The 70936-nt window shown below is 35.5% G+C and overlaps 2 protein-coding genes across 3 annotated transcripts; one reads left to right on the plus strand and one right to left on the minus strand.

Moving 5' to 3' along the window:
* The first annotated feature begins 20002 nt into the window (after positions 1 to 20002).
* On the plus strand, positions 20003 to 39028 carry LOC131159942 (DNA-directed RNA polymerase II subunit 4). 2 transcript variants are annotated; one of them, XM_058115188.1, is made up of 7 exons: positions 20003 to 20341; positions 28866 to 28915; positions 29682 to 29790; positions 29972 to 30049; positions 32474 to 32507; positions 32600 to 32668; positions 38713 to 39028. In XM_058115188.1, exons 2-7 carry the CDS (start codon positions 28867 to 28869, stop codon positions 38788 to 38790), a joined length of 417 nt encoding a protein of 138 aa, XP_057971171.1. In that variant the 5' UTR covers positions 20003 to 20341; position 28866; the 3' UTR covers positions 38791 to 39028. The 2 variants fall into 2 exon arrangements, with proteins under 2 accessions (XP_057971171.1, XP_057971170.1); XM_058115187.1 differs by having other exon boundaries at positions 20007 to 20341; positions 28856 to 28915.
* Positions 39029 to 49815: 10787 nt separating this feature from the next.
* On the minus strand, positions 49816 to 56555 carry LOC131159943 (ABC transporter F family member 5-like). The gene is made up of 9 exons (XM_058115190.1): positions 55345 to 56555; positions 54111 to 54452; positions 53106 to 53246; positions 52811 to 52990; positions 52554 to 52709; positions 51564 to 51665; positions 51335 to 51463; positions 50383 to 50487; positions 49816 to 50239 (listed from the first exon to the last, which is right to left on the minus strand). Exons 1-9 carry the CDS (start codon positions 56236 to 56238, stop codon positions 50144 to 50146), a joined length of 2145 nt encoding a protein of 714 aa, XP_057971173.1. The 5' UTR covers positions 56239 to 56555; the 3' UTR covers positions 49816 to 50143.
* Between the last annotated feature and the right edge of the window lie 14381 nt (positions 56556 to 70936).

A 70936-nucleotide genomic window follows, 5' to 3' on the forward strand; every position in this document is an offset into this window, starting at 1 on the left:
TTATGAATTTGATGAACAGGGTCTTTCACCAGTACTTGGATCAGTTTGTGGTAGTATTTATTGATGATATACTAGTGTATTCGAAGAGCCCAGAGGAGCATGAAGAGCATCTGAGTATAGTGCTTCAGGCTTTACGAGAGAATAAGTTATATGTGAAGCTCAATAAGTGTGAGTTTTGGCTAGAACATGTTACCTTCCTTGGACACATTATATCCAGGGATGGTATTTCTGTTGATTCGAGTAAGATTGAGGCGATAATAGACTGGGCGCGACCAAAGAACGTGCATGAGATCAGGAATTTCCTAGGATTGGCTGGGTACTACCGCAGGTTTGTTGAGGGCTTCTCTAGACTGTCAGACCCATCGACCAGATTAACCAGGAAGGGTGTGAAATTTGAGTGGTCTGATGAATGTGAACAAAGCTTCCAGGAATTGTAGGAGCGGCTCATCACTGCACCTATGTTGACGATTCTTTTAGGAGAAGAGGGGTTCGTAATTTACAGTGATGCATCCCATAAAGAGCTCGGATGTGTGTTGATGCAGCGAGGGAGAGTGATAGCCTATGCCTGACGACAGTTAAAAGAATATGAGAAGAACTACCCTACCCACGATCTGGAGTTAGCAGCAGTTGTTTATGCACTGAAGATTTGGAGGCACTATCTATGTGGGGGTAGGTGTGAGATATTTACTGACCATAAGAGTTTAAAATATTTCTTCACGCAGACAGAATTAAATATGAGGCAAAGGAGATGGCTGGAACTAATAAAAGATTACGATTGCACTATCAGTTACCACCTGGGAAAGGCTAATGTGGTCGTTGATGCATTGAGCCGGAAATCAATGGATTCATTTGTATCTGCAATGGAGATTCAGCATCCGATCCAAATGGATCTAAAGAGACTCAGTGTCGAGCTAGTAAAGGGCGATCACCAGGCATTCATTGCTGATTTGGTTTTACAGCTGACTCTACAGGAGAGGATTAAAGCAGCTCAGAGGAATGATGCAGAACTAGTAGAGCTTGTGGGAAAGGTACAAGATTGTCAGGAACCAGAGTTCAGCATTTTATATGATGGATCTTTGAGGTTCCGTACCAGGTTATGTGTTCCTGTCGACCCTAAGATCAAGAAGGTTATCCCAGAGGAAGTGCATCGGTCCCTATATACTGTACATCCAGGTAGCACTAAAGTGTACTGGGATCTTCGAGAGTCCTTCTAGTGGAGCAACATGAAGAGGGAGATAGCCCAATATGTGGATCAATGTTTGACGCGCCAGCAAGTGAAGACTGAGCACCAGAGACCAGCGAGATCACTGTAGCCACTCCATATTCTTGAGTGGAAGTGGGAGCATATAGCGATGGATTCGTCACAGAATTACCGTCGGCGTTGCGTGGACAGGACGCTATTTGGGTAGTGGTGGATCAACTGACGAAGACTACCCACTTTTTTCCGATCAAAGTTAGCTACTCCATGGACAGATTGGCGGAGTTATACATCCAGGAAATAGTTAGGCTCCATGGCCTCCCAGTGTCCATAGTTTCAGATAGAGACCCACAGTTCACATCTCATTTTTGGAAGAGTCTGCAAGGAGCCATGGGTTCTCAGCTGTCGTTCAGCACAACTTTTCATCCTCAGACAAATGGACATACGGAGAGGATGATACAGATTCTAGAGGATATGCTGCGAGCATGTGCGCTGGACTTTGGAGGTCGTTGGATGCAATATCTACCACTGATCGAGTTTGCGTATAACAACAGCTACCAAGCTAGCATTGGGATGGCACCATATGAGGCGTTGTGTGGCAGGAGGTTCCGATCCCCATTGTACTGGGATGAGGTTGGAGAGAGATAGGTATTGAGTCCAGAGCTGATACAGCAGACTTAGGATAAAATCAGACTCATCAGAGATTGGATCAGGACAGCGCAGAGCTGGCAGAAGAGTTATACTGATACTCGTCGGCAAGAATTGAAGTTTGACGCAGGAGATCACGTGTTCCTGAATGTGGCTTCGATGAAGGGAGTTATGAGGTTCGAGAGGAAGGGTAAGCTGAGCCCTAGGTATATTGGACCATTCGAGATTCTTGAGAGAGTAGGTCCAATTGCCTATCGTTTGGCATTACCACCAGTCATATCTAGGATCCATGACGTATTCCACGTTTCTATGCTGAGGAAATACATCCCAGACCCCTCCCATGTGATCATATATGAAGCACTGGAGTTTGGTGATACTTTAGCTTATGAGGAAGTGCTAGTGCAGATTCTTGACTGGAAGGAACAGGAGCTACGTATGAAGAAGATTCCACTGGTGAAAGTTTTGTGGCGCAATCATGTCGTTGAGGAGGCTTCCTGGGAACTAGAGGATCAGATGCACCAGAGATATCCATACTTATTCGGTGGAGTTTAGAGTTGAGCCAGTCAAATGAAAGGAATAATATTGTATATTTTTATTTGTATAGTGTAACGTAGGATAAATAGAGTTTTTAATTTTGAAATATGAACGGCTTTGGGAGAATTTTTGAAAAGTTGTAATCTCCCAAAACCCTCGTTGTAACCACGGTATTCCTCTGCCATAAGTGAGGATAATTAGTAAAATTGTAGTATTTTCTCTCAAAGGATGGAAAGTTGATGAATAAACAAATTTCGAGAAAGAAATTTTTATAAGGTGAGGAGAATGTAATAACCCCAAAAAAGGACTATGTAAGTTTAGTGGGGTGATTTCCCAAAAAAAATAAATAATAATAATAATAAAATAAAATAATAAAATAATAAATAATAATAAATAATAAATAAATTAATTAAATTTATTAAAAAATAATAATTAAAATGTATTTTTATTTTTATTAATAAAATATATTATTATTAATATTAATTAAATATATTATTATTATTATTATTATTATTATTATTATTATTATTATTATTATTAATCATTACCTCCTGAAGTAGAAGCTTCAGGAGGTTTCAAAAAAAATTTAAAAGAGAGACCCAAAGTGGGTCTCTGCGCAGACTAGCCCCCCCCCCCCCTCTCAATTTCTATCTCTCTTGTCTACTCTCCATCTCTCTCTCTCTCTCTCTTTTCTCATTTTTCTTGACAAATACTCGTCTGATCGGGAATCGGAAGATATCGCTGGACTCCATTCTCCGCTACCGTCATTTCTACTGGAGCGGATCGGTGGTAGGAGTGGCACAGACATATCTCCTGGGGTAAGCCAATTTTACTTTTTTCTTTAATTTCTTACAAATTATAATCCTGATTGACGAACGGACACCACCACGAGAATCTAGGGATGATTCTCTACAAGTTTAGCGGGATGGAATTCTCGTGGGATCGTCATGGGTAAAATCTCAAATTTGGGGTACGGGAGTTATTAAGGGGGCTTATTTTTATTTAATTAGGATTAATTTGGAAATGTTAAAATATTGAGCATCTAGGGTTGAAGTAGGATTTCTGAAATTTAGGAACTGGGTAAGCGCCGCGGGTGTAATTTTGGGACCCGCAGGCAAAATTCAGAAAATTAAGTGGGACTGTTAAATATTAGTTTAAATATTAATTTGAGGTATATGGAATTTAGGGAAGGTTAGATGGGTATTATTTTGGAGAAATAGATTAATTAATTTGAAAAAAATGCAAATTGCAGGAGTTTAATTTTGGGCGCCAAGGGTGTAGAATTTGGGTGTTAACAAGTCTCTCAGTAAACCACGTAAGGGGAATAAATTATAACAGTATTTTTAGAATTACTGTTTAAATTAATATATGAAAATGTGCTTATGGTATTTTATCTGTAAATTATTATGATATAAATATCAGATAAATTGTGTGGCATTTGAGTAATTTTTAATTGTGATATTTTGGACTGTGAAATATAACGATGAGTAATTTCTGAGAAAATATTGAAATGAGATTTTGTGAATTTCTGATACTGGAAAATAATGAAATGTGGTATTTATTTGTGAGTGAAAATTATTTGCATGAGAAATGAGTTTGTACAAATTATTGATATGAGTATTTTGAGAAAAAGTGAAAAATACATGAAATATGATATATGTTATTACGAGATGATGAAATGTGCATAGAAAACGATGAAAATATTTATATTGAACTAAATTGATATACTAGGATATGATTAATGAAATACCAATACCGCATAATGATTGCGGGTATGTGGTAGTGAACTCTGATGGATGGTTATAATATTGAGCACGGTACCGTTGCGAGTGGTGTTAGTACAACCACACGGACTCTTGGAGCGTGTGGCGTGATAGTCGAATGAGCCATTTTGTAGGGTTGTTGGGCCCCCTGAGTCCGGATCAGGGTTATAGGCCAGCCAGTCATGTTATAGACGCGATATGTGATATGATATTTGATCTAACCGGGTCAGCCAACCGCGATTAGATCCAGCCTTCGGGCCGCACAACCTTAACCATGGGGGGAAGCATGGTGTGAATAGAAAAATCCTCAGGGTGGCCATGAGTTACAGACGCGATGTTGGTATTTGATACCAAGAATATTCATGAGCCGGAAAGTAAAATGAAAATGGAAAGTGAAAAAATGATTAAATTGGCTAAAATGAGAAATGAAAGAAAGAATGAAAATTGAGAACTAAAGAATGTTAAATGTAAGAAATGAACCGTGTGAGTTAAGGACATAAATAATTGAGGCGAAGTGAAACTCTCTGCCTGAGGGCTTACTAACTAAGGTGAGTGCCCTGATAGGTATCAGATGTGACCATATTTGGCTGCATAACATGTTAGGGTAGAGGGAAGCTACTTGTATGGACGGGTAATCTTCCCTATTCTCAGGAACTTCGCGGTAAATATGTGTTGGAAATTATTGAATTTAAAAAATGGTTTTAAAGCTTATAAAAGCTTGTGTTGTATATCTATATGATTATGAGAGTGTGTATATCAGTGTAATTTCTCAGATGAAACGATGGTTTAAAAATTAAAGTGTATTATAACTGAACTCATATGGCCACACACTGTAAATAATTTATATTCCTTCTTACTAAGATGTGTCTCACCCAAATTATCTAAATTTTTCAAGGACAGAGATAGGTCAGGCGATAGAGCTCCATGACCATTAGGAGCTAAGACCTTGACACACAGGGTGAGTTTTTGGACTAGGGGAGGTGTAATTCCCCTAATATTGAGTAGTTTTTGAGTTTTGTGATAATGTTGTATATGTGTGTATGTAGATACTCTCGGTATTGTATTCTGAATGATATAAATACACTGTCTTCCGCTATTAGGTTTTATAAATAAAATGACTTTTTATCCGGTACCCAATACGGGTCGGGTCGTACGAATGATAGTAGGATTGTTGACATGGCTGATTTGTGAATGTTATGGATGACGTGTGATTATTTATTGTTTATGAAAAAAAAAATTGTACGAAAATCGGGGCGTCACATATATAAACTCTTGATAATAGATAACTCAGCATCATTACAAGTGAGAGTTCCCAAGGTTAGGGAAGGGTACATGCCTATACACTATATAATCCCTCCGCCCGGTATTCACACCAGTGACTTTCCCTATTAAAACTTTTAAATCATGTATGTGCATATTTAGAACACTGTCCAGCTTGAAACTATCATAGCTATGCTAGTAACACCCCGTGGCAAGGGTTGTGCGATAAGAAAGCACTCATCAAGCCCTGTTTGTGCAAGCATTGTTAGGCATCATAATATACTAGCAGCCCGACTTGGCCATCACCACCCTAATCCCTTTTAACCAGTGGCCCTTCTTGCCAAGCCGACTACTAGATACCCACACTAAAAAATAACTATGTGTGGTTGCACTGTACCTCTATTTTGGCAACAATACCGTGCCTACATAATATAAGCTTTTTAAGGCTTCATATACTATTGAGCTTCTTATGCTCTGTGTGTAGAGACTGAAACATGTATAAGCTGGGTTCATCGACGAAGGGTTACGTTTGTCATTCATCAACGAAGTCCTTCAGAGCCTCGTCGATGAAATTCAGAGCCTTGTCGACGAGCAAATACCGAGCGGGTAAGAGAAATATCCGAACTGGGCTCGGTGATGAAGATATGGCCTCGTCCACAAGCTGTGTAGTGGATTCGTCGACGAAGACGCCGCCTCGTCAATGAATTGGACTTGGTCAAAGGTTCTATAAATATCCATTTTCGGTTGCTTAAAAGCTAAGTTTCTTCCAAAGCTCTCTTTCTCTCTCTAAACTAGCGAAAACTCTCTCTCTCTCTCTCTCTCTCTCTCTCTCTCTCTCTCTCTCTCTCTCTAAGATTCTTCGCTATTCATCTCCCGTTTCTAAAAACGGAAGTTCCTGCGGGGATCAGAGGAGGAAGTTCTACAACTTTAGCGGATCGGATCATTATTTGAGGATTTTCGGGTTTTCCCCAAAAATCGAGGTAAGGATCTGATCTCAAATTTTATTGGATATTTGGATAGTAGTCGAAATTATGGTAAGGTTATGTTATGTGATTTTAGGTTTCCAGGATCTCGGGTTGTCAGTTTGGATCGGTTTTGTACGTGATTTGGTTTCGAGTTTAAGGTAAGGGGATTACACCAGCATTTTTGGAAAAACAAAACCTCTAAAAAGCTATTTTATATTTATATGTATGATTTAATTGCTTATTTACTAAATTCTATCGAGTAGAAATGTCGGTTTTATGATTTTACAATTTTTGGTAAAAACAAGGATTTTGGCATATGATCTCCATATCTTATGAAAATTACTTATTTGCATTTATATTGTAATAGGAGTTGCTTGAATCCTTTGCTTTTCTTTTTAAGTGATGGTTACTGGATTTATATCATTTAGCGGATTTTTTGGACTAAACTCGTGTGATATATGTTGAAATGGAAATGTATGAATTTTCTATACTATTGATATAGATTATAGGAACGGAGTTCCAATTTGTTATACTGAAAATGTGGAAAACAGAGGCCGATTATACACCGAGCTATATATATGTAAAAAGGGTAAACCCAGTGGATAGGCGCCGGTTTGAACCCGATGTGATTATTTGAATTTGTGAAAATACTGGAATTGCATAGGTTACTATATTTTGCTATAAATTGTATATATGATAAATGGAACCACAGCTTGCTACTAAAGGAGTTGAAAGATACTCCAGTAATAGGAGTTGAAAGATACTCCAATGTAAGAAGTTGAAAAAGCATCATTAATAGAGTTGAAAGATACTCCCAATGGCGGGGAATTCCTCAGCTAGAAGGGTACAGTGCAACCATACATGTTTAAAATCAGTGTGGGTACATAGATAGTCGGCTAGCAGGTATAATGAAACCACTGGTGAAATAATAATCCAGATGGGGGCAGTCGAACTATATTAGATACTTGACAAATGTCTACACGAACAGGGCATTGTTGGAGATATCAGTGCACAACCCGTGCCACGGGGTGAATAGGCAATACATATATGACAAGCTGGCCGTTGTTTGAATAATCATATACATTATTTAAATACTTGATGTGCAAATATATGTTATATATTACAGTATTATAAATAAATGTTTCAAACGTGTAAATTGTATGAAAATGTGCATATATGCAGTCACACACTGTTGTAACACTTTCTTCCTTACTGAGAGGTGTCTTACCCTATTATACAACCTTTGTTTTCAGGTCCATCAGTACGTCGGTCCTTGTAGCTAAAGGGCTTGAGGAGACTACTTTTGATTTAGCTTACATAAGTATTTGAATCCTGTATTAAACTTAGATGAAGTTCTTTTCTGGATGATTATAATAACAGGATTTATTATATGTCTGGATTTATATAATTGTGGATGTATTAGTAAGCTCTGATATAAGACTAATAGAAATCTTAATGGATGTTTATGTTTTTCCGCGACATTTACATCGAAATTATGTATGATTTATACCCGTATGTCCCTAGTTAGGGCGGGTTGTTTATGTATCTTGAATAGGTACATGTATTTAGTATGAGTGAGTGACACCTAGGTCCATATAAAGGGTCGGGTCGTTACACTTGTACGGTAAGTACAAGGGCAAACTTTTAATTGCAACGTGCCTGGATGTAAAAAGGAAAATATTTTCCCTTTCATTTGCTATTGTCCAAGAGGAAAGCTTGGACACATGGAATTGGTTTCTATGTTGTGTTCATTCCATTACCGATAGGGACGACATTTGCCTTATATCATATCGACAACTAGGAATTCTCGCTACAGTGCAACGCAAGCCTGATTGGCAACCACCACGTGCCCACCACCGATTCTTCCTTCGACATGTGATCAGAAACTTAATATGAAAGTACAGAGTATCAATCTTAAGTGTATGACTAAGTGAGTCGGAAGGGAGCATCAGGTAAGAAAATTTGACATATGGATGGAGAGAATATTCGATGAGGGTGGAACCAGCGAAGTCATTTTTCGATCAGATCCCACCTCGAATGTGGACTCAGTGCCACGACGGTGGAAGAAGGTATGGAAACATGACCACTAACCTTATGGAATGTTTCAACGCCATCCTGAAAGGGGCTCGTAGCCTTCCAATAATGGCCCTTGTGCAACTAACATTTTATCACGTTACACATTTTTTCAATAGCCGATAGGAGGCTACTTGTAACGCTATATCTGGAGGAAATGCATTCACTCTGCAATCTTTCTAGTGATGGAAAGAAGGAAACTAAAGGTGACCGGATATTGAGTCACGATGTTCAATCGGTCTAGGGGTAGTTTTAGCATCACAACCGTGCAGTTGGGGCCACATAAAGGAAATATCGTCCAAAATTTGATCATTCAGAGACACGAATGCTCATGTGGGAAATGACAAGCTTTACACTTTCTCTGCCCCCACCTTCTCGCTGCATGTGCAGAGACACGACTGAACGCTGTCTAGTATGTTAAGTCATGTTGGAGCACTACTGAGCACTATGTGACATATGCTATGGATTTTCATCTGATTATGCACGAGGCGTATTGGCTAGCATTCTCGTTGCTGACTTTGTAGGCAAATCCTGCACATGCTCGACATAAAGGTCGGCCAAGAAGCTCACGTATATACAATGAGATGGACACAAGGGAAGGTGGGAAGAATATCACGTGCAGCATATGTCATCAAGAAAGACATAATCATACAAGGTGTCTGAGAATGACACAACCTGGGGATGTAGCTAGGCCTTCGCATTGACTTACCACTCATAGGGGTTCGTCTAGATGTCATATTTAAATCTCACTAGACCAAACAACGAGATTACGTCAGAGTCATTCTGAGAAATATTTTCCTAAATAGAGTATTATTTAATATATTTAAAAATAAATAAATTGGGAAAAAACTCCGTCATTCGTAGCTAGTTGTTAACCAAATGTTAAGGGACTTGAGATTTTCAACTATTATGTTATATTATTATAACACTATTATAATATATTTTTTACTTTTATTTTTCATTTTTATTACATTATTATTATTATTATTATTATAGAATTACGATGTATGGTGTATTAATGTACAGTCAATAAAAAAATCAAAATAATTTAGTCTAAAAAATAAAATTTTCACAAAAATAAGATTCCCATTATTTCTTTTAGAATTCTTTTCTCTCAGAGAATGTAAAATGCATATCATGTTGGTTTTAATCTTTAAACAAATATGAGAATATCCATGAACATCACATTTTCACAAATATTAAATATTTACTAATTATGAAAAAAAATTAGAAAACACTAAAAATAAATTTTATTAATTTTTCATATAAATTTAGAAAATTTAAACAATGAAATGTTTTCAAGATTTTTATAAAATTCAGATGAAGCTATAAATATTATTTACTTTTCATGAAAAATAAAAGTTTATTTTACATAACTAAACAAAGTTAGGAGGTATTTGAATAAATTAACTTTTATGCTTTGAACGCTAATTTAAATATGATTTTTTAAACTAATCATAATTTGAACATGAACCAATAATTGATGAATATAAATATTTAATTTTTAATATATGAATATATGTTTTTTTTTTTCATTTTAAAATTTAAACTCACATAATTATAATTATTTAATAAAAATAATATAATTTTTTGATAAAAAAATATAAATTATTATTTTAATTTTTTTCACTTGAATGTGGGTTTGTATGTTTATTCTCATGAAAAATAAAACTAAAATGGTATTAAAATATTCACTTGCGTCTCCTATGTATCTCTCTCATGTCTAATCACCTTTTCCCTCTCTCTCGTCCTTCATGCAAAACTCGTAGGACCATCCAGCGAATTTTGCCCATGCATCAAAGTGGGAAATAAAGTTCCCACGAACTATTATTTAATATTTTAATATTAAAAAAATTTAAAAGGGAAAAAATTCATGAGGATTAGGTTCTGATGGCAGATGTAGACTTAAAGTTGGGGTGTTGTACTCCAAGTCAGAAAAACTAAAAAGAAGGAAGACAACGACTATACAATGTAAATGACAATATATTTTCTATGCCTGCATTGCCTGCTGATGTTCTTGCTCTGATCCTTCTGACGCAGCAAATCATGTGCGTTTATTTTTATTTTATTTTTAAAAAGATAAGATCATTATCAAAGGAGAAAACACTTAGGAAGTCCAAATATGATTACAGAAAAGGAAATAACATCCTCCCATATTATTGATGCTGAAGGGCTCTCCATTTTTTTCTCACTCAATGAACTCGAATCAAGTGACAAATTTGCATTTCTCTTTTTTCTTTTATCCCTTTACTTGTATGAGGTAGGATTCTTGTGCTAATGCTTTAGAAATAATCATAATCTATACTAAGTTCTTGCCTTCCAAAATAGAAGGTAATGTGTATAATACATCATAAACCAAATGGTAATACATACTAGTCCCAAAATGGAGTACAATGCATATTGTGAAATGCCTTGGAACAAACGTATTTTAGGGTTTTGGGGGTTCACAATTCCATTCTCGATCGCTGTCCGCCTCGAAGGCCAGGGTTTTGTACAATTGAAGGAAAGGTTCATTCGAACATCTAGAACTCGCATCCGAAGAACTACGGCCTTGGGTCTCGTGCCTGTCGAGTTCGTGGAAACCCACATTGGTTGATCAGGAAGTACAGGCTTTTGTGTTGCAGGCAGTGCTTCCTTAGCGATGCCAAGGAAATTGGCTTCATCAAGTATCGTTAAGGGAGCATTTTTGGGAGGGATGCGTTGGTCCGTCGATCCTAGAGATTAACTGAGTTGAGACTCTAATTAAGTTGTTATTTCCTTTCAGCGTAGATTCCAACTAAGCTGTCATTTCATTTTGGTATGCTATGATGCAATTTAATGGAATTCCAATTTTTAATTGATCCGTGTAAGATTTTGTCCCAAACGACGTGACCCAATTTTAATTATTAGGATTAGTGAAATGGTTGCAATTCTAAGCAATTATGGTAAATTATTATTTTAATTAATTAGAGAAGTTATTTTCCTATTTGGACTTTATCTTTAATAGAAAGAGAGACATTATGAAATAAGGAAAACCAGTCCTCTCTCTACCCTATAAAAGCACAAAAATAATCATTATTATTTGTGTAATTTACGTAACATATTTTGGGGTCAAGAGAAAGAAACTATTTTTCTTCTACCCCTCGTTCTTCAAAGGGTTTGCCTACTCCTCTTTCAAGATTCACCCAATGAATTCAGGTACACTAATTATTTTTCGCATAATTTTTAGAGAGTATCATGATTATTCAAGATCTTAGGAATCAATAAATTTAAGTTTTTAATTTACATGTGGTATGAGAGTCTGAGTTTGAATTATGGTGATTTTCTATTTTGTAATTTGTGTAGGTCTGCAATTTCGACTTATATCTTTAAAGTTTTTGTGTTTCATTATGTTTTTTCGCGTGCTGATATTGAAATGATCGCGTGGAGAGCTGGTCTCGTGCTCGCGCCTTTACCAGTACTGGTATTGCGAGCGACGTGATCCTAACTACCGGCTATACCCGGTTTCCCGGTGAGGAAATAGAAATCAAAAGCCTTTTTTTTTAAATTCACCAGACGGGGGACAGGCTGTGAACTGCTTAAAAACATTATTTTCTTTTTCTTTTCGGTTTCTAGTCCAACCTATACCTCATAGTCCTCTCCTACAATGCATATTCTCATTACATTGACAATAGTAGTTGGGAAATTGATTAATTTGATTACTATTTATAAAATTAATACAATTTTAAAACTTAACTAAAAAGTTAGTCACTTTCATCTTTAAATCAAATAATATTATAATAATATTATTAAAATAATAAAATTACAAATATCACACGTTAAAAAATTACTATAATGAAAATAAAAAATATTATAATTATTTTACTTGATTGTTATACTTTCAAAATTTACTTTGCAATAAAATTTTTTTTGGACATGACAATTAAAAAAAATTAAAATAATATTATTTTGTAATTAGCTTTATTATTATTTTTTGAAATTTATGTATATATTTCTTTTAATTATTTTTAAATTCATATGATCATTTAATTTTAATTTTAATTTACTTTTAATTTCAAAGTTTATAAAACAAACAATTTAATCTAAAAAACTACTTTTGGATATTAAAATTTCTGACAACAAGTTTCCAAAATAACTGAAAATCATAATTACGATTTTCAATTTTTTGACAAATAATTAAAATCAACAATAGAAACAAAAAACTCACATAAACAAACGCGTTTTCATAATATGTTTTTTACACAGTGGAGAAATAGAAATATGAAACAAAAAATAATACGATATCAAACAAACCTTTAGGAATCAATGGAGGAAATAAAATTTCTAAAAAGTTCAATTTTGAATGAGAAAGTGAATTTAATAAGGAGAAAAATATAGGAATGAAAAATATAGTGGGGCACTAGCCCCCCACTAGCTTACACTTGGGTCCACTACTGACATGGGGCCTACCCTATGCTATGTGTGAAAGGTGGTCCCAAATTTGGAAATACAAATTGAATATAGGTTCTATCGTGGGACCTATTAGGGTTGCGAACAAATTGAGGTTTTCCTTTTATTTTTATTTTTTAAAAAATATGGCTAACTTGACAAATTGATCGGTACACGCGTCACAGGTAGCATTAGCATAATGTCACCCCAATTTCAAACTAGGCACCACGCGGCGCGCTCCGATTAGCTACCCACAAAACACATGAATCTTAATGCGTATCAAAATCCAAGATGCCCAAGAAAACACAACCACAAAGGTCAAGATCTTTTGCCTTTTCTTTTTCTTTTTTCTTTTCCTTTCCCTTATAATTTTTTTTTTTTTTTTAAAAAGATGGCTAACTTGATAAATTGAGCAAGACCCATATGACTTCAAGATGAGTAGGAAACTTCTTTAGGGACATTTAATATTTATAACTAGGCATTGTGGAGTGAATATTGAATATAATTTTTAATCTAAAAATTAGATTTTAAATATAATTGAATTGTCTTTAAATTTGAATGTCAAATTTTTTTTTAATTTTTTTTCTAAACTATATAAAGACATGACTTGTGATTTGGTATTTCTACAAATGCGGTATAAGTGAAACCAACTTTTGTTAGGAAAATAACAAGACAACTAGCATAGCGGATAAATCTTTCCCAAAAATTAAATTTGTGACGAGCAAAAATAACCAACTAATAATAATAAATCACACACCACAAAAAGAACACCGTGATATTAACGTAAAAAATCTCTCCAATGTGAATGGTAAAAACCACGGGACCTGTGAAACCCAATAAATTTTCACTATAATAGAGGCAAAAAATCACAACAGTACAATCATAAAAAATGCTCACAAACTTAGAGCAAAAAATAATTCCCAAAAGAATTACGATAAAATAAGAATGAGCGGAAAGAAGTCACCTGAATGCAGTTATTGTCAATACTACAAAATTAGGTCCTCCAAAACTCCAAAACAAATCTCCACCGTCCAGATCGAAGGTCCACGAATCTTGAACATGCTCTCCAAATTTCAGCAAAATTATATCACAAAAGACCTTCCGATCGTCGAGTTGATACCTCACACACGGCCACACACACATTGTTACACACATTGTTTCACGCACAGTTTGCAACGCTCAATTTTTTTTTTCTCTCTATGTGTTGGCTGCACTCCACACTGCCGCACCTTTTTTTACTTTGCTCTATTGGGCTTCAGCCCACATGGGCTTCCTCTTTTTATTTATTTATTTATGTAGGCTGGACCCAACAAATCTCCCCCTCTAGCCCATAAGAGGAAGGAGACATTCATTAAAATTATCAAACAATTTTGATACCGGCTACATACAGTATATAGAGTACAACCACCTATTTAGATAATACGTGGTATAAAGGTCGATAGTATAGAGCCCACGAGTGGACAATCTCCCCAACAGATATGGGTTGAGGAGGGCTGATCAAATCTATGGAGTATAGTGATTTATTCCTGGTTGGCCAGCTAGGGTAGATCCCACCTACGACCCTGCATAACCCTGTCATGATAGGTTAAATCATGATACATAGTTATCCATAAGGAAGTTTTCAGTTATTACTATGTTTATACAGATTTACAGAGACAGAAAATATATATATATATATTAGAAGTATTTTGAGTAGAAACCTAAAGTACAGAAATGTTAAGCAACAGGAGAAAGGTGATGGTTATATTACTGGTATTGTATTTTACAATTTCAGTGATACATGATTATATAGTAATAGATTTTCATAGTATTGTAACTCATTTGCCACACACTAGTAATAACATATTTTGTCTTACTGAGCATTGACTCATCCCATTACTTTAACATTTTTCAGGTGATCTAGGTAGGCGAACAGACCAAACTCGCAGATAGAGGGGCGTTAGTATTGCCCTGACGGTAAAGTGAGTATTTTGGGAGTATTTTTGTATAGCCTTAGCCAGTTGAAGGTATTTTTGGGAAACAGTCATATATGTATATTTGGGAAACATTTTTAGCACTCTGGTATTGTATATAATTATATATGGTTGTGTTAATTTAATTTCCGCTTCTCGCTGTTTAGGTTAATGGTTGGGTTTAATTTAGTTGGTATCAGAGCATTATAAATGTTATAGTATATATGTATATACAAAAAAAAAAAAAAAAAACTCAGTTGAATAGAAGGTCGTTACACCGTAAGTTAGAATGCTTTGAGAAATTCAAGGTACTTAAGGTAGAAACGGAGAAATGTTAGGGTAAATGTATCAAGACACTACGATCTAATCGTGGTGACGAGTACCTCTTAGGAGAATTTGTGGATTACTTATCAGAGAAGGGAATTGAATCCCAGTTGTCTGCACCTGGTATGCCACAACATAATGGTATAGCAGAAAGAAGGAATTGGACTCTTACGGACATTGTTAGACCTATGATGAGTTATTTAGATTTGGCTAATTCGTTTTTAGGGGCACACACTAGAAACGGCAGCCTTTATTCTGAACTTGGTCCCATCTAAGTTAGTACCTACTACACCCACAGAATTGTGGATTGGGTGCAAACCTAGTCTATGGCATATTCGGATATGGGCTAGTCTAGCACACATGCTAAAAAGGAAAACATATAAGTTGAAATCAAGGACGGATGTTTGTTTATTTGTTGGTTACCCTAGAGGAATGAAAGGTGGTTTATTTTATTGTCCTAAGGATCAGAAGGTTATTGTTAGCACCAATGCTTGATTCTTAGAAAAGGACTATGTAATGAACCACAAACCCAGAAGTAGGATTGTTCTAGAAGAGTTAAGAGGAGATATACTAACTATACCAATAATGCAAGAAGAACCACCACAAGATAAAGTTATTGACATCCCATTGCCCCGTCGTAGTGGGAGGAATGTTATAACTCGAGCTGAGTCTGACCCATCACGTGTAGCTACCATCAATACGCCGGTTGTACAACTAGGGCAAAATGATGGTGCACAAGGATCAGGATCAACACAGAAAAACGTGCCTTATCATAGTGGGAGGATTGTATACCAGCCTGATCAGTATATGTTCTTGGGAGAGTCTTATGACAAGATTCCTGATGAACTGGATGCTGAACCCGACAACTACTGTGAAGTACTTCAAGATAAAGATGAAGAACTTTAGAAAAAGGCTATGAAATTAGAGGTGGAGTCCGTGTACTCTAATAAAGTCTGGGATCTTGGAGAGCCACTTGAAGGGATAAAACCCATTGGATGCAAGTGGATCTATAAGAAGAAGAGAGGAGCAGATGAGAGGGTGGAAACCTTCAAGGCTAGGCTTGTTGCGAAAGGGTTTACTTAGAAAGAGGGAATCGACTATGAGAAAACTTTCTCGTCGGTAGCCACGCTAAAGTCTATCCCGATTCTCTTATCCATTGCAGCTTATTTCGATTATGAAATTTGGCAAATGGATGTCAAGATAGCTTTCCTTAATGACAGTCTTGATGAGTGTATCCATATGGTGCAACCAGATGGTTTTGTAGCAGTAGGCCAACAACACATGTTGTGCAAGCCTAAGAAGTCCATTTATGGACTTAAGCAGGCATCTAGGTCTTGGAACATCCGCTTTGACCAAGCCATTAAATCTTATGATTTTGAACAATGCCCTGATGAGTCATGTGTATACAAAAAGTATGATGGAAACGTGAATGATATCTTACTCATCGGAAACAATGTGGGAGTATTATCTTCGGTTAAGGTATGGTTATCTGGACAGTTCAACATGAAGGACTTGGGAGAAGCCAGTCACATCCTTGGGATCAAGCTTTTACGAGATCGCAAGCAAAGGATGTTGGGCTTATCACAAGCTACTTATGTCAATATGATTCTTGCCCGTTTTAGCATGTAGGATTTCAAGAAATGGTTACTCCCTTTCACATATGGAATCTCTCTATCCCAGGATTCGTGTCCTAAAACATCAATTGAGGTAGAGAACGTGAAGGTAGTTCCTTATGCATTAGCAGTAGGAAGCCTTATGTATGCTATGCTTTACACTAGACTTGACATTTGTTTTGTTGTAGGCATGGTTAGTAGATATCAATCTAACCCAGGGCGGGAGCACTGGATTGCGGTAAAACATATAATCAAGTACTTGAAAAGGACTCGGGATTTTATATTGGTTTATTAGGTAGTCTAGTACCCATTGGGTACATAGACTTAGATTTTCATTCAGATAAGGATTCCAGAAAATCCAATCTCGGGAAATGTATTTACCGTAGGAGGTGGAGCCATTAGTTGGAGGAGTATTAAGCAATCATGTGTTGCTGATTCCACTATGGAGGCCGAATATGTGGCAACCTCTGAGGCAGCCAAGGAGGTTGTTTGGCTTAGGAACTTTCTATTGGATCTAGGAGTGGTGCCTTTGATACAATTGCCTATTACACTTTATTGTGATAATAGTGGGGCGGTTGTTAACTCAAAGGAACCCAGGAGCCACAAGAGGGCAAAACACATCGAGTGCAAGTATCACCTGATACGAGACATCATGCAGGGAGGTGACGTAATGGTGATCAAGATTACATCGATAAGCAACCTGGCAGACCCGTTTACAAAGAGCTTACCAGTTAGGAATTTGGATAGTCATATAGGGGGAATGAGAGTGAGATGTATGACAACATGACTTTAAGTCTAAGTGGGACATTGTTAGGGATTTATACTGAAAGACATGTTTTATGTAATCGGTTTTAGTATTTATTAATTACTTCGGTTATTCCATTTTAATGAGAGTCTTTGTGAGTAATGTTTGTCTGACATTATTTATTTAATGATTATGCATGTGTGTCTTTTATATTATATAGTAGGTGATCTAGTGTGTAGATTGTGACTTATACACAGAAGATTAGATCATCAGTTCTTATAAAATATAAGTTTATTATTCACAGTCTTTAATGAAATTGAACACACCATTGGAAATAGTACAATTCCAACTCCTTGTTCTAGTACACTTTGTGTGTATTGAACAGGACCGTCTTAGGGTAATTATTTTTATACTGACTATATGAAACAATTAATACCTCATGGTTATTATGAGTGCTTATGCTCTTAATCCTGATATGATTATTGGACATGTGCATATAGTGTTTATTACTTTGATTCATAGAAGAGTGAGATTATTTATGGGTCAAAATACTCGGTGAGTTGGGTGATGACATTACGTGTATGGTGAACATTAATTATTGATGGAATTCATGTCCCGGTATCGGGATTGATGATACTCCCTTGAGGAAGCTTATAAGTTTTGATTGTGTCAAACCCTACAAGTGGATTTTGAATCCGGCACATCAAATAAGTTAAGTGGAAAGTCTCAGGGAATTAATATGTCAATTAATTAAATTGTCAGTAATTTAATTTAATAGACGGGTATCTGTAATCTTTACGTGGGGAGAAAAATAAGTGTTTAATAATATGAGCTCAAAATTTAATTTCGAATATGAGAGGGAGTGTAATTATAATTTTTTAGTGGTATGAATTATAATTAACGTAATTAAGGATGAATTCGGGTCGGATTAGGAATTCTTAATTACGTGGGAAGTCCTAGTCATATTTGCCTAGAGGTCCCTGCTGTAGCCTATATATACACGTACTCCATTCAACAACTAAGGGAGACGACCAAGCTCAGAGGTAGTCATTTTCGTGAGAGAAGAAAATCCTAACAACCACTTACAAGCTCACTTTCTCAGGAGCAAGACGTGTTTAAGGAATACAGTAGCAGATTCCTAGTTGTCTTCAAGAGCTCATTTTCGTACTTGTAGATTCCGGATCAAACCAGACAGATCTCTCAAGTATAATCCTAATCACATAATTAGGGATTGCATGATTTGATTTTTTTTTTATTATCCGTATGCACTACAAACGGATCTTAGGGCTATTCCGCAAGTCCCTTCAATACAAAGTAAGAAATTCAAATAAATCCTGCTACTGCAAAAACCCCACCTAATGAACTAAGCGGAGAATAAGCTATAAAGTTTGTGTGAAATCTAATGCTATAAATTTGTTCATGAGTCGTGACTTTATGTGAATCGAGGGCTACAAATCTACTATAGTGCAATATCTTATTATTGCAAGGCAAAACAAAGTTCAAGTGAATCAAAAAGCGAAGAGGTAAAGAGTGAAGAGTCAACAAGTTCGTGTTATTCAACTGCAAATCTTTAATCTCCTGCAAGGAACTTGTTGTTCGTGTGATTGGGAGTTCCTTGTTTGCGAATCTGCAATTGCAAGCCTGCGAGATAGTGCTCTACACTTCTATTGTTTTGTGTTCTCATTCTTCTTCTTCTTCTTCTTCTTCTTTATTTTTCTTTATAAACAAATTGAATCGTTTGATGATAATTGATACATTCTAGATTTGATATGATGATATAGTGTGGTTTGAAGTTCATTTTTTTAGTACTTCAATTTTAAGAAGTTTGGGTTTTTAAAGAATTGTGGTTCAATGCTTTGGTTCAATTTGGTTTCCAATAGATTCAGAGTGAACCAAACTAATTGATTCTATTTGATTAGGGTCATAGGCAGATTTGTCAAGGGCTGAGTGTGGGCTATAGCCCCCACCTCAAATTAAAAATAACACCTTAGAGCTTGTGTTATAACTATAGGTGTTTATGGTTTGGTTACCTGAACTGAAGGTATAGAAATTAAATCGAATGAAGGTTTCACTTTGATGTTTTTGTGAACCAAAACCGATTTGAATTGATTTTCAAATTATTATAAATTTTTTTAAAAGAAAAATGAGATATTTTATTTGAGTTTTGATTAGTGTGTATTTCTACACTTTATTTATGTAAATTAATCATTAAAAAATTTGTGTATACTTTTGTAACTTTAAGATATAATCGTATAAAATAAAATATATATATATATATATTGTAAATAAATACATGGTTTGGTTCGAGTAATCGTTGGTTTATAAACATAAAAATTGAAATCAAACCAATATTTGGAAATCATTAAAAAAGTTAACTAAACTAGAATTAAAAAAATCGGTTAACAACAATTTCGGTTTGGTTTGGTTTGAATCGAATTTTTGGATCAAATTGATTTTCAAATATTTTTGAATATTCCTAAATTTGTAGGATAGAACTTAAAGAGGCGTGGGAGGAGCTTTTGGTAATTGTATCCACTTACTCTATGCATACACAAAAGATAAAAATTTCTGGGTCATTTAAATTTTTTTTTTAAAGGGTGGTAGTGCTTCCCGCGGCGGCCGAGCACGCTACCCCCCGACTGCGCCTCTTACTTTGCTCCGTTGCTTTTCCATTCCCGCAGCTGCCGTGTGCTGTGCGTAAGTGCATCTAGCTCACAGCCCACCTCAGGTCCTCAGCTGCTCCTGCTCAGCCTCAGCACCTCCGGTCCCTCCAACTCCTGTCCGTCGTTCGGTGACTCCGGCGGGCAGCTATTCCAGCTCCAAGCCTTCGTCTCCGACTCCGAGCCTGAATCAAACCAGGTAATTTAAAAATGGTAGCTTGTACCATTAATTTGCAAAACGCAGTTGTCATTTGGAAATTCATAGATTTAAACTAGTAAATAGAATTAGGGTTTAGTTAATTAATCTTTCTATTTTTTTTTTAAAAGTCCTAATTTGATGTGAACCCTAATTTGTTATTTTTTTTGCCACATTAATTTTACATTTTTGTGACATTATGAGTGCATTATTTGTTTGAAAAACTAGATTCTTTTAAAAGCCCTAATTTGAATTGAACTATACTTTTGTTGTGTTATTTATTGACATAAAAGCTCTATTATTTGATATTCATTGTTAAATTAATTTGATATACTTTTAAAAGTTGGCCTAATTGTTGAATTTTACTATCTTTTTTCTATCCAATGTAGTGAAAAGTTAGCCTATTTTTTTTTTAGTAGTGCTCTAATGATAGTGAAAATTTGCCCTCTTTTGTTCAATTGTTCTGTTTAGTAGTACTCTAATGATATGTCTAGTTTTATTAAATTTATACTAGTTTATAATTGTAAAAATTTAATCTTGTAAAATAAAAAGTTCTTGTGCAGCAAAGTGATATTCTCCACTGACTATAGGGTTCCGGACCGGCCACTGGTTAGGGTACTATAGAATATAAAAAAAAAATGATTTCTTGATTTTCACCTCTGAACCTGGCAAATTGACCGGTTGGCAATTGCACACCCCTAGTCAAGATTTATGCAGACAAAGGAAAGATCTCAAGGCTGAATTCTGCATCCAGTCTTCCATTATGTCAGTAAAATAAGATTTCACTAATACTGCATTTGAGAGCATGGATTTCGGATCTTGGATTTGGATTTGGGCAGATTTGGACAAATTTGAATACGATTTTATATTAGATCTCATCCATATCCAATACAAATCGAAATCTAAGACCTCTCCAAACATAGGATAAGTTTTTCCCAATTGAAGCCGAGGACATACATCAACGATAATTTGATAATCATCAAGAATAACATTTTGTTTTTGTCCAACACTATAGTCATGGAAGCAAAAAAGAATAAAACATGGAGCGGTTTTACCCAAAATATAGACCACCATTCAGTACTGAAAACCAGCCTTGGTGAGCTCCAAATCATAGTCACACCTTGCACAATGAAGAAGGATGAGTTATGGTCAAATTTTTATTCAATCAGATAAGAAATTGTCATTGAGTCGTCAAAAACTAGCTGATTGCATGGCTCCCTTCAACCTAAAATTTTTAACAAGATTTTTTCTTTTCACTCTCTCTCTTCTTGGATGTCCCAAGGCATGCATGAACCAAAGGTTCCAGCAAGCATGTACTTCTTAGAGAATCGAATTAGCTTCTCCAAGGATGACTAATCATCTTCCAAACCAACTTGCTATCAAGAATAATACCATCCCCCCTTAGGCATGGATTAAGACATCGAAATGGAAACTCATATGTGTGTCATCCTCCATGCAAGAGGGAAACCCAATGTTTGACTAGGGAAAATTTATCAACTTGATGCATGTATTGGTTAACAAAGAGGAGATTGAAGGATATAGGGATATCCTGCCCGGAAAATGCAGCCACTTGTCATTTGGGTAACCCCTTAGCCTGTTGATTTGAAGTAGCTGAGTCCTCTCTTTCTAATTCTATATCTTGGCTATCCCCTTGTAGTTTCTTCCGTTCTCATCTTGCTCCCTCCTTTTTAATCCCTACATTAATGCACAATGGATCATCTTCCTCATTTGTACCTAGGTGATATTCTCCAAATCCCTTGCCTTTTCCTTATCCCATTTGATTACATATTGAGTAGCTTTAATGCCTTGCAGAAAGGGGTGGCCATGGTTCAATTAATTGAGCCAAACACTCAAAATGCTAACTGAAATGATCTTCGAGTCAGCAAAAGATTAAACCAAAGCTAAACATTTTTGATAACTTGACCAAACTTTGGGCTAATATCCAATGCATAGTTACCAAAAAATGCTAGGACCATAGCGAACCATGAATTGGTACTAAGTTTTAAACATGGCACATTTTCATTCTAGAACATTAAATCTAATGATTCAGAGTTTTTATTCAATATTTTTCACATAATTTTTTTTTATTAGTTAAGGTGGAGAATTGTTGCATTATAATTCTCTTTTTGGTCATTATTAATCTACTTCACGAAATCTCATTTGGATAGAAACACCTCAACATTCTCTCCAAATATACAAGTGTAATTACATATTTTCAACAATATATTTATATAACTATCCTTAGTGTTCCACATTTTGGAGCAAATGTCATACCATGATCTCATTCTTGTTCCACAAACCGGAATGTTCCAAGTTCTAGTTAACATTGATCCAATGTTAATCAAATCAAACCATATTAAAAATCATATTTTTCATGTTAAACAACTAATTTCTTTAACTTCCCCCAGAACCAAATCTTTTGCTTACAGCTCCTTTACCTCCCACAAAGGTCCCTCCTAGGTCTTTGCTACTAGCGATGCCAAGAAGGAACCAGATTCAGAGCCTCTATTATTACAGACTGATGCCTCTGTTGTAACCTTAATTCCAGCTCCTTCTAGCCATCTGGAGGCTTTTCAATCCAGCCCCTATCCGGCTGATACCTAGGACAATTCCAACTTTGAAATGATGAATGGTTTAGACCCGGAAAGCACACTTTTTAAGGAGCAGGTGTCCGAGTGGGTGTAATAGAAAATGAAAATGATTAGTAAAGCCATTGGCGTGTCTTTTGATGGCTTTGTAGGCAGGGCTTTAAAATTGTTTGGAGATATCAAGATGAAAAGAAGAGACGAGGCACAGCTTAGTTCCAAAAAACCTATGGGTGGCAATAAGAAACTGGACATAAAAAGGGAGCTGAAACGCCTGGAATGTACATTAAATTTTGATAAACTGGGAGGTTGCACAGATTTGGTGGAGGCGAACAATAACCGGTTGTGCACTACTAAACCATGTTAAGGAAGCTCATTTCTTGGAATGTGAGAGGATTAAATGACAAAGATAAAAGGAGCCTAATCAAATCCTTTCTTAAAGAAAGAGAGGTGACATTTGTTGCTTATAGGAAACTAAAGTGGAAAATATGGATCAATTCTTAGTCAGAGATCTTTGGGAATTGGAGAATTGTGGATGGGTCTCCCTTGGTGCTGTGGGCAACACAGGAGGCATCCTAATTTTGTGGAATCTCAATGTGGTGGAGATGATCAACAATTCTATCAACTCATTCTCTGTCTAATGTTGTTTAAAAATCTAGATGACAATTTTCTCTGGGTTCTCACTGAGGTCTATGGCCCAGGCAAAGGACCTCACTGACATTTGTTTTGGATTGAGCTCTTGGAGATTAAAGGCTGTTGGGATGCACCTTGGGTTATTGGAGGAGACTCTAACATGGTGTTGTACCCCTCATGAAAGAATTGGGGGCGGAGTGGAAAACAATATGAGAGGGTTCCTAGACTTCACCAATGTGAATGGCCTCATTGATCTCCCTCTCATTGGTGGTACTTTCACTTGGTCCAACTCTGGGGACCCACCTTCTTTCTCGAGAATTGATACATTCCTTATCTTAGTGCATTGGGATACTTCCCCAAAACCGCTTAGGAGCTCCTACCTAGGCCCACGTCGGATCATTTACCTATTATGATTGACATGGGTGGAATCAAATGGGGACCAACCCCTTTTCGCTTTGAAAAAATGTGGTTAAATTACAATGGCTTTGGGGATCTCATTAAGCTCTAGTAATCCATAGTGCATGTTCAGGGGAAAGCCAGCTTTGTGCTAGCTTCAAAATTGAAGGGTTTGAAAGAGAAGCTCAAAGTGTGGAATAAAAGCACTTTTGGGAACATTCAAGCGAAGAAGACCATTATTCTGAACTACATCAAGATCCTTGATGAGCATGAGCTAAGACAAGGGCTCAGTTTTGATGAAAGCGCTAAAAAAGTTATGTTAATGAAGGAGCCAATTGAGGCTATTAGCCTTGAAGATATTTTTTGGAGGTAAAAATCTAGAGCCTTATGATTCAAGGAGGGAGATCAGAATACTTAGTTTTTCCACTAATTGCGAATGCTCATCGTAGACTGAACGCCATTTCCAACATTGAAATTGGAGAGAAAACCTTAACTGAGGAGGAGGACATTAAAAGGGGAATCTGCAACTTTTATAAAGCTTTTCTCTCTGAATCCGAAAGTTGGAGACTTGTTGTGGATGGCATCGATTCCAAATCTCTTAGCCCCTCCACCACATAATGGCTTGAGAGACCCTTTGAGGAAGTTGAAATCCTCCAAGCCATTGGAGACAAAGTGCTAGGGCTAGACGGGTTCTTATCATTCTTTCAGTCAAATTGGAGCAGGCTTAAACAAAATTTTACAAACACTTTTGAGGAATTCTTTAGATTGGAAAGATTTGTAAGCAGTATCAATGCCACTTTTCGTACGTTGATCCCGAAGAAACCCGGGGCAACCAACATTAAGGATTTTTGTCCAGTTAGCTTGGTGGAAAGTATCTATAAAATCCTTGATGAAGTCCTTGCTATGAGGCTTAAAAAAAAGCCACTCCCGAGGTCATTGGGCAATATCAACACACCTTTGTGGTGGGAAGAAAAATCTTGGATGCAGTCCTAATAGCTAATGAGGTAGTGAATACTTGTAGGAGGGAAAAGAAAAACGAAGTGATGTGCAAACTTGATATGGAGAAAGCTTTCAATCATGTCAATTTGAACTTCCATTTCTTTACTCTCAGGAAAATGGGCTTTGGGGAGCGTTGGTGTAGTTGGATCATTCATGCATCAATCCATCAAGCTTCTTTGTGTTAATCAACGGGCGAGCCACTGATTTCTTATGCTCCTCCAGAGGTTATCCCCCTTTTTGTTCCTTGTGGTGATGGAGGTGTTGAGCCTCATGTTGATTAAATCTACAGGAGAATGGTTGTTCAAAGGCCTTAGAGTTGGCAGAAACAATAGGTTGATGGAGGTCACACATCTCCTGTTTGCTGATGACACTTTCATATTATGAAGATGACCCTCTCCACATTCTGAATCTGAGATATATCTTGGCGGGTTTTGAGGCGGTTTTGGGTTTGAAAGTCAACCTTGGAGGAAGTGAAATCATTCCGATTGTAGAAAATGTAGATGGACCTCTCCTTGCTGGTCTTCTGGGCTGCAAAATGGGTACTTCCCTTAACTACCTTGGGCTACCTCTCGGTGCCAAATTCGATGACAAAGGAGTGTGCACCTTTACTTGCAAGAACACATTTGCAACTGAGTGAAACTTGATCAAGACTGATCCTTGGGACAGTGACCAGGCACCTATAGCTTTTTATATTTGCAATTTTCTGTCTTAGTTTGTAAAGTCAGACTATATAATTGGACTGAACTTTGTTATTTGCTTATTGTTATTTGTTTTATTTATTTCTTTATGAATTATTACATTGGTTCAATATTGATAAATGAATGAAACAGAGCCAGGAACCAGCCACCGAGACCTCCCTGTCATCCAATTAAATCCTGAATTTTTTTATTTGGAAAGAGAATATCATTAATAGAAAAAAGAGAGAATAACAAATAACAGAGGATAATACATCCTCCTAAAACCAATAAATAAAAAAAACAATTATATTGAAGCCTTCCTCTAATCTCTTAGGAGATCCCCAACACTCCTGAAAAGACCCCAAAGAGTGAGCCCAAAACGAGCAAGGAGAACAACTCTATCCCATATAAATGGGCAGGGGCGGATCTGTCATTAAAAGTTCAACTTTTGCATTCTTTGCTTGCCACACAATCTGAAAAAGACCATAGACAGGGCACTTCCATAAGCCATCCTTTCTTGATCCTCCAAAAACTGCATTAACAAAAAAGTGTATCTTGGCAAAACATCGCCTTGTCAGAAATGGAGAAAAAGATGCTAATTGTCTTCACTCTTCACAAGGCTTTGAACACGAAATGCATACCTACAGTAAGTCATTAATAGTAATTATGGAGTTGGAGTCTACATGAAAGCCCTCATCTTAAGAGGAGCCTTAGCTTTCCAAATGACATCATTCAAGGGGAAAGAGTGAGAAATGGAGGTTTTCAACAAATGAAAGAATAAAGATTTCGTAGTAAAAGAATCTAAATCATCCCCAATTCAAATCTTCAAATCATTCCTCATTAAGAGTCCAAAGCTCTCAACAAAGTAGTAATCTGGTTAATCTCCCTTTGATTGAAAACCAAAAGAGAGCCCCCGTCCAAAGAATAAAAGGAATTAATCGAGGCATTATGAACACTAGACAATCTAAAAATATGAGGAACCAATGACACTAATGAGACCTCACCACCCAAATATCCTCCCAAAATCATATGCTTTTACCATTTCCAACTTTGAACCAAGTGAGAGAATAGAATAACTGAGCAAGCTGTGGAATAAACTTCTGAGGGCTTGCATGAGAAGCATGACCATTTCCTTTCTTGACCATTTCAATGCATACCATACTTCTAATAACCGTGTGCTGCAAACCTCTATAACTGTTTCCCAACTTAAGATATGTTTATTAGACACCAGATTAATGAGGTCCAAACCCTCTTCCGGCTTAGGTCACCTAACCATGTCCCAGCTAATAAGATGATCCTCTTCTTACCAACCACCTGACCATAGAGATCTCTCATAAGCTTCTCCAAGACGGCAGTCACACTCACTGGAACTTCAAAAAGAGGGAAAAAATGAATAGGAATATTAGAAAGAGTTGTAATGAGATTGAAAAAACACAACTAACAGATAATAACTAAATAAATGTCCAATGGCATGAAGATGCTACCCCAAGTGAGACCTAGTATGCCATGCATCTGCTAGTCAAAATAGGAGATCGCCAATCATATTATGTGAAGTACATGTGTTCTCCCATCCAAGTACAAAAAGTGACTTCTTTTGCTTCTTTTCAACAAATTCCTTTGGAGTTTTTTGGGGGGTTATCACTACCTGATATTTGAAGGGATTGAAAGGCGCACTTTTGTTATTATTTTGTCTTTGCAGAGGATGCTTTATCCTCCATCTCTTGTATTTTTTATATTCTTAAATGGAATTGTTTTGTTATCTAAAAGAAAAAAACAAATATCAACAACAAATCACAAACTTGATATGCTGCCAAAGGAGGGATTCAATAAATAATGCGTGAAAAATTATTGATTAATGAAAACAATAAATTTAACTCCCCTTTGCCTTGGGTTAGCATCAGTCCATGAGGTTTTCAACAATTCGGCATAATAGCAAAGGGGAAAAATGAATGGAAGACCAAAGCTTGATGATGAAACTTGAAAAAAAAAGAAGGAAGCTGCCTCTTTATTTACAATTGGAAGAACAAATATTGGAGGTGGCATTGCTCTGTTTCTCTCCTGCAATCAAATAATAATGTCAATGGATGGTAGTTGCAGTTAAAGAGCTCGGAAGAGGTGGAATGTTTCCCATCCTCCAGAGCCACATGTGCTGATTAGGATGTCACACAGAATCTCCATCTAACTTATGACTCGGCCATTGCTTCTTGCATTGAAACATGATAGATTTATTTTGTGCATTATATGAAACAAATTGAAGTTTGGCGACCAATTAGTAACTAATGCATAAATTCAATGACTGACCATTAAACTTACCTAAGAGATTTGAGAATGCGAATCCACGTAGATTAAGAATATGTTTATTTTTTGCTTTTTTGTATATTCCTTTGGTGGAATATCACTGTATACTTGAAAATAATAAATTATGCTTAGGGTCATTTGAAAAAAAAGAAATGTAACAGGGCTAAAATATATTGTGTCTTAACTTTCCTGTCAATGTTGTTGTGGTAATGCTAAAATAGACTTTCCTAAACAACAAAGTTTAAGAATTCATATACTGTCCAAGTTGAAATTTTTGGTTCAGTGCGGAGATGAAGAAGGGGAGGAGAGGGCCTAATGACTCTGCAGTAGATGATTGGAGTTGCAGTGGTAGCTGAGGCAATTATCAGTCATCATCATAACTAGGAACTCCAAGCTCCATTCCCCCTTACTTTATTTGTTCCTTCCTCTTCCTCCTCCTCACAGTCTCTACTTTCTGATTTCTTCCGTCTTCTTTTTCCTTTTTCCTTCCTCAGATAATATCCAGGCCATACCCATAATTATTTGATTGCCTGAAATTTTCAATTTGTTGATGTCTAGCGCACATGGATAAAAGATGGATGAAATCCACAAATTGAAAATTTCTGTTCTTAGATTTACAGGATTCAATCTGCTGAATGATTGGTGCCACTTCTGCACTCAAGATCTGAATTTGCATGTCTTGAGGACCAGAGTGGTACTCCTAGGCTGCAGGTTGTGTGAGTTTACTATTTCTGTTTAGGATATCATTTACTTCACACAAAAAGGTTTTTATTTGGTCCAAAAATACATTACTGAATTTGATAAAATCGTGAATAACATTGTTGATTTTTATAAATAATAGTTTATTTATATTCATAATTTCATAGATGTCACTAACTATAGTTTCTTGCTTTATCTTTTTTGTTACCTTATTTGCATTTATCTGAAAGGTGTTTGCAGAATGTCCGGAGAAGAGGAAGAAAATGCTGCTGAGCTGAAGATTGGAGATGGTAATTAGTTGTTTGCCCTCTCATGATCTCATGAAAACCAAAAAATATAAGTGAAAGTAGTTGTTCCACCAATCTCTTTATTTTTTATTGTTTTCAATGTGCGGATGAGCTTTGAGAAAATCCTGAACAATTTGAATTGCTCAAATGAATTGACAAGTTCACTACACATACACAAATAAAAGCTTGAATTGCTCACTGAATATTTCCTGTCTGCAAGATCTTATTCAAATATTCTGTACCATATAAGCAATGCGTTGAATTGGCCATAATTATTCAGACTTGTGATTTTTATCAATGCTAATTGACTGATAAATGAACAATTGAAAGTTCAAGAAAATCATGAACAATTGAATCGCACGAATTGAAAAGTTTGTAACACTTATACATTTGTCAATGACAACTCTGCAAGAGTTGGTTATTTATCAGTTGATGGGCATTTACTGTCAAAAAGAATCATTTGATGGGCAATGATATCAATCACAAGTCTGCACACTAGTATATTCAATTCAAGGAATTGCTTATTATGGTATGGACTATCAATTTGGGCTATGCCCTGCAGATGGTAATATTCCGTGAGCAATTCAAGCTGTTATTAACCAATTTATTCATTATGGTGTTATACAAGAAGAATTCTTTGAAGCTCTTATAGTGTTTGTTTGTGCTTTGTAAGAATTGATTTGTATGTCTTCTTTCTTGAGTACAAAGAATTTTTGCCTTGAATGGCACTTTTATATTTTTTATTACAGTGGTGGTTTATTTTTTTCAGAGTTTCTGAAGGCTAAATGTTTAATGAATTGTGAAGTAGCTGTAATTCTTGATCATAAGTATGAGCAGCTTCAGCAGATGTCTGAAGATCCCATGAATCAAGTTTCTCAGTAAGTGCTAAGAATTTAATTTTGAATTGTTCTAGTCTCTGTTGGATGACAGATTGTCTATTACTGTACATCATTTCATTCTTTGCATTACTGTCTATGAATTTGCTTATGTTAACTAGCCTTCAGTTTATATGCCTCTCACCTGAGTGTAATTTAATTATGTTTATCCCCTTTTTTCCAGAGTGTTTGAAAAGTCGCTGCAGTATGTGAAGCGCTTTAGCCGATATAAAAATCCTGATGCCGTGAGACAAGTCCGAGAGTATCCATTAATTGTTTGAATGCAGTGGAGTTCGTCTCTTTTGATTTGTTTATACATATTTATATGCATGATTATTTCCACAAAAAAAACAGGCATTCTTTAGTTATTCAGATTTATCACTTTACAGTTGCTGATTATCTTACTACCTAACAATTTACAATGAGCTTTTCAGAACAGATCTGTCATTTTTAACCCTAAGAAGCTGGGCAAGTTGCCTTAGTGTTCGTTATCAAGCAATTAACAGTTTCATTAATTTAGCTAAGTTATTTGTAAGTGTTATCCAATCTGCATTCCAGTAAGGAGATATTGTTATTTGTGTAATGTTTCTAAAGCAGGAAAATTCAGAAATTAACTTGAATATAGGAACTCTTAAAACATGTCAGTGTCATTTCTTGTCATGTCAAATATGGTACTTTTATGGATGTGGCCTGTCAAATTGCAAAATATGAATGCAAGCAATGAATGTGGATGAAAATTATATGGGGTGTGCATTAATAATACCTATAATTCATCATAAATCTACCCGTATTTCAATATTTTACCTCTAAGGGGAAACACTAATACTAAATATGCGTAAATATTTTTTCCCAAATTAATTAATTGATGTATCTCCTGTGTTGAATCTAGTTTTTTGAAAGTTGCGAGATCAACGTATTGATATTATGTTGTGTCTCTGTTGCATTTTGGCATTAGTGTATCTTAGATTTTTTTCTCATTAAGAGAACATGTACACAATGATTTCATGCAAAAATTATGAAATTACTTAGGCGTACGAAATATGCCTGAATATTTATTGATGTATCTCCACTGTGTTGAATCTAGTTTCTTTGAAAATTGCCCTATTGATGATGTATTGATATTGTGTAGTGTTTGTGTTGCATGTTGGTTTTAGTGAGTCTTAAATATTTTTTCTCATTAAAAGAATATGTATGCAATGATTTCATTGGCAAAAAGTCATTAACATGTTAAAGTACTAATGCAACAACCACAAGAAGTCAACATTAGAAAATTTGGCTTTCAGTTGTTGCACAAGCTGAAAATTGGAAACTAAAAACACAAACAAATGCATTGTTGCCATGTTTCTTTACAACCGCGAACATAGAAAATAGGAAAATAGAGCCAAACCAAGCAAACTCTTCCTTTTATGTTTCCCTTTTTCAATTTTGCGTAGCTAGTGACTGTTTGAAGCCTACGTTGTTCACAAGACCTCCAATAGATTAAAAGCAGATGAGGTGTCATTTTTCATAGTAGATGACAAATATTGGATTTAGGAATAAACACTTAGTTTTTTGTTTTACGCATGTGAATCTTGCTTTAATTATTTACAGACCATTGACTGGGAAAGTCCCTTTTAAATGTGGCCTTGAGGCGAGATCCACATTATCATCATCATCATCATTATTATTATTATTATTTAAATTATGCTTTGTGTAAATGCATTTGCTGGTAGGCTTTGAACATGTACAGTTGACCAGGGTTCATCTGTTTAAGAATGTGGTAATTTTCATATATTAAAAAAAAGGGAGGGTTTAAAGTGCATTGTCATAATCTGTTTGAGATTTTGCCTCAGGTGTCAGGTCTCTGCTCTGGGGATTGAGCATCTTCTTCGTTGACATGTGTTTATACGAAAACTGAATTTTAAATGACAAAAAAAAAAGGAAAAAGAAAGATGATATTGGTTTTTTTCAATATCCTAAGGTCTACTATCATCCCCAGAAAATTTCAACTTATGATCACCTTTTTTAATTTTTCTTTTTGTGGGCGAGATATGAGAGAGAGGAATGGAAAATGATTTTTTTCTCTTTGGTTTTTTTTGTTTCCCTTTTGGGGCGCCGGGGGGTGGGGGGGGGGGGGGTGAGTATTCCCACATTATCCCTCACTTGCTAATCACCCTTGCAAATAGGTCATTGTGTTGAATATACACATGAACAGTTTTTCTCTCTCCTTTATTTTTGTTTTTTCCCCCTGTTTTTGTTTCTTTTTTGAGTTATTCTTATTTTGCGCCTCTCTTGCATGTCATGGTACAACTGAATTTCGCTCTTAAGACTGCTTGTTTAATAATGTATAAGGAGTTAGGCAGAGTCATCAATTGGAAAAAAAAAGAGCTAAGTGGAGTCAACTACCACCTTTCTTTAACATTATGGAAATGTTTTACCTTTGAATTCTTTTGTTATGTTTATATAGGTTGCTTCAGTTTCCTATGGAATTCTAATTTTGAGATTTCTCCGTATATAATTCTTTATGACTTGTGCAAATTCTTAAATGAAAACAAAATTGTACAGTAGGGTGACTGCCAAGGCAGCAGCAGTTTAATGACAGGCACAGAAAATGTCTCTCTTAGTTCTGTATGAACATGGGTTTTTGCGCTATTTTTTACTTATCTGTAGATTGGCATCAGCAGTGTGGATCTTAACTGAAATACAGAATCCTTAGTAGATACCAGTTAGCCGAATTTGAGGTAATGCATCATCTCATATACAAATTTATAGATCTGATTATAATTTCTCACTTAAAAGCCTATAAATTTTGTATTATATTTGAATTGTGCAGCTTTGTGTTCTTGGCAACCTCTGCCCTGAAACAGTGGAGGAAGCTATTGCTATGGTCCCATCAATTAAGGTAATAAACACATTGCATCTTGTCCAAGCAACTACACTTGTTATTATGGAAAAAGAAATTCTTGTAGCTGACACTTAGTGGTTTAGGAATAAAATGCTAACACTGACTGGTTTAGGAATAAGACTTGCTTGAATTAAGAGTGACAGACATCTGGGTGATTGACAAATGGCAACACTTCATACAAAGATCTGCACATGTTCTTGCAGATACAAGTATTTAGTAGAAAAGATCACTAAGTATATATTTAATTGATTTCCTTGCATTTATCAGGCTGTTTCATTAAAATCTCACATTTCACTGACATGAAGAGCCACATTTAACATGTATTTGATACTTAGTTACTGGTTAGCTTAGTTAAACATTAATTTTTTGTGACACACTATACTAATTCCTTTGACACGGTCTTCAATTTTCTTGATATTGTTGAAATTTCCATCAAAATTTCTGCTTTCCATTACCCTGGAAATCGAAATGGCAGTCGATTTTGATCTTGCATAAATTCCGTTGAAATTTCAACAAATCATCCAAAATTTATTGAAATCTCGAAATTTAGTGAAACTGGTTGAAATTTTAACCATTCAATAAAATTTCCTTGGAATTCAAATATGAGATTTAGACACAAAGGTAAAATTTTCTCTTCATTTATCTTATTTTTTATTGAAAGGAAAGATTATTACAAGGGTTTTCGAAATTATATGAAATCATAACAACATTTTATTTAACCACTTATGTCTAAATTATATTTATTTTTATTATAAAAAAATACTTAATTGATTTATGAATTTCACTTATATTAGCTGAATATGTTAAATGCACGTATATATTACAAATATGTTTAATATACATATTATATTACAACTATTGCACCTCATACAGAACATGGATGTATTTCATTTATAATGTATTAGTTGTAAAACTTACCTTGTACATTTATTAACCATTTCTAACGTTTCTTAAAAGAATTTCATTCTTTATTACTAATTTCCATGGTTTTTTCAAATCCAAACCAAAATTTCCATTGAAATTTCTGTACTTTTGGAGCTTTGAAATTTTATTCTAAATCAAAATTAATGACCTTGCTTGCATCTAACTTAAGACCTACACACAATCTCCGCACTAACAAAGTGATCCCTCCTCTCCTACACCAAACCAAAGGAAAACTCTCAAAATTGTTTCAATTTTACGAGTTACCCCCAGGGGAATTCTAAAGATAGACAAGTAATAACAAGAGATACTAGAAAAAAGAGCATAAATAAGAGCCCTTGAGATAAAATAATTTCACCTATATGATCGCATAACATCCTCTCCACCACAGGCATATCACCCAAATGGACCTTTAAATAAGTCTAGGCCACAGAATATCCCAACCAGCTAATGACAGATGAAAAATTATGCTTATATAATGGAAGGTTCTCTTTCTGGTAACTTGTTGTAGATCCTTGTATGTTTCTGTAACTTAAGAAATGTTTCTGTAACCCCCTCTCCTCATTTATGCTTATAAAATGGAAGGTTCTCTTTCTGGTAACTTGTTTGTAGATCCTTATATGTTTCCGTAACTTAAGAAATGTTTCTGTAGCCCCTTCTTCACCCCCCGCGGGGTTCCTTCCACACATACACACAAAACAAGAGCTGCTAAAAAAGAAAGGGAAGATTGTTAAGAAGCTTGAATAATTCAATTCCTTCCATTCACATCGTAGAAGTTTACATGATGGTGTGCATATGGTGGGCAGTCTCTGAGGTTGGATAGATGGTAAAAGGGTTTGGGGAGTAAGGGATATCACAAGTTCAAATCGAATTTTTTTTTCTTTCTGTTTTTTTTTTTTTCAATGTGAAGCCAGGGGTGTATGCAGCTTACATGCAGCAACAGCAACAACAAAAAACCACATCTTAAGTCCTACCTGGTGGAGTCTTCTTGAATCCTCTTTCTCCATCTTGCATGAGATTTTGGGCAATATCCTCTGAAAGTTGGGAGTGCTACCAGTACCAAATCCTTTGTCTCTCTTCAAGTTATTTTAGGTTTACCCCTCCCTCTCCTACTGCCACTAACAACAGCCAACTCACCCCTCAATGCTGTGTTATTTGGCCTAGGTTGCAAGTGCCAAATCATCTTCACTGTTTCCCTTATATTGTACCAGTGCTATGCATTAACTTATCATATATGTTCATTCCTTGATTTATGTTCTTGAATTACACTGCTCGTCATTGCAAGTTGGGAACTAGTTTGCCACATTACATAGCGTGGCGAATTAAAAGGATGCAAAGTTTGGTGTAAAAAAATTGGTTGAAAACAAAGTAAGAAAAATAGGAAATGGCATAGAATTTTTTCTTTCATAGGGTTATTTATATATGTGAAGAAATTTTCTTGACAGTTAGTTGATAAATCAGAGGAGTTTGGATGAATAATTTGAATTTATTAAAAAAATTCAAACTATCTAGAGTTAGCTAGAAGTTGGAAGACTCGGGACTCAGGACAAAGTCAGAATTCTGCTCCAAGCCCAAAAGAATCCTTGAAGAAAAAAAAAAGAAAAGAAAATTGTCAATTTGTTAATAGAAAATGGCGATGTAGGCATGAAGCTTGTACTCTGTCTCCTCATCCCTAATTGGTTCATCTATGACCTTAGCCTTGAAAATGTTCTTTTTATATACACAGTGTTTGAGATACTTTTCAGCAATTATTTAGAACATTTAAATATAATAGTTGTTTTATGTGGCACAAATACATCTATAGAGGAGCCATCTCTGTTTCATATCCATTTTGGACATCTAAACATCCTTACATGTACCCTTCACTTCACAATCCTATACTAATTAATATTAAACACAAATAATAAACTACTAACTTAATTTATCACAATTCCTGAACCCAACTCTTCCTAATTATTCTCTAGAAAGGATCTTCCCAAGGTCTTACTTGTTGTCCCACATCAACTCTTCGGCCTTGAATTTTGAAATGTTGGAGAATCAAGAGGGAGAAGCAAACTTGGATTCTTTGAAAGTTAGCGCTTGAGTGATACAAGAAACTGCAATCCTTTGGCAGCATTATAGACTTGAATTGAGATTTGGCATCAATGAGCACATTGGGAATGACAAACTCAACAATTAGAATGTTTGAAGGACTTTGGATGTCTTCAAACACATTCATTTCCTTCCTTGTATTGTCTTCAAGCTGAGTAATTATGGCTGATTCTTTGTCTTGGTTATTGGTAGAGTGGACTTCAAAACAATGTTCTTCCAATAATAGTGAAAGACATGTGTTCTCATGTCCTTGAGTCACACCTAAATCATCCGACCAAGGAGAACCAAGGGGTACATGGCCAATCTTCATAGATAGGATATTACGCCAAACATTAGCCAAATATTCACCCATTTGGATAGGAACCAAACATTTTCATAAACATGTACAATAGATTTATCAACCCAAGATATCACAGAAGGCTTTGGGTGATGTTCTGGATAAAGCTGCATTCGAGTGACTCCATTTATGGAAACCACATTCATTGGGCATTTTCCATCAATGTTGATTTTGCAAACCTTTTCTCCACATTTGAAAAAGGTGTGGAAAAGCTTGAAATTGTGCCTAAAGTATGATAAATGACATTCCTTTGTCCAATAATTTGTCACCATATTGCTGGACTTGTATACACTACAACTATGTATCACCAAAAGTTCTTAACACACTTGCCCACAGTTCTCAACCTAATCAATGCAAAACCATAAACTTGACTCCTAATTTTCAAGATATATCTTTTAACACCTTAGATCTTGAATGTCTTGCTGAAATGAAACAAATTCACTTGCAAAACTCTCAAATTGCAGCAATAAGACCTGATTTGTTATGCTGGCAGCGACAATTTCTTGCTTCTCATAGCAAATTATCGTGCTACTTGCACAATTTCAAGTTAGAAACCAACATATCATGCTGCAAATCAAAATATCAGGAGAAAACACCAATTTCTCATAGCTGGAACCAACTTCTCACTATTTTGGCAGCAGGAGAGGAGGAGAGAAGAGATACCAGAGGGGAACTCATGTTCAATTCAAATTCACATTCATCAAATAACTGGTTTGCAACATGGCTTTCACAGCGACAATTTCTTGCTTCTTGTAGCAAATTATCGCGCCACTTGAACAATTTCAAGTTAGGAACTGACATATCACTCTGCAAATCAAAATATCAGGAGAAAACACCAATTTCTCGTAGTTGGAACCAATTTCTCACTATTCTGGCAGCAGGAGGGGAGGAGAGGAGATACAAGGGGGGAACTCACATTCAATTCCAATTCACATTCATCAAATAACTGCTTACAACATGGCTTTCGCACACTATTTATAAGAAAGTCTCTTTACATGAAATTACACACAAACCCCTAAAACTACATGACGTTACAAATATACCCCTACTTTCCACAAATATTACAAACAACCCCCAAATACATATAATCCTATACTAATTAATACCAAACACACATAATAAACTATTAACTTAATCCCACAATCCCTTAATCCAACTCTTCTTAATTATTTTCCAGCAAGGATCTTCCCAAAGTCTTACTTCTTTTCCTACATCATGAGGCCATATATATATATATATATATATATACATATATATATATTTGTTTATTTATTTGAGGCCCATAAAAAAATTAGTCAACTAATAACTAATTAAAATAATATAAAAAAAATTATGGCTTGACCTTCTCCCTCGTTTTTTTATAGGCACACACATTCTCTCTCATCTAAGAGTCATAGCTTGTGAGACAAGTCTTCCATGTTTCCATGCAATTGTGCAACTTTCGAGGGCGAACCAAGGAGTAGGAAAAAGTGGCCATGACACAAACATGGTGGTAATGGTTATTTGGTCATTTTAGCATTTTTCGTATATGTTGAGAGTTATGTAAGTGTGAGTTAGTATGGGTATTGTTGTCATTGGCATTGTACTTACATGTATTATGAATAGAGGGAGAGACCTATAATTAAGATTGGGTTTTCCATTTTACCCAATTATTGAACATGGTATTAGAGCAAGATCCAGCCTTAACCCTGTTACTTCCACCAAATCCTAAACCCAATCACCAAACCAAACCCTAACCCTAGCCAGCCTATGCAAATCAGTCTGTATATGAGGATCAACCGCACTCCTACAGCCTAGAAACAAGTCCATGGACTGCTGGAAGACTCAAGACATTGCTAGATAATTCCCTGGTTGTCACTGCTCTTCTCAAAACCTTCAAAACCCTCCCATATTTCACATACTAACCGTATAAGGACCTTTGAAATTTCCTTTTTTTTTTTTCAGTTTCTTTCCAATTTTATCTTCTCCCCCCACCCTAAGGAAGATAACAAAATGAAGATTCAATGCGCACATGAAGATGTCAATCATTATGCTTGCTTTTTACTGCTTTAAATCTATTAGGTGTAATTAGGTTTTCAGGAAACTTAAAACCGATAAAATTTAAATATCAAGTATCAAATATAATGTCATTATCGTCTGAAGATGTCAAACATTAAATATAATTTTCCATTCATTGACTGAGAGATTATGTTGATTCTGAATTTAAATCCTCAAATCATTTTTGAAAAGATATTTTGAACTTTATAATGTAGTTTTGGGACTTAGGAAGTTGCTCATCTAGATCCGGTGAGGTTCTGTTCCTTGTTCAAAATGGCCTTGAAGTAACCATTTGATTTGAAAAAGACACTATGAAACTTCAATGCAGAAATTGTGATCAGAATCTTTTTTTGACCTTTTCTTTTATTGGTTCTTCTTTGGTTAATATCCCCATAAGTTGTATTACCCTCACTTGAGGCCCAATGTCGAGACTTATGCATGTGCTTGGTAAATCATAAGGCTGCGTGCATATTTTGCTAGTTTGATGCTATTAACCGAAGGTTTTCTTCCTTCCGTTAATGACATCAAAGCTAGCTGTCTGGTGGTTCTTCAATATGTCATTCCTTCATTATAGGAGGGAAAATTATCATGTTCCATAAATGTTATTAGATTCTGATTAATTTTGATTGATGGATTCACTTTCTTTGTTATGCAGAGCAAGGGACGAGCGCTTGATGATGAAGCAATTGACAAAATGTTGAATGATCTGTCCCTGATTAAGAAATTTGAGTAGATAACTTTCCTGTCTTCTGCCTCTGGCTCTTGGTATGTTAGTGCCCAAGACAATTCTTGTGGCCTTGATGGCAGTACTGGGAGCCTATTTTCCAGCCTTGGGGTTTGGAATCTTACGACTCTTGTGTGGTCTATGCTGGACAATTTTCATCTAGAGTATTAATACTGCTACTGGTGTTTAAACTAAACCATTTTATTTATTGCAGCTCCTATAGAAAATGTTTGTACAGATTGAAACAGTTACTGATGTCCTTACTAATATTGTCACATAAAATAAAAAGACCTAAAGTCACTGCCCTCCCGTGGCATGCCCATGAGGTTTCAAAACTCCCATAGATCTCCTCTCATAATTTATTTTGGGACACTTGCACTCTTCCTAACTTTTATTTTTTGTTTTTTGTTTTATGTAAAATACAAGAAGAGATTAGTTTCTTTTTAGCAAACCTATGGAGAGGTCCGTTGAATTTTTCAAACCTTTGGGGTGGTATTTTTGAAAAATTAGGTATGGTCAGTGTATATTTGGTAAACTTTAGAGGAGGGCAGTGTCTTTTACTCAAATAAAAATTTAGGAATAGAAAAATGAAACATCATTATCTATATCTTGTGTTTAGGAGTATAGAATTTTGATCTTAAATTTTTATTTGTATGAATTTAAATAGATTATATAAATTCAAATACAAGCACAAAATTCATGTTTTAAAAAGAATAAATTTTTTACTTCAAAATTGGGTACAATGACATATCCATGATCTCCTTAATCACTTCAATATTTTCACTTACGTGCATTGTCTTTTTAACTTTTTGAAGATTTTTTTTTTTTTATAATTTTTTTTTTACTCATTTTGTCCTTTCCCGGTTCCCTGTTCGTTTCCATATGCAAGAGGGCATCTCAAATGTACCTTTTTAATTAAAAACTCTCCTCTTTCTTAGTTTTAAGATGTGAAAAAAAAAAGTACTATACTATTATAATTTTGATTTGATATGAATTCAAAATTATATATATATATATATATATATATATATATATATATATATGTTCTAAAGCAGAAGCATAACAAACACTAATATTAACATAAGCAAAAATTGGTATCCCTACACGTGTTTATATGCATTGGAGCAAAAATGTTTTTAATGTGAGAAATATTTTGGTCTATTAACTCAAATGGCTAGAGCCTTGTGCATAACACAAACGTTGCCGGTTCAAATTCTATCATTGAAATGAAAATACATTTTGTGTACTGTATAATACATTAATGTACTAAAAAATACAAATATAATTGCCTAGAAAAAAAATACAAGTATATAATTTTTTTCTTATATGATGTATTACTTTATGTAAGATAACAATTTTAAATATGCAGGGTAATAAAAAAAGTTAAGCCCAAGAAAAAAAATCACATCAATATCGCTACTTATGACAGTTTGAACATCTATAATTCAAAAGAGTGATAAAGGAAAAGTCATTACTAAATGATAAGGTGAAATAATCTGTTAAAGTTGGTTAAAAGATAACACGCTAGTGTGTATTCTACTGTACCCTAGTCACGAGCTAAGCTTGTTCAGGGCATTATGCTTACTTGTGACCGTTTATCTCGTGTGCTTAGGATGAATTTTCATCATGTAAATACTAGTGTAGGGTTATTTTCTGCTAGTAGAGTCTTTATAAGCCAAATAAGGCAGTATGACTCCTTGGTCACCTTGATGTTTCCTAGTGTCAGGATGATAATTACATAAAAATCTCTTTAGGGGAGGGTGAGTGTTTATCAGTCATTGCAAAACTCACTTGTAATTGTCAACGTGCTTAGCCTACTTGCCTCCCTCGCTAAGTACACCATGTCAACAGAGGATTTGTTAATGAATTATGTTTGCTTCAATGTTTACTGCTTGCTTGCCACGACTTTCATGAATTGATTACTGTTTCCGCTGCTATCTGAATGAATGTTAATGAAAGTGCTTCGTGGATGAATGTTGGTAAACGATAGGCTGACTAGTTAAACAAGAGTGCTTTAGCTAGTGCCGCATGACCCTTCACAACGGTGGGAAAATAGTCGGACCGTGACATTTGATATCAGAGCTAAGTCGGTGACACTTGGTGAGAGCCCAAGGTCGAGTTGCTACGTGAATTTGATTGCCTTCGTTGTTGGATTTGGGAAGCTTTGGTAAGTGACCATGGCACCAAACAACGTTGAAAGAATCAGTGCACTGGAAGCACAGGTTGAAGAGACAACCAACAATATGGCCAATGAGATGGCCCAACTAAGGGGACTTGTTGATGAAGTGATGGGATCACAGCAGCATCAAGCAAGTTTGACAAGTGAAATGTCAGAGGACTTTCACCACACTGTGGAAACTTTGCAAGCCTAGATGGCAGATCTGGATGCAAAGATGAATGTGATGGTTCTTGCTATGGGGAACTCCAACACTCCGGGAGTTTGCAAGACCAAGGTGCCAAAACCCAGGACATATGGGGGTGCTCGAGATGCCAAGGAGTTAGAGAACTTCTTGTTTGATGTGGAGCAGTACTTTCGAGTTGTGAGGATGACCTCAGAACAGGCAAAGGTGAATACTGCGACCATGTACTTGGTTGGTGATGCCAAACTGTGGTGGCGTACCAAGTACAGAAAAATTGAAAATGGAAGCTGTGTAATTGATAGTTGGGTAGACTTGAAGAGAGAGCTTAAGGCCCAATTCTTTCCTGAGAATGTTGAGTATAATGCAAGGAGAAAATTGAGAGATCTCAAGCATACGGGGTTGATTAGGGAATATGTGAAGCAATTTTCTGCTTTGATGTTGGATATCCGGGATATGTCGAAAAAGGACAAGTTGTTCTATTTTCTAGAGGGGATGAAACCGTGGGCAAGGACTGAACTTCATAGGCAAAGGGTTCAAGACTTGTCAACTACACAAGCGGTTGCAGAATGCTTGGCTGACTACGCTGGTGATGATAACGCTTCGTCCAAACGGTTTGGCGGAGAGGGAAACAGTGGAAAGTCTTTCAAGAATGGCAAACCCAAGAGTGGGGGAGCCGACTTTAAATCATCAACCTCAAAGGAAGCTTCGTCATCTCAAGGGTTCAACACACCCAATGGAAATGAGAAGAGTAAAATTTCGTGCTACTTGTGTAGTGGACCTCATAGAGTTTTTGAGTGCCTTCATAAAGCATCACTTAATGCTTTACAGGCTTCCATTGTAGAGCAAGCAGTGGAAGACGATGAGGAAGAGGATGATGCCCCGAGGGTGGGTTTAGTGTGGCTAGTGAGCATATTGGAAAAGTAGGAAAAAACATCAAAAGTTACACGAGCAAAAGGGTTAATATTTGTGGACTTGAGGATAAATGGGAAGAGTACTCGGGCTACGGTGGATACAGGGGCTACTCATAATTTTTTTTCACAATTGGAAGCATGGAGACTCAACTTTTCCTTAGAGAAGGATACAAGACGCATGAAAGCAGTTAACTCTGTAGCCCAGCTTACTCTAGGAGTAGCCAAGTAAGTGACTATAAAGCTTGGACAGTGGGAAGGTCATGTGAATTTCATAGCGGTGCCATTGGATGACTTTCCAGTCATTCTAGGAATGGAGTTCCTAAGGGGGATGAGGGCAGTGCTGATGCCTTCGGCTGGTTCCCTGTGTCTAATGGGAGATCACTCGTGTATGGTGCAAGTCGTTTCAACGAAAGGAGACGATGGGAAATCCCTTTTAGCCATACAACTCAATGAGAGATTGGGTCAGGGTGAGCAGACACATCTAGCCACAGTGGTGGTAGACAAAGAAGTAGGCCAAGAGCTGGAGTCTACGACCATCCAAACGGTGTTGGATGAGTACAAGGAGGTGTTGCGGGATAAGTTGCCTCACAATTTGCCTTTACGACGGACTGTGGAGGATGAGATCGAGTTGTTATCAGGAGTGAAACCACCTGCTAAAGGGCCATGTTGGATTGCGCCTCGAGAGATAGTGGAGTTAGGGAAGCAACTTGATGAATTGGAAGCGGGATGTGTTCGCCCTTCCAAAACACCGTTGGGAGCATCGGTGTTGTTTTAGAAGAAACATAAAGAGCATCTATGGAAGGTGTTTGACAGGCTGAGGGGAAACAGTCTGGATGTGAAGAAGGAGAATCTCTCTTTCACTCGGCGGAGCAACAAATTCCTTGGTCAAGTGGTTGAACAAGGTCGTATCTGGAGGGGTATGGAGAAGGTAAAGATGATTCAAGAACGGAAGATCCCCACGACAGTGAAGGAGTTGCGTTCCTTTCTTGGCCTTACTAAATACTGCAAGAAGTTCGTTGAGGAGTATTCGCAGAGAATGACTCCAATGACATGACTACTGGGGAGGTATTATTGGCCGCACATGCGGGATGATGTGGTTGATTATACCAAAACTTGTCTCACTTGCCAACAAGACAAGGGGGAGCGGAAGAAGTATAGTGCTTTCATTGCCACACCAAAGTACTGTTTGGCAAAGGAGACGACACAATTGTTCCTTGTGACTGTTGTGAAACATTGGAGTGTTCCCCAAGTTATTATTTGTGACCAAGATTTAATGTTCACTGACAACTTCTTGACAGGGTTTTTCAGAATATTCAGGTCACATCTTGACCTCTCTTTGAGTTATCACCGACAGATAGAAAAACAGATGAAGAGATTTAGAGAGCTACTAGATGAGTACTTGTGCCATTGTGTCAACGACAACCAGAAGAATGACGTGCAACTACTTGATGTGGCTCCATTATGTGGCAAAGCCCAAAAGCGCTTAACAACCAACAAGAGCCCTTTTGAGTTTGTTACAGGCCAACTGCTGCTGTTACCTCACACAGTGGGTGAGCTGTACAGACGAAAGAGTCCCAGGGTGTACATCTTCACCAGTAAAGGGAGACAGAATGCAGAGTTTGCCCAAGCCTATTTGGAGAAAGCTTCTAAGCAGATGAAGAAGTGGGCAGATAAAGGGAGAAGACCAAAGTTTCATGTCAGCTGCCTCAAGCCATTCAACGCCAACACCAATGACTTAAGCAGAAGTCAGTTCAACAGAGCAGAGTTGAAGATAGTGCAACCTAACAGACATAATGTTGAAGAGATCCTTGCAGACAGAAAGTTCATATCCTCAAGGAAGAAGTGGCAGAAGTTCCTAGTGAAGTGGAAATGCCTTGATGACAAAGAAATCAGCTAGATTTCTGCAGAAGATATTCAACCGTTCGTGGACAAATTTGAAGTGTACCTACCGCCAAAAGTCTACGAGGACGTCGACCGCATAAGTGGGGGAGAATGTCACGAGCTAAGCTTGTTCAAGGCATTATGCTTACCTGTGACCACTTATCTTGTGTGCTTAGGATGGGTTTCTATCATGTAAATACTAGTGTAGGGTTATTTTCTGCTAGTAGAGTCTTTGTAAGCCAAATAAGGCAGTATGACTCCTCGGTCACTTTGATGTTTCCTAGTGCCAGGATGATAATTACATAAAAACCTCTTTAGGGGAGGCTGAGTGTTCATCAGTCATTGTAAAACTCACTAGTAATTGTCAACGTGCTTAACCTACTTGCCTCCCTCGCTAAGTACACCATGTAAACGGAGGATTTGTTAATGAATTACGTTTGCTTCAATGTTATTGCTTGCTTGCCACGACTTTCATGAATTGATTACTGTTTCCGCTGTTATCTGAATGAATGTTAATGAAAATGCTTTGTGGATGAATGTTGGTAAACGATAGGCTGGCTAGTTAAACAAGAGTGCTTTAGCTAGCGCCGCACGGCCCTTCACAACGGTGTGAAAATAGTCAGACGGTGACACTTCGCACTGTCAGCACATGCACACACACACGCGCATGGCGTGGGCTATAGGGTGCATTTAGTTGGCGCACAAGCACTTAGCATGCTTGCATCATTCCGAGATCGTGACCGTTGATCATGATTGGATGATTTAAAATTAATCTTATATTTTTTATAAGATCAAGTGGTGCAATCTGAACCGTATAAATAATCTAACGGTCAAAATAATTGATTTTCTAGAATGTCTCGACTGGGGCACGACCAAGAGACCTAGGACATGTGATCAGGTCTATTGAACACGAAGAAAGAATTGAATATATTCCAAACTGTGTCGACCAAGGCTTGACCAATGCATGACTAGGTCGATGCCTAGTGCGATCAGGTCGACGCCTAGTCGATTTCAAAAATCTACTTCGCAAATGACAGTTAATGAAACATATTTGAATAGATGTAACCTTTCGAAAAATGCATAATTATATCTATTTAAAGACATAATTAAATCCAAGAATTATAGAGATATTCAATCATTCTCTCATTCTCTTTCTCTCAAAAAAATTTCACAATTTATATCTTTTTCAATCATGGGTTTTGTTTTCTACAGACATAGAATTCTAGAAATTTGTTCAGATTCTCTTAAGGGTGTTTGTGATTAGTTTTTTGTTTATTTATAATGCAAACTGATATTAGATTATATTTTGGGTTTCATTATATTCTGAAAACGTATTTGCTGACTCAATACACACCGATCTGGTGGTGGCAAATAACATTTTAAAAAAAATGACATTGTAACGTGCCTTAAAACGGTTTCTGCTCTACAACATTTTATCTATTTATCATTTAACAATTTCTAATCACCACAATGTAAGTTTCTCATCTTAAAGGAAGAAGTCAATTCGCCTTCCAAAATATAGTCTAACAAGTAACATTTTAGAAAAATGGCACTATATTGAGTTTTAATGGTGGAAGGTTTTGAATATAAATTTTTGATGTCCAACAATTTTTACATTGTCAAATTTTCAGCACATGAGCATGAAATTTTGAGATTTCAATAAAGTTTGGATCATTTGTAAGATGGACATTGATCACATTTTTAGTTTGAGGGTGGTTGGAAAGTGAAAATTTGTTGTCATCATTTATAAGAATTGAAACTCAAAAATAAAATAAAAATGATGTACAAACTGTTAGAACAAAAGTAGAATTTAATGCAGTAAAATGTTCAAATATCTACAACCTATTTTCGAATCTTAAAAGCAAAAATCCAAATTAGCATGATGAATACTTAAGTGTCTATAACCCTAAATTTAAAGTTATGTTTCAAATTATCACAAAATGAATTTCAAATTCAGGAAACAGAAAAGTTAGGCCATCATTCAATACAAGTTACTGGGAAGTTAAAATACTATTTGGTTTCTCATCGTATGCTATCAACTTGTAGCTTTAAAACACATGCACAATATATATGTAGTTAAAATTTTCATGCCAATACACAATATTTGGTTCATAATACATTAATTTATAAAATTAATAAATTAGATGATAATTGTACGAGATTGAGGAGTTGTTTAGAGTTGGTAAAGATTGACAACTAGAGGTTGTATTTAGCAGTTGAAATCTAAGTTTAAGGATTTCAAAGATGAAAATGTGTAGTGTTAAAGGACTTTTGAATTGAGACATCTCATGATTGCATATGGACCTCCTTATGTAAGAATTTTTTTAAAAAAACACAAAAAATATGGTGACTACAATCTGAGCTTCAAAAGAAGACATGATCATTACGCTTTAACCAAGTTATTCTATTCCACCTCTTAAAAAGAAAAGAACTTAAATCAAATACTTAGTAGCATGACGATACATTTATACAAAATTTCTGCTTTGAGTACACGTAATGACTAATGAAGATTAGAATAAAAGGTTTAAGGGGAGGCCAAGAGTCCATTTCAATTTATTTACATTTCTTCCTTATCCTTTTATCCTTGCTTACAATTTGTGCAACCAAATGTACATACAATATGCATGGGGTTAGCCGCTTTTACTGCTTTTGCTTGTTGCTCAAAGGTTCTAATGATCCTTCTAGTCCTCCACTACTTGTAGAAGGGAAGTACATATTAGAGTGGGTAGGTGTTCAAAGGTTACCTTAGTAGGTCCCTTAATGCCTTATATGGGTACACATGTACCCTAGAATTTTGTCCATTATCATTGTTACCCTAGCCTACAACCCTATGCATGATTCAGGGCAATCAGTTTTGGGTTCAATCTCTCAATAAAGAAGAAAAATTTTTATGTTCCCCAAGCGGCTCGAGTTGTATGGTAATTAGTTATCTTTGCATTGTTCGTGTTATTGATTACAAATGCATCCTTTGGGGTGTGTGTGTGTTCTTTTTTTTTAATCTCTAAGAATTGCTTGGTGTAACAACCTTTGATGGGTCACATATGACGCTATCTTGATGGCAACTTTGGAAAAAATTCTTGGAAGCATATATGATTGTCTTGGCATCATTTGGAATCTCAAGGCATGTGTATGCATGCATGCATGCCACACATGCCATTGTTTGGGATTCCCCACACGTATTTATCCCTCCATGTGTGTCATTATGCTAGGCCCCTACTCCTTCCCTTTTGGGTATTTAAACCCCAAATAGCTTCAATTGTAGTTTCTCCTTCCTTGTTTCCTCCCTACATTTCTTTGCCTTCTCAATTCATCTATCACTAGTGTTTTTCTCTGTCTGTGCTCGCTTTTGATGCTTCTCCATCTTCTTTTATGATCTTGAGTTTCTCTTACTCCCCTAGCTCCTCAAGTGCATATCATAGTCTCCCTTGCCATTTTCTTTTCTTTCCTTTGAATTCCACCACGATGTTCAGCCTTTTCTCTCTGTCAAAACCCCTCTATCTTCATAGCTAAATGAAAAAGGGTGAACCATCAATATCCCACTAGCTTTCTCTTATAAATTCGATATCCCTGAATGTCTTCTTCTAATGTAAGAGGTTTGCTTGAGAAAGCCTAAATGCCTCTTGCCTCTTTCAAAGAGGCTTATCCTTCACTTGACGAGGTTGAGGCCTTTGTCAATACTAGGGATCTTACATTGGAGGAGTTTAAGTGATCTTAGTTTGAACTAATCACGTTGAGCTTGGAGGACCTCCATTGTTGCTTTCTATATCTCTTCCAACTTCCTCAGGCTACCAAAGCCCCATGAAAGCCTATTCAACTCAACTCAAGGTGTTTGTATTAATGAAGATGCTCTCAAGGTTGGGTTTTTGTTCCCATTCCCCTCTTTCTTTGTGGAGATATTTAACCACTATGAGATCTCACCTGCACAAATTCCCAACTTGTGGTGAACCTTGTGTTGGGATTCGTCATGATTCCTAAAAAACATTAGATTTTTTGTAGCCTAAAGCTATGGTTTCTTTTTGCTATAGAATAACATTGTGCTTTCCACATTGTGCCAAGCCTAACAAAAAAATTTCATGATGGTGGTTGTCTTTTCCATCCATGATTGGAAGTGCAAATATGTTTTTTGGCCTTTTGTGAGGGGATGTGAACAATGAGAACCAAGTGGAGGAAGCCGGAAAAAGATGCAGAGTTCAATCCATATCGATCCCAAGCCCAAAAAGAGAAACAAAGGGGTTGTTTGATCTATGCATGTTTTTTTTTCCCTTTATTTTCTTTTTTTTTTTCTTTTTCCCATCCTTCTTAGTATGCTAGATCTTATTCAAATTGGGATTCATCTAGCTTTACTAAATCAAGTTGAAGTAACTCTTCCTTTCATCTTAGATTACTTGTACATTCTTGTGTTTTTATGCCAAGTTTTTTTTTTTTTGGTCTAGAGAGAGTAGAAGACAATAATCCCCAAATTCCCTTTCTCAAAAGGATATTCTTGTAAATAGATAATGGGGCCATTGCCTATTTAAAAAATTTTGAACTTTTCCCCTCATTTACTTTTCAAAGATGAATAATTCCTAACTTTCTTTTTCATTAAAATTTGAAGGTTTAACCTTAATTGAATTTACAATTTCATATGTAAACCAATTCTTGTATTTTTTAAAAATTATCTTAATGCGTTAATTGCACCGATAGTTCTAGAACTATCACCAACATCTAAATTTGGTCACAAAACTTCTATTTGTTGCATCATTGATCTTAATTCATGTGATTCATTGCAATGTGATATCGAATTGATATTCGTATAAGATATCAGACATTTTCGTTAACTTTGCATTCAACTTATAGGTTTTTTGAGAACATAATTCGTCTCAAACCATTAATTTATATATATATATATATAAAAAGAAGCCTCTTTGCTTTGTTTTATGAGGTGACACAAAGGGGAAGATAATGAAATATGCTGCTCGCTAGGAATATGTGCCGCTATATTTTCCCTCCATGATTTGCCTGGTAAACATGATTCCGTTGAGTGATAACTAAAAAGTGTATTACTACCTTATTGATGAATAATATGAATAGACACTTCCAAACATGTGTGTTGTGATGCTTATTTGTTGTGTGTGTTATATGTGATGGCTATCTGCTATGTTTGTAACTCTTGCCCCTATGTTATTAAATGGATATAATATCACTCTCTCACTATCATCACGACTCAGGTAACTATGTATAGTAGTAGCCTTGATCGTTTGAATATTGGCTAACTTGGTTTAGAAGAGCTCTAGGCAAGTGTTGCGCACACAAACCTCTACTTAAGGAAATCTAGGCTCATGATATTAGGCTTCAACCTTATAAGCCACCCCTTGTAAGACAAAATCAATAGATCAAAATAGACAATATTTCACCAAAATTGAGTTAAAATCATTGCACTTTGCTTCAATCTCCACCAAATGTTGAAAAACTTAAGAGATAAAAGAGGATGTGGTTGTCGACCCATAGCATGTGAGGATCACAACATGTTGTGGAGCCAGTCCTCAATGATTTTTTTTTTTGAAATCCAAGTAATTTTATTCCTCTCATTTGAACAACTCATCTCCCAAAAAAGAGGGCATTACAAAATCCTTACATATAATAACTCCAAATAAGGGATTAAGTTTGATAAACTTTTTGGTTTTGGCTTGTCAATACTTGAGTCTTGTATACAATCCAACACCATGAATGGTGGATTCGAAGACAACCCAATTAATGTCGTGCAATTCAAAATCCAAAGGACAGAAGAGTTTTAGAATCCAATTGGCAGAAGAGAAGTGAAGAAAGAGAAGAAATTTATTAGAGAAAAAATTCATTTCCTTCCTATCCACTTCTCTCAATAATAAAAAAATGGACATACATAATGCATAAATTGCAAGATTATATAATTGTAGGCAAGGGAAAGGGTATATTTACAAAGGAGGATTTATAGGAGGGATTTTGGCGCCAGTAAATATCCCTAAAACTCCCATTCTCAGACCCACAATCTTGGTCTCTACAGTACAAAACTCTGTCATCCGCTAATCATTTCAGCATTTAGATTTAAACACCCTTGCTATATAAAAGTGTTAATAATATACATTACACATGGACATGAGTGCTCTGCTCAGGCTGGGCACTTCATGAGCTTTCTACAGAGTGAAATTTGTTGACCATGGAGGATCTTCAATGAAATTATCAAGACAGCGTGGCTCACTTCCATCTTTTAGCATTTTTCAGCCCCTTCGATCTTGCTTTTGCTTGCTGAAATGCCTGCACTTTCTGTTTCTTACGAGCTTCCTTCTCAGCCTGTTATAAACGAAAATTTGAATATAGAGATTTTTCTCAAATTGCCATTCCATGTACCAATTATAGCTCTCTCTCTCTCACTCTCTCTCTTCTTTCTTTCTCCGCCTCTTATGACATAAAACTAGTTACACAACAATACTTACCTTTGACATCTTGGATTTGGCTTTCACTTTAGGACTGGTCGCCTGAAGCTCAGCCTCACGTTGTAGCTCCCTCCGCCTTGCATCAAGGTTCTTCTCTAGATAATACTGAGATTTGTTGAAATTTCAATATTTAGAAACAACAAATGAATTCAACAATGAGTAATTGGCCATTCATTTAGACTTATACCCAACAATGAAAAATGAAATGAACTCCCAAGTCCTGCCCATGCCATATGACCCAGATTGAGAAAGCAATTTTGGTTTTCCATATTCAATAAAGGCGACCTTTCAATTAATAAAATCCCCTAGCACTAAAAAGATGTTAGTACAAATACCAGAATAGATACAGAGCTTGGAACAAAAACATGGACAAAGAAATAAGGTACCATTTATGCATCGATGCAATAATCTTATCATAATCCTTTTAATCTAAATGGTACTGGTTTTAGCGTTGGAAATCTGCTAAGTAGGTCCATCATTTTCATTTGTTAGGCATCAGCGAACACTAGGCATGTTTCTACTTACAACACCTAGTACACCAAATTTACGTGGCAGTCATCTAGTCTTGTGAAACCATAGATAGTCAAATTACTGCAGAAACCATGTACTGAAAACTGTTTGGAAAGCTTTTTGATCATTCAAAAGATGATTTAGCTTTCAAACTTGTAAATACTGCCACAAAAAAGTTGGTGTTTATTGTGTTGGGGTCACCTGATCCGCAATCATTGCAGCCACTCCAGTAAATTACTCATTTGCCCATGCACTTCATGTTTGATGGGGAAATAAGAAACCACTCACACCCCCTCTTATTTTCCCCTTTTTCCTCTCCTCTAGCTCTCTCCTACTCTCTTTGCCTATGAACTCAAAATTCCCCACACTGATTTGTAATTTTGACAAAAAAGAGAGGGTTTGCATTGAAGTTGTGAAATTATTACAAAGGAAGCACACTTACATTGTAATCACCAGCATAGTCTTGTAAATTGCAATCTTTAACCTCCACTACTCTATTAACTATTTGCTTTATGAAGTATCGATCATGAGAAACAGTGATCACGGTACCCTCATATGCCGTTATTGCCTCCTAATAAACAAATAGAATCACAAAAAGTTTAGTTGGAAATGTAGCCACATGCTACAATATATTTATAATACAGGAGGAACAAACGAAATAGAAACCAAACCTCAAGCATCTCTTTTGAAGGTATATCCAGGTGATTGGTTGGTTCATCCAAGACTAGCAAGGTTGATGGTTTCACCATAAACTTGCAAAAAGCAAGACGCGCCTAAACAGGAAAAGAACATGCAAAGTTTAAATTCAGATAGAAATGTAATTATTAATTTAGTAATACAATATGGGATCATTTGCAACAGCAATACCTGAAGCATATGGACGAAAAGAAATTTGTTAAAACAGATGCAGAAATGCTACTTGAACTATATTAAACAGATAAAATCATGTTCAGGTTAAGTCAACCATTCTACATTGGGGAAACAAGCACAGCTATGTCTAACCCCAACTTGATGCTCTGTTGTTATTAAAATCATATACTACATGTTGATGACTATGTCCTTCCCAATTTTGTTTACAATTGTCAGAAAAAAAGGTTCTCTAATACAAAATGATGAAGAGCCAACTGAATACCATGGTAAAATGAAGAAATCATAAAGCTAAAAAATTTAATAGCCCCCCCCAAACATCTTCTTTTCGATTATGTTGCTACCCTACATATAACATCATTTTCCCTTAACATGATCATGGCAACAAGCATCACCCTTTCCCAAAACTCTTGCACAATTTGATAGTGTGTGCCTCCACAAAAACAAACAGAAATATTTCAAATTGAATCGCATACATGCACATGCAAGCCTTTAGGGTTCTGCACACATCAACATCCATTTCAATGATCATTGATTGGATCAACAAAGTCAGGAAAATCCCCAAAGAATTCTCCATCATTATTTGGAAACCTTCACCCCAGTGTTCATCTGATAATTTACATGACACCAGTCTAATCCTGTAAGCTAACCACAAACTGTGTTGCAGGAAACCATCATAGTGATATTCAATAAATACTCAAAAAACAAAACAAGATTGTTTTGAAACCACAAAGGCTAAATGAGTCAGCTAAAGGAATGCTTAATTACATATGAATATGCACTTTCAATTTTACCTTCTCACCACCACTCAAAACGGAAACCTTTCTATCAAGCGTGTCAGATTTAAAATTACAACGACCAAGAAGTCCTTTTATTTCGTCCATTCTCCAGTCTTCAGCAACCTCTTCAACTGTCTGAACCACTGTTTTGTCCAAATCAAGTGCCTCAGCCTGAAAATGAGATATGTTTCTATATAATAAGCACAATCGTAGAGATACCAACAAAGCATAAATACTAGAATCATCAATGACCAATAGATAAAGTGACAAACCTGATTCTGCTCAAAATAGTTAGGCAGGATATTATGCTCCCCAAGCAGCACTTCACCTCCTCTTGGCTTCACTAAACCCATGATGAGTTTAAGAAGAGTACTCTTTCCACACCCATTTGGGCCAATAATGGCAATTTTCTCTCCCCTTTCAATTGTAAGATTTGCCTTGTTAAATAGTACCTGGCAACCAATGCATATGGATATCATACAAGTAAAATATAAATGTATACATGGTTATAAAAAGATAATACATTCGATGATTTTCTCCTTTCTATTGATCAATACGAAAACTCACATTATCCTCATAGCCAAATTCCAGATTCTTGATAGTTACAACAGACCTTCCACTTCTTCCACGCTCAGGGAACCTGATCTTCATTTGTTTTCTATGAAATGGCTTTTCAACTGGGCCCTCTACTTGAAGTTTTTCCAGCTTCTGTTATCACAATAAATTAACAAACAGATAAATAGATAATTCATGAACTAGTAGTTACATCACCTAGTCAGCCAACAAATATGCGTATAAAAGAAAATGAGATCTATAGTATATGACATGGCTGAATAACCTGAAACCAATTAACTCTACTGATATTAATAAAGCATTCAGAATCAAAAACTAAAAATAGGAAAGTTCCCACTGGCACCTGATAGCAATTTACCATAAAATAATTTAGCATTTTATAAACGAAATGATTTTAAGAAAACAAAACACAGAACAGACCTACCACAGAAATGAAGGAAAAACTGGAGTATAGTTTAGCAACAAGAAATGCACATTTGCTCATTCACCGTCTTAAATTCAAAATGCCTAAGGTTCAAACAATGCTTATAAATTACAGCAAAAGCACATCTGCTGTTTGGCTGCCCATATTATCTGAGGAATGTAAAACCAAGACTAAGAGAGTGAGACCCAAAATAGCAGCATTTTGCAAGAAGAAGGCAGAACATACCACCTCCAACAAAAATATTGCTATCTGTGCTGCAGAACAGAAACATTAGGACACCAGTGCACCATGATACATATTTTCAAGAATGTAAGGTAATGTGATATGCCAGATTAAACATAAACAAGTAAAGAATACAACACTCTAGATTCTCTCAGCAGTTTTGATAATCAAGCGACTGTAATACTTGTTAAAGAACATGCATTGTGAGTTATGTACAGCTGCCATGCGATCACGAGCCTAATGAATCTCTGGTTTGGAGTTTTACACTAACATGAATGTAACTAGTTGATTTAATGTGAACAGTAGTTTATTATTTTATTAAATTGTTGTACTTGCTGATGCAGTAGATCTACCTTTTCAGCAGTTGATGCACGGCCGGCATTCGTCCCAGAACTTAACCTGTTTATCAAGTCTCTTGTCTGCTCAATTTCCTTCTGTTGCTTTTCCCATGCTGCATACTGAGTTTCAATCCATGTAGCCTTAGCAATGACATAATTAGAATAATTTCCCTCATACGTCCTGGATACACCCATATCAGTTTCCACAATTTTTGTACACAACTGATCAAGGAAAGCCCTGTCATGAGATATGATGACCATTGGCACATCTTGCTTGCTAAGATAACCTTCAAGCCACTCAATGGTGTCAAGATCAAGATGATTAGTCGGCTCATCCAAAAGTAATAAATCTGGATCCTGCAGATCATCACACCGTTCACTCATATCAATAATCATTTATAAGCCACCAACATCCATACATTCTGATCTAAAGATGAGATAAGCAAGCAACCATGGATTCTAATTCTAATGATGAGATAAGCAACCAAACGATAACACTTGCACCATGTACAATAGTTATATCTGCTACATATCACATCAGCCATACAGTAATGCATGTGAAAGCCCTTTACCCTAATACTTCTAAAGTTGGGACACCAGGTGTAATATCTGTTCTTATCAGTTTAGCACCATGGACTGTAATGATAACCACAAAACAAATCAGAAAGATAAACTATTCCCTCTAATGGCTTTATTCTGGAAAAAAACATTTTCACTTTTCATTTACATAAAACAAACATAACTTAATGGATGATCAAATAAGCTGGTGAAAGCATCAGTTATGCAGACAGGATTCTCAAGTCACCTGAATATTAATTATTTTGTGTGATATGGTCAGACATTTCATCCTTACATTATTTTCATGGAAATGTTCAAGATGTTGCAATTGCAAGTCGAAAGAGCACATAGCAGTGTATTTTTACATCCAGAAAAATTCATCAAAACAGCCGGGAAGGTGCATTTGGGAATTTGTTGGTTTGAGTTATTTTTGTTTTAGTATTTCATATTTATTTTTAAAGTTTAACTATATATGCTTCAAAATAATTAAAAATAAAAATTTCAGTTCCCATGATTCGTAAACATGTTTCTGAAGAACTTCAAATCTTGTTTTGTCTTTTTTCTTTTTTGGAAACAGAAATAGACCATGTTTAGTACAAACCAGAACATGGAAACAGAACAGGAAACAGCACAAACATACCTGCTTCCAAATGCACTTAAAACCAACATTTCACTTAAATGGAAATAATACCTGAAGTAAAATCTTCCCAAGTGACATCCTCATCTGCCAGCCACTGCTAAAAGATTCCACCAACCTATCTGAATCCTCCCGTGCAAAACCAAGTTCAGGCATCAACTTATTAATCTTATAATCCACTTCATCCAAGTCGACGGCTTGTGCTCGCCTCTGAAGCAAATCAAACTCATCCAAAAGCCTTCCCATCAAGTCCAAATCCTCCACTGAATTCTCTATTGCCTTCTGCACTTTCTCCAACCTCGAAGCTATCTCCATCTCCTCCTTAAACGCACTCATAAGCTCCTCCTTCACTGTCTTACTAAAGGAAACCTCAAATTCTTGACTCAAAAACGCAATTTTCATATTGGGTTTGGCCTTGACCACATTTCCTGAATCAGGTTCTTCCTGCCCTGTAATAATTCTCAATTGGGTTGTCTTCCCTGCACCATTTACGCCCACCAACCCCACCTTTTGGCCTTTCTTCACTTCCCAACTCACATCCCTCAACAGTGTCACACCCTTAAAGCTTTTACTTATATTCTCTAACCGAACACCCGACAATATACTAGAAGCGCCACTACTCGACTGCTTATTCACACGTTTGCGCTCAAGTTCACTCACGGAATTGTCTGAAAACAACGATTCTATATCTTCTTCAACATTAGTTTCGGCCACCGATGTTTTAACAGCCACCGCCGATAATTTATACAAAGGGTTTTTACTTCTACGATTGAAAAAAGTGGTATTTCTGACTGAACCGACATTACCCGAGAGGGAGTGGGAGGCTATGGAAGTTGAAATTGACCGGAAACGTGGCCGGAGTGCCGATTTTCGGGCGTCGAGAAGAGCTGAGCCCGTGAGGAACGTCGACTGGAGATCGAGACGATGAAGTTTAGCCGCCAAATCCATGGTTAATGAGCAGAAAATAGTGAGAAATGACGAGAAAGTGGTGGAGAATGGGGTGGTGTGATTGAAATTCCGAACGCGCAAGGAGTCTCTCAAGACTCCGCAGAGCTGCAGCGACGACCGGAGGATCAGCTTCTCTGCCCACCTAAGAAATCATGGATATGCTTGCGAGCGGCTTTAACAAAATTTGTTTTTTATTGAATTTTTTTAAATGAAAATATGTAAAAAATAAAATAAAAATTAACCTTTATCTTTTTTGGAAAGAAATTAAACACAAAAAATCAAAACATTCTTGACAATTAAGAAAAAGAGTTTAGGCTAATGCCTAACGCCTCGTTCGATTTAGCTATTTATTAAAATAAAATATAATATAATTTAAATTTTAAAAATTAAGAAAATAAAATATTTTTTATATATTTATAATTATTTTATTTAATATATGATATGATTTGAGAAAAATTATTTCTAATCTATTCGTCGATAAAATATTCACATTATTATTTGTTCTATCATTGTCTTTTCACATTATTATCTGTTTTATAATAATAATAAAATTTCTTATATAACTAATTATAATCAATCTATTAAAACTAATCTATTTTTCTGAAAATATGCAGTCCACAAGCCAAACAAAATATCAGTACAACAAAAATGTAATTAAAATTTAACATGTAAACTTGTACTTAGGTTTGCATGTAAATTATTACTTTAACTTGAAAATTGGCATCTCCCTAATAATCATGAGTTCTTTATTAAAAATATTTAAATGGATAAGTATTAAAATTTATACGCAAGAGGATATCGGTGTAAATTTTAAGAAAGGATAAGAAGGGTATGAGATGAAAGATGTGCGACTTATTGTTATATGACACAATTCTAATGGGACTCTAACGAACTTAAAGAAAGAAAAAATGAATAATGATATGCCTAAAATACTTTTTCTTCCAATGCGCTCCCTCTACCAAATCGGAATAAATAGCATAAATTTTCTTTATGTATATACTAAATTATCGGCTGGTATCATCATTCAAAAATTAGATAACTAATGGGTGTATGAATAGAGAGCCAAAATATCATATCAATTCATAATTTAAGAACTAAGGAAATTTTTTTTAAATTTTAAGGTTCAATTTATGCAATATGCCTTACTAAAGCATAGTCGTGAGACTCATAAGATAAAATAAATCACATTTTTATATTTTATGAGACAACATAAGTAGTTGACAACAACAACAATAACAAATATTCGGTAAGGATCATAGTGATCTAAAATATTTTATGCTGGACCCTTCTCCTTTATTCGGGCTTGGGATCGACTATGTGTGAAAAAATTAGGATATTAAGTGCATCACAGGCAGAGTTAACATCAGTAGTAGACACTATTAGTAAAAAACAAAGACTCTAAAAAAAAAAAATGACTTGATCTAAAATGCATGATATTTTTTTTTTCATAATCGAGAACTATTCAATGCAAATCTAGAAATATTTAAAATTTATGACAGTTACTAATGATTAAAAATAAAAATAACAAAAATAAATGCCCTATTGCAGTTATTTTTATACTGTAATGCAATAGAAAAAGATCATTAAACAAAAATAACATTAAATTTTCTTTTTAATACTTTTTTTTTTAGAATTACCATTGCTTAACTTTAGCAAAAAATAAAAAATAAAAAATCACCATTGGCTAATTAAGAAATGAAGGCTATTACTCTTTGTTACTTTGTTTTTATTTTATGTAAAAAAAAAGGTTTTCTCTTTATTTTTATTTTTTTAAGGCTTAGAATGTGGATGGTCTCACAGAGTTGCATTATGTGGTGAGGGGGGACTAGGTGTAACCAAGAAGCGGATAAAGCACACAGCAAACGGCATTGCCAATCTTGTGGTGGAGGTTCTAGCCCATCCATGGCCAAGGGTACCCACCTGTTATTTTCTGCCACGTGTGCCCTAACCCAATGCCATTCCTTTCATTTCACCAAAATAAAAAGAAAAATTAAAAAAAAAAAAAAAAAAAAACTCACTGCTTAACTTGGTTTTTTTCTTGGTAAAAATCATTCATTCAATGAAACCCTAATAGGACAATTATGCTAACATCTTCATGCAAAGCTCAATTAATTAGAGAAGCAAGACGTGATATCCAATTAATCGTATGAAACGAAAAAAATAGTATATGTGTGTGTTATATATAAGGAGATATTTATGCAATAGTTATAAAAAAAGTGAATGCTAAATTAGGTGAATTAATCTCTTTTGATATATATTAGTAATTTGATGCATGCAAATATAGTATGACCAAATGTCTTTATTGGACTTAAAGAGTAAGATGACTTTGAGTAAAGATCTCTATAAATTTATTATGAAGTCAAGTCGACTTCGAAGTTGCCTTCGTAGGTTTATCAATAGCTAACACTTAAGGTTGATCTTAGAACAACTTTTAATTCAATCTATTGGAGCTTTACAGTCATGGTTGTAAAGGTAATCGGCATTCTTTGCAATTTTGTGGACTGCATTAAAGAGTTTGTTACAACATCCAATTTCTCTCTATTTATTAATGATTGCACTAAATGTTTTTGCGAAGAAATGAAAGAAATCAAACAATTAGGATACCTTTTATCTCCTTACCTATTTGTTATGGTCATGGAGGAATTAACTAAAATCCCTCAAAGAGCTCTTCTAAGGGTGAACTCAACTATCACTACAATGCCATAGGCTACATCTTACTAATCTATATTTTGCATATAATCTCATCATTTTCTCTCTGTCTACTATGCTTTTTTAATAAAATATTACCAAAAAGCTTTTAGAAAATCAGGAAGATGGTTCAAGTTTTGAGGACTCCAAGTAGTCAAACCATATTTGTTAGCCTTGGTGGCTACATAATTATGTTTAATATGTTTTGATGATATTAACCTATTTGTGGTTCCTAATGTTTCCATCTTTGCAGATCATGTTAAGTACAAGTTCAAGTGACAAATACTAAAAGTATTGGTCAAAAGGTAAAAATCGAACCGAGTAGACATCAAGAAGGAAAGATCAAAAGGACACTCACTCCAAAGAACTCAAGCCTCCAAGGAAGCCAATGTAGAATTATATGTAATGAAAAGTGTTTGAGGTAGTAATTTTTTTGTAACTTTTGCGGTTTTATTTCATGCACAATTTCTGAGCAAGAGTTGAGCAAAATGCATATACATGCTAGGACACAAGAGTATATTAGATATCACATAAATGAAAAATAAGTTTTTCATTGTTTCATAATTAAGATTTTTTAAAGGCAAAATCATGACTTATATGAAAATATCCTATAATCAACTTTGATTAAAATGAGACAAGTGTGAAGTAATCTTAGTATTGTGAACTTTAATATACTTGGTCTTGGTTAAAATAAAACTATTTTTATATACCTAAAGATTCAATTAAATCAAGTATATTTTTATAAGGACAAGTTTTAAATCATATTATTGTTAGAATCTTTTACAAACTTGGTCTTGGTTGGGTTTAAAGTCTTAGTTATGCACCTATCAAATTTTCTGAACATCTTTCGGTATTTAGGGCATAACTTTTGTTAGAAAAGTCCAAAAAAAGATGTTCTTGGTTTATATGGAAATCAAAGAGAAAAACTCACAACTTTCATGTTGATGACTTTTTTATGATTTGGGGTATTCGTTGACGATTCAGGGTAATTCGTTGACGATTTCAGGCAAAATGTTAATAGTCGATGAGAATGGGAGCAATTAGTCGACGAATAAGGGCAAATAGTCGACGATTGGCATCAGGATTCAGTCTCCAACAACTATAAATGGCTAGTTTTCAATTTAAACATATAATATATCACCCCCAACAGCCATAAAACGGCTAGTAACCCATTTTTCCTATAAATACAAGTCCAAAGAATTGTTTTACACATTGATTTAGTAGTTCATATATCATTTCCAAGCACACCACATTTTAGTTCATATGTCAAGTACTCCATTTCTCTCTTACTCCTTAACTTTGTTGTGAATTATTACTTTGAGAGAGTTGTGTGAGGTTTTGGTTGTATTAATTATCAACTCATTCAAGGAGCATTTGTTTTTTATTCCATCTTCAAGTTGTAAAAGGTTCTTGGTGAACCGGATCACAAAAGGTTCTTAGTGAACCGCGGTTGAAGGTTCGTGGTGAACTGAAGTGCAAGGATTCTTGGTGAACCTTGTGGCTCTTGGTGAGCGAAAGGGATTTGTTCTCGATTGTAAAAGCTTCTCTGCCGATGAAGGAGTTTCATAGTGGATTGTGGAATCCTTGAGTTGGTCTCAAGGCATAGACGTAGGTTTGATGCCGAACCACATTAAAATACCGATGTTAAGCTTCTCTACTCTACTCTTTATTTTACATCTTGTGCATGTTTTACATTTCATATATCGTGATATAAGTTCTTGTATCTTGCCAAGAGTTTTATTTTGTAGAAAAAGTCGAAAATACGTGAAAGAGATCATTCACCCCCCCTCTTGACTTTATCCTAGCGGGCCGACAATTGGTATCAGAGCAAGGCACTCATTTTTCCAAAATAAAATCCAGAGCAAAAAGATCAAATGACGTATTTGATGGACACATCTTCCCAAGGACAATCTGTGACCAAACCACCAATGTTCAACGGCTCCAACTATCCGACTTAGAAAAATCGAATAACCATCTTCATCCAAGCACACAATCTTAAAATGTGGTGGGTCATCACAAAGGGAGATTATGAGTTCAAAAATGACAAAGGTGAACCAAAACTGTGAATTTCGGTGTTATCCCAAGAGGGGGAGGGGGATGAATTGGGTATTTAAAAAAAATTAAGTCTTTCAAGTTTTAATTTTGAAAACTATCAATTACAAACTTACAAGCTACTAACAACTACTTCAATGTTTTTCAATTGATCAACCTAATGAGTGATTTTATCAATCAACCTAATCTACCCAATTACTTTGATGACCTACTATATATTCAAAATATTCACAATATTCACACAAATAAGATTATGCGGAAAATAAATAGAGGTAAAGGTAAGAGAGATGCAAACTCAATTTTTATGAGGTTTGGCCTACGCCAGCCTACATCCTCGTATTGAGCAACCTACTCAAGGATTCCAATAAAAAACCGCTAATGTAACTGGGACGGAGGTTCCTTTACAATTTGCTACTTACAAGAGGTGTAGCTTCCTCCTCAACCCCAGTTTACAACCTGAACCATGAATACAATATAAAGATTACAATTTCGGCAAAACTCAAAATGTTTCTAACCAAACTAGTGAGTATAATAAAATTTCTAGTACATATTATATGATAAAACATGAAGCTCAATGAGTTTTTACGATGTGGTCAATGAATCCTTTTTATAATCTTTGTATAAATATAGATATGACTATTCAACTTCAAAGAAATCCGAATTTAGGGCTATTTATACACCTACCCTTGTCGACAAGGACATAAAGGGAGTTCGTTGACAAATGCTTATTCCTCATCCATGAAATTCAGAGCTGAAAATAGTCCCACGGTAACTTCTCGTCGATGAGACGCGTGTCCACGTCGATGATCCCATCAAGTATGTTCGTCGGTGAGACCCTGTTGAATTCCAATTTACAATTTATTTTTCTTTCTGCTCCTATTATTTAATTAATGTAATTCACCAGGCCTCTACATTCTCCCCTCCTTATAAAAATTTCGTCCTCAAAATTTACTATCCATATGGTTCACCATCCCCTAAAAACAAACAGTCTACTTATTTTATTACTTACCCTCACTAATAGCGGAGGAATACCATGGTTACATTTAGAGTTCTGAAAGATTACATATGCAAAATAAAATTCTCCCAAAACCAAAATACTAGTTACTAACTAAACTATTACGTATACTGACTAACTTGCAAAAGAAACATTTCATAACCACTTACACTTTTCTAATCATAACTGAAACTCACTGAATAAATGCGGATATTTCTGCCTTATCTATTCCTTGAGCTCCCAAGAAACTTCTTCTATTGCGTGATTTCTCCATAGGACTTTTACTAGAGGAATCTTCTTATTACGTGAAATTGGAATAGCTTTCCCAAGAGAGGGGTGAATTGGGATTTTGTGTTATAACACTTTTGCGTTATAACAATAATTAATGCTCAACCATAATCACAAAATTGAATCAGAGAAATCACAACCAAAACAAAATGATCAATCACTTCATAAAAGCCCTGTAGTAATGTGAAAAGCTTGCTGAATTCGTATAAGCCCTGTTGTTAATTTCCACAAACAACCTTCTTCCCAATGTTCAGCTTTTAAATAAACTTTCAGTTTAATAAGTCAAGGATGATCAACCAACATAGTCCCTTTCGGTTTCCGCAATCAATGTTGATCAAACCAAAAAAAATTAACTTCCGGTCTATTTAACAACCAAACACTTAAAATTCAGAGTTTGATATAGCATCCACGCAATTTATAAATTTTTCTGAAAAGTAAATAGTAGGGAAGAAAGAAAAACACAAGATTTTATGAGGTTTGGCTTCAACACAGCCTGTGCCCTCGCCCTTGGCAGAATCACCAAAGGATTCACTATCACCGTTCCTTTACCAGGCGTGACAAATCGATTACAACACTCCTTGGTTAAAGATAGAGCCTACCTTCTCCAAACAATATCCTCTTGTTTGGTCCAACGATTCTACACTCGAACCGTCTATCAATCTGCTGCAAATATTTAAATCAAGGCATACAAGAATTGCTCCTCAAAAGTTGATTAGTATAGATAAAAACTATATACTTCAGTAAATTCACAGAATGAAACTCAGATTGAAGCTCTAGAGTTTTATCACCGTAGGAATCTTTCAATAGATGAAAGAATTAGAAATTGAAGCACGATCTTAGTGAGACAATCAATAGAGCTTTTGAGAATTTCGTGGATGTTGAAAGCACTGAAGAGCTTTCAGAATTTCAGAGTGCTTAAGAGAGAGTTTGATTGCTGATTTGAAATCTTGGTGTCTAAATCAATGCATCTTGAGGGTATTTATAGATAAGGAAAGGTTTCTTGCTTGTTCCCCAAGCTTACTTGGAGTAAGGTCCAAGATTTAAAATAATTTGAGCTTCAAGTAACGGAAATTTTAAAAATATGCCTATTGAGAAATTTGAAATTTTTCGTGAGCCAGACGACTATGGGATCTCTGGAAGTCGTCTGTCCATGTATTTCATGCATATTTTTCACAAACAGAAAGGTGGCAGTTGGTTGTCCTCAAGGTGGCAGTCGTCTGTCACTGAACAACTCAGTTTTAAAAACAACTCAGAATGGTGGTAGTCGGTTGGCAAAACACACATAGAAGTCTCATTTGTCACTGGCAGTCATCTGTCAAGAATTTGATAGTCGTCTGTCAAGCTTCTGACTTCTGTTTAAAATCCTTTAAAAATATGCCAGTCATCTGTCACTAGACAGACAATCATCCGTCCAGCAGACATTCCTTCTTTTAAAAACATTTTTAACTCTCTCATTTATGCTTAGATATCCTTGGAATATAAACTTGTTCAACTTTGAAAAACATGTTCCAAGACTTTAAAACTTCAGGTTTCTAAGTGTGTCTTTGCCTAATGAGCTTCAAAATGAAATTTCATACTTGAATCAACTTGAAGTACTTACAAAGCTTTATTCTAAAAACAAATTTGACATTTTCTTTGCTTTGAGACACTTCTTTGCTTTGAGTTCTTTTTATCACTAATCTTGGATCTTTCACTCTTCTCTGAGCTTTATGGATCACTTTATATGAGGCTTTCCTTGTTCCTTGATCCTTGTGAGCTTTCATGCTAGGGTATTTGAAGTTTTGAGGAAATCATCTTTGCCTGAAATAGTATCACTTGGAACCACATTAGATAACCTTACCTTGTTATTTTCAAAATCAAGAATTGTAAGCCTAGTTAGGCCAACATTACGTAATTCCTGCTCTTTCCTATCCAGAATCTGCAGTGGTACCTCTTCATAAACTAGTGGATCACTGAGCTCTAATTCACCATACCTGATAACGTGAGAAGGGTTTGGTACGTATTTCGTCAACATGGAGACATGAAATATGTCATATATCCTGGACAACATAGGAGGTAAAGCTAGCCTGCAGACAACCGGCCGCACTTTCTCTAGAATTTCAAATGGGCCAATGAGCCTAAAGCTAAGTTTACCTTTCCTTCCAAATCTCATGAACCCTTTTAACGGAGCTATTTTCAAAAACACATGATCACCGATATCAAATTCCAATTTCTTGTGGTGGGTATGGTAACTCTTATGTCGGCTTTGAGCTGCACCGATTCTATCGCTGATGAGCCGAACTTTATCATACGCTCGCTGTACTAATTCTGGTCCCACAACTCACCGTTCTCCCATTTCATCCCAATATAGAGGAGAATGACACCTTCTACGATAAAGCACCTCAAACGGTGCCATGCTAATGCTGGCCTGATAACTGTTATTATATGAAAATTCCACTAGCAGCAAAAACTGAGTCCAACTACCCCCAAAATCCAGCACGCATGCTCGAAGCATATCTTCTAATATCTGAATCATCTTCTCAGTCTGCCCATCTAACTGAGGATGGAACGACATGCTGAAAGATGACTGAGACCCTAGAGCTTCTTGCAAGCTCCTCCAAAATCATGACATGAAACGCGGGTCTCGATCTGACACTATAGACACTGGCACACCGTGAGAATAGACTATCTCCTGAATATAAATCTCTACCAGTCTATTAATGAAGTAGCTGATCTTGATGGGAAGGAAATAGGCGGTCTTAGTCAAATGATCTATAATCACCTAGATTGCATTATGACCATGTAATGCCGACGGCAGCCCTGAAACAAAATCCATAGATATATGATCCCATTTCCACTCTGGGATAAAAAGTGGCTGCAACTGGCCTGCCGGTTTCCGGTACTCAGCTTTTAGTCGCTGGCACGTCAAACACTACGTTATATACTCGGCAATCTCCTTCTTCATACAACTCCACCAATAAGACTCTTGCAGATCCCTATATATTTTAGTGCTGCTGGGATGAACTATGTATAAAGATCTGTGAACCTCTTCTAAGATGATTTTTTTGATATCAATATCAGTAGGAACACATAAGCTAGAACGGAACCGCAAAGCTCCGTCATCTGTAATACAAAATTCCTCTCCGTGAGCACTTTGTACCCTTACCATTACCTCTGCTAATTATGGATCCTCTTTCTGAGCAGCTTTAATCATTTCCTACAGAGTAGACTGCATCACTAAATTGGAAATACATGCCTGAGATCACTCATAACCAACTCTATGCCGAGTTTCTCCAAATCCATCATAATCGGATATTGAATCTTGAGAGCTGCCAACACTGGTCCCACAGACTTCCTACTTAGCGCATCAGCTACCACATTTGCTTTTCCTGGGTGCTAACTGATAGTACAATCAAAATCTTTAATAAGCTCCAACCACCTTCTCGAATCAAAATCTTTAATTGGATAATTGGAAAAATGAGCTCGTAATCTAATCAGTTGAAAAAGAAGTCTAGCAAAAGCAACATTTCGAGTAGAAAGTAGAGAAACATGTGACCAATCTAGTGGATGCATCAATTAAAATCATAAAGTATCTAAATGGTCTAGATGGTGGATGTATTGGTCCGCATATATCACCATGAATTCTTTGTAAGAAACTAGGTGACTCAAAATTTACTTTCGAAACAGATGGTTTGACAATTAATTTCCCTTGAGAGTAGGCAGTACACATGAAATCTCTAGACAAAAGAATCTTCTAGTTCTTTAGTGGACAACCATATGAGTTTTCAATGATTTTTTGCATCATTACATCTCCAGGATGTCCAAGATGATCATGCCAAAGTGTAAATAACTTTGTGTCATTGCACTTCTAGTGCAAGACATTATATGATTCAACTGCTTTAATCTTTGTATAATATAGTCCAGAAGATAAGGTTGGCAACTTTTCTAAAATTTTTTTTTTTCACAGAAATAATGGAATTAATGTAAAGAAATTCTTTACTGCCTTCATTTGGTACCATTGGGTAACTTTATATTAGCTATTTCGAAACTTTCAATCAAATATGTAGACCCAAATATTGTATTAACATTTGTTGATGATATTTTCAAATAATGAAAATATTTTCTATCTCGGAGAATTGTGTGTGTTGTAGCACTGTCAGCTAAACAAACTTCTTTCATAGACATCTTAAACTCGTTCAAAGCTTTAAGATAATTTTCACTACAGCAAATATTTTAAAAACTCATTACTATAATAATAACAACAATTTATCAAAATACAATATTACTTACTATATATATGTCCTAAAATATTACATCATTATTTTCATATGGATTTATAAGGAAATCAGCAACATCAAGATACACAGAGTTGGACTGTTCAAGATCAAGGTCCATTGGAACAATATTATTGGCAAAATTTGTTTCAATTTCTTTACTCTTTTTCTTTTCTTTTATGGATGCTTGGTATAAATCTACCAAGTGTCTGGGTCTACGACAGGTACACGACCAATGATCTTTTCCTTCGCATCTGTAACATTTAGTTTCATAGTGTTTGAGTCACTGATTCTGATCATTCTAGGGGTCATCCCTCTTCTGGGGATTTGTTACCTCACATCGATGCTAGTAATTATTTTGACCATGGCCGCGACCATATCCACGACCATTCTTGCGACCTCACCCTTGATCACGGGATGTGTTTACATTCACTTCAGGGAATGTGATCGAACCAATTGGACAAGTTTGGTGATTTCTCATCAAAAGATCATTATTTTGTTCGGTGACAAGAAGACATGATATAAATTCGAAAAATTTAGTAAATTTCATTTCTCTATATTGTTGCTATAGGAGCACATTAGTGGGATAGAAAGTAGTAAAAGTATTTTTCTAATATGTCTTCATCAGTAATATTTTCTCCGCATAACTTTAGCTCCGAGCTAATTTTATGTCGTTGATGACTCACTTCTAAAAATGAGTAGCACTAGGGTTATCCCAAGTATAAGAGGTACGTTGTGTAATAATTATTCCAAATAGGTCAGATCGTCTCCATGGGGAATGCAGATTAGTTTTAAACTAGCACAAAATAAGAGAAGAAAATAAGAAAATAAATTTTATTGAACATGGTTCAGATTCGAAATTTTGGGTTTTTGGAGAATTTGTGATGGAATTAGAATGACGCAAAACTTAAATTATGAACCTTACATGCATGAACAATAAAATAAATACTATGAAATTAAATAGCCCAAATATCTATGTCAACCCATTATAATCCATTTAATAACTCAACAAAAATAACTAGACTCCAACTCAATACAATAATGATTTGAATAAAATAAATAGATCCAACAATCTCTAAAAATAAACTGAACTTAACACTGGTTCAGCTAAAAATGAACTTAATCTAGCAATATCTTAAACATAAACAAACATAACACTAACATAAACAAAAATATCCAATCCAATAATCAACTCAACCAAATATTAAAATAAGGAACAAAAAGTAAATAAACAATTATGAATTCTTCAACAATGAAATATACTAAACACACTAATTAACTTAAACAAACATTTAGTTCTAACACTAATTTTAAATAAAAACAAGCTAAACTCAACAATAAATCTAACGCAAACAAGATTTAATGACTTTAAATAAAAAAAATACAAACTGACTTCCATAATAAAAATAAGTAAAATAAAATTTCATTCCAATACTGATTTTAAATAAAAATAAATAAACTAAACTTAATAATAAGAATAACCCAAATAAATATGTAATTTCAAACAGAGAGAGAGAGAGAGAGAGAGAGATCAATGGAGGGCTGGCCGTGAGAAATCCCCCAACACAGCGGCAGTTCTTCCTTGTGCAGCAGCTCGCAGCGCCCCCCAGCACGGCTCCCTTGATGACCTCTAAAGAAAAACTCCAATAACCCTACAAAAAACCCAGCCTAAAACTAGCCACAACTTTTTGAATTTTCTCCCCTTACTTTTCTTTTTCCTCCTTTTCTTGCCCTCCAGCCCACTGCCTTGCAGCAGCCCCAGCCGTAAACCCTCCAAGAAATCCTACTTTAAACCCCACAAGAAGCTTCCAATTGTTGACTTTTCAAATGCATTAAAAAAAATAATTTTTTTAAATTCCTTTAAACCCTCCAAAGCCCATGGCCCTCCTTGCTTTCTTTTTCTTAAGTGCACGGTCCCTTCATGTGTTTTTATTCTAGCAACCCACATTGAAGCGGCCCATTCATTTAATTTGCTTTTATTTCATGGCTCACATGTAATATATTATGCTCACATACGTCCTTGTCTTGTGTAGATATAACAACTTCAAGCTTAATTTTGACCTTCTTAGAGTCCGTTTCTCGCAAAACTCAAAACATGAAAGTTGTAGATAATCCTTTCCTCTTTCTCTAAAAATTTGAATTGTCTCGATCAAAACTCAGACGAAAAAGTTACACGTGAATTACGGACAGGTGTCGGTTTAGTTCCCGTGAATTTTTCTGCGATACAAAATTGCCAAAAATTCATAAATTTTGCAATAAAACTCAAAAAATGATAAACACGGCACTTAGTTAAAATATTGTACGTAATTGGTCATTTAATTAAAAATATAAGTTGTAAAACCCGGGTTAAGATGCCTAATTACACAATTTTAGCGCGTAATCAGTTGACAGTTATTAAATCTTGCAACCTTAGGTGCAACCATTCATATTGAGTTTTTGGTAAAATTACTGTTTTTTTATGGTCAAACCTATCCTTTAAATTTCTCCATAGGACGAGTGGGTCTTTAACAGTCAGGTATTCCGTTTTTAATTCTTCTTCTAAATGATGTCGGATAAAGATCATGGCTTTAGCGCGATCTTGCTGGGATGGGGTATTTCCATCTAATATTGTATTTCCTAAGTTCATTGCATTCAAATGGATTTCTACATCAAGAATCCATGAGAGATAGTTGTTGCCTTTCATGTTAAAGGGAACAAACTCAACTTTGTTTAGGCTCGACATCTGAATAAATTAACAATAATAAAGCGATTTAGAAAAGCGAAACTTACTAAATGAAATAATAATATAATATATATTTTTTAGGAGATTAAAAATATACCCTCTTTAAGAGATAAACAATTACTATCTCTTCTGGAAATTAAATATATTGTCTCTTCAGGAGACTTATATCTTCGGGAGATTAAATATATAACCTCTTCAGGAGGACTATTTTACAATATCTTCTGCAGAGATATATATATATATATATATATATATATATATATATATAGAAAGTTAAGAAATAAAACTAGCCATTGAGGCGGTATTAATAAACAAAAATAAAACCGTCCATTAAGACGATATATATATAAATATATCAGTTGGGTAGAGCGTCGTGCTAATAATGTGTTATAAAATAATACGGGAATAAATAAACGTGGATAATCAAAAAGTAATGAACACAAGCAAAATAAAATAAAAATAAATAATAAATAAAAGTGAGACCGAATTTATGTGGTTCGGTTTATACCTACTCCACGGACGGATGAAATCTAAAATCCACTATTTTAAAAGGAATTATAAAATATACTTGACTTTTGTACAAATATCTTACCTTTTAATCTTACAAAATATCTCACTTTCTCTTTTCTTTCCTACTTATTTCTTCTCTATTTTTTTTGCACGCTCAATATACTGCACTCTGTATTTTGCATTCTACACTCTTCGTTTTTCCTCACCTCATCTCAATCAGGTGATCCCTTTTATATAGTCGTGGGATGAGCAAGTGGGTTTGTCTGATAATAATAATGGATTCATATGCATGAGAAAACATGAAAGAGATGGGACAGGTACATGGATGGTGACATCCACCATTCATTTCACAACACTATTATTTTATTCAACCATATGTGGAATTACAAATGCTCCCACAACATAAAAGTTGCCATCCTAACTATAGTAAGTGTAACTCTTTTAGGAAGAGGACATGAGGAAAAATGTTCAATCTTTTCAAAAGCAACTTTTTTTTTTTTTTTTCTAGTTATGTAATTGATATTTTCCTTTTCTTAAAAAGTAATTTGTTTGTTCTTTCAGTGGCATATGTTGCAAAAATTCTCACATCTTAGCTTTTCTTTTGAACAAGGTCTAAATTTACACTTTAACCATCTTAAGAAGTAACATAAATAAATTAAATTAAAAAGAAATAAATGCTCAATTAAAATAATACATAAATTTTCTCTAACTACCTCCACTTTCAATTCTCTCCACCTCTTAAATTTTTTTTTTCATTTATGCTTTTCAATTATTATTTCTACATTCTTTCTGCCCTCACAATTTGTTTTCTTTTCTCTTAAAAAAACAATTGTTTGTACATGTAAAATGTATTCCACATGCTAATATTTAATTGCTTTCAAATATTCTATTAGCTTTTGATTTACTTGTTGATTATCTAGGAAGGTCGGTTGGCCTTGCCTTCTTTTATATTGCAATGATGGGGACTATACTTCCCTTTTGTAGCCTAGGTATGCACTGTGTATTTTGTATATACGACTTTTGATCAATACATTTACCTTTACCGATAAAAAAAAAAAAAAAGATGTATACCACATGCTAATATTCAAAAAATAAATAAAAATGACTTACCTCCTAATTTTGAAATTAATCAATTAATATGTTGAAGATATGTCTTGTACCAACTATGACCTTTCATCCAATGGTAATTTT

The sequence above is a fragment of the Malania oleifera genome, chromosome 7 (genome assembly GCF_029873635.1).
Source record: "Malania oleifera isolate guangnan ecotype guangnan chromosome 7, ASM2987363v1, whole genome shotgun sequence".
Lineage (NCBI taxonomy): Eukaryota > Viridiplantae > Streptophyta > Magnoliopsida > Santalales > Ximeniaceae > Malania > Malania oleifera.

Bases quoted from the DNA above. Each gene is read 5' to 3' on its own strand.
- LOC131159943 (XM_058115190.1), bottom strand. From the start codon at position 56,238: ATGGATTTGGCGGCTAAACTTCATCGTCTCGATCTCCAGTCGACGTTC. The intron at 51,666-52,553 runs GTAAAATTGAAA...TTTCCTGTTTAG, and splicing joins TTTTGAGTGGTGGTGAGAAG to GCGCGTCTTGCTTTTTGCAA. The intron at 50,240-50,382 runs GTAAGTATTGTT...CGTTTATAACAG, and splicing joins CCAAATCCAAGATGTCAAAG to GCTGAGAAGGAAGCTCGTAA.
- LOC131159942 (XM_058115188.1), top strand. From the start codon at position 28,867: ATGTCCGGAGAAGAGGAAGAAAATGCTGCTGAGCTGAAGATTGGAGAT. The intron at 29,791-29,971 runs GTAAGTGCTAAG...CCTTTTTTCCAG, and splicing joins CCCATGAATCAAGTTTCTCA to AGTGTTTGAAAAGTCGCTGC. The intron at 32,508-32,599 runs GTAATGCATCAT...TGAATTGTGCAG, and splicing joins ACCAGTTAGCCGAATTTGAG to CTTTGTGTTCTTGGCAACCT.